At 38.1% G+C, this 72,089-nt stretch overlaps 2 protein-coding genes and 1 pseudogene across 2 annotated transcripts; 2 read left to right on the plus strand and 1 right to left on the minus strand.

Annotated features, from left to right (window-relative positions):
* The first annotated feature begins 8,040 nt into the window (after positions 1 to 8,040).
* LOC100014296 (keratin-associated protein 9-1-like) lies at positions 8,041 to 40,266 on the plus strand (annotated as a pseudogene).
* Positions 40,267 to 48,761: 8,495 nt separating this feature from the next.
* Positions 48,762 to 57,140, minus strand: LOC103099587 (keratin-associated protein 4-12-like). Its single transcript, XM_007482227.3, has 2 exons — positions 56,544 to 57,140; positions 48,762 to 49,877 (listed from the first exon to the last, which is right to left on the minus strand). The coding sequence occupies exons 1-2, from the start codon at positions 57,095 to 57,097 to the stop codon at positions 49,295 to 49,297; spliced, it is 1,137 nt and encodes a 378-aa protein (XP_007482289.2). The 5' UTR covers positions 57,098 to 57,140; the 3' UTR covers positions 48,762 to 49,294.
* An 8,823-nt stretch (positions 57,141 to 65,963) lies between these two features.
* On the plus strand, positions 65,964 to 67,105 carry LOC130456995 (keratin-associated protein 4-4-like). The gene has a single exon (XM_056814828.1). It carries the CDS (start codon positions 66,164 to 66,166, stop codon positions 66,734 to 66,736), a length of 573 nt encoding a protein of 190 aa, XP_056670806.1. The 5' UTR covers positions 65,964 to 66,163; the 3' UTR covers positions 66,737 to 67,105.
* The last annotated feature ends 4,984 nt before the right edge of the window (positions 67,106 to 72,089 follow it).

Genomic DNA, 72,089 nt, shown 5'->3' on the forward strand with positions numbered 1-72,089 from the left:
TCACTCCTTGCCCCCTCACTGAGACAGTAAATGGTCTATTAGTGGTTATGCCAATGCTTTTATGCAGTACATATTTCCATATTCCTCATGCTATGAGAGAAGACACATAACACACTACAATTAAAAAAATTCATGGAGGAAATAAAGGTAGAGATGTCATGCTTTGATTTTCAAAAAGATTCCAACAGTTCCTTCTTTGGCTTTGTATAACATTTTTTAAAAATCATGCATCCCTTGGGATTACCTTTGGACCTGGATTATTTTTTTAAACCCTTACCTTCTGTCTTGGAGTCAATACTGTGTATTGTCTCCAAGGCAGAAGGGTGGTAAGGGCTAGGCAGTGGGGGTCAAGTGACTTGCCCAGGGTCACACAGCTGGGAAGTGTCTGAGGCCAGATTTGAACCCTGGCTCTAGGCCATCTCTAGGCCTGGCTCTCAAACAACTGAGCTACCCACTTGCCCCCCTGGACCTGGATTTTTGAATAATGGTTTAATCCTTCATGGCTGATCATCATAAAGTATTTCTTTTGCTGTATATACTGTTCTCCTGGTTCAGCCCACGTCATTTGCATCAGATCGTATACGTCTTTCCAGATTTTTCTGAATTCATCCAGTTTGTCATTTCTTATAACACGATGGTATTCCATTACAACCATATACCACAACTTGTTCATCCATTTCCTAATCCACCACCTCAGTTTCCTATGCTTTACCAATATAAATAGAGCTGATAAAAAATGTTTGTTCAAGTAAGTCCTGTTCTTCTCTATCTGATCTCTTTGGGATATAGACCCAGTAGTGGTATTACTAGGTCAAAGGGTATACATGGTTTTGTGACCCTTTGAATGTGTTCCAGATTGTTCTCCAAAAAGACTGTTTCACTTCACAGTTCCACCAACAGTATTTTGGTGTCCTAATTTTTCCACAACTGCAACAACTTTTAACATTTTCCTTATTGGTCATATTAGCCAATAAGGTAAAGGTGAGGTGCTATCTCAGAGTTGTTTTAATTTACCAATAATATATATTAATAATAAATAAATTTGGAGTTTGGAATATTTTGGAATTATGGAATTTGGAATCATGCTCAAAGGGTTTTCAAAGACTGCCTGCCCCTCGATCCAAGCATACCACTGCTGGGTTTGTACTCTAGAGAGTTAATAATGAAAAATGCATGTACAAAATATTCATAGCCTCACACATTGTGATGTCAAACGATTAGAAAATGAGGGGATTTCTTTTGATTGGGGAATGGCTGAACAAATTGTTGTATCTGCTGGTGACGGAATCCTATTGTCCTGAAAGGAGTAATGACCTGAAGGAATTCCATGTGAACTGGAAAGACCTCCAGGCATCGATGCAGAGAAAAAGGAGAGGAACCAGGAGAACATTGAATGCAGAGATGTTTACATGGTGACCCAATGACATGTAAGGGGCTTCGCTACTAGCAGCAATGCAATGTTCCAGGACAATTCTGAGGGATTTAGGAGAAAGAACACTATCTTCATCCAGAGAAAGAATTGTGGGAGTAGAAACACAGATGAAAGACATTTCCTGATCACATGGTTCAATGGGGATGTGATTGGAGATATAGACTCTAAATGATCACTGTATTGCAAATATTTTAATAATATGGAAATAGGTCTTGATCATGATACCTGTAAAACCCAGTTGAATTGTGCATGGGCTACAGGAGGGGAGATTGGGAGGGGCAGAACATGAATCATGTAAACATGGAAAAATATTCTGAATTTATTAATTACTTTTAAAAAAGGATTATACATAGACACTGGGTGGCAAAGTAAGGTGAATAGGATGATATGATAATTTTAATAATCATTAAGTGAAAAAGAGGATTGCACTAGAACAAAAGGGAAGGGAGAAATGGAATGGGGTGTGTTATCTCACCTAAAGAGATGTTCAACTCTATTGCAGTGGAGGGGAGGATGAGCGAGGTGATGGGCAATGCTTCAACTTTACTCTCATCATAACTGGCTCAGAGAGGGAATAACAACCATGCTCAATGGGGTGTAGAAATCTATCTTACCCTATAGGGAAGTTGGAGGTAGGGGAATAAGACAAGGGAAGGGAGATGCTAATAGGAGGGAGGGTGAAGTGTCAAGGGCGGCAAAAAGTAAAATATTGCTTAGGAGAGACAGATTATAAACAAAAAGAGCAGGATCAAAAGGGGAATGTAAGATAGAGAAGAATAATCACAATGTGAATGTGAATGGGATGAATTCACCCATAAAATGGTAAAACCTCCTAAATTATTAAAGGAGAAATTAAATGAACATCAGGAGGAAATAAGCAGAAAAACCACACTAGTGGGTGACCCCAACTTCCTCCTTCAGATCTAGATAAATTAAATAAGAAATAAATAAGAAATAAGTAAAGGAAGTGAAAGAAATCTTAGAAAAGATAGAACTTACAGATGCCTGAAGAGAACTGAATGGCAATAGAAAGGAATATACCTTTTATTTTCAGCAGTTCATGGTTCCCACACAAAAGCTGACCTAGAAATAGAGCATTAAAAACTTCACAACCAAGTGCAGAAAAGCAGAAATAATAAATGTGTTCATTTCAGATCATAAATTACAATAAAATGATAGTCAATACAGTTCCATGGAAAGATGAATAATAAAAATTGGAGACTAAGTAATCTACTGGTATAAAGAAGGGTGAGTAAAAAACTAATTAGAGAAATAATCAATAATTTTATTAATGAGAAGCACAACAAGGAGATGACATACCAAAATTTCTGGGATACAGCCAAAGCAATATTTTGGGGATATATTATATCTCTAAAAGTCTTACATCCATAAAATAGAGAAAATGCAGATCAATGAATTGGGCATGCTATTAAAAAAACAACAATTAGAAAAAGAGTAAATTCAGAATAGTCATTTGAAGACTAGATTGGAAATCCTAAAATGTAAAGAGGACATTAATAAAGTGAGAATAAGAGAAGCATTGAATTAATAAATAAGAGTAGGAGTTTCATGAAAATCAAATAAAATAGACAGTATCGATTAATTAGATTTTAAAAAGGAAAGAAAAGAAAATCAAATAATCAGTATCAAAAAGGAAAAGGTTGAGCTGATCATCAATGAAGAAAAAATTAAAGCAATCATTAGAAATTATTTTTCCCATGTATTATCAACACATCTGACAATTTCAGAGAAATGGATGAATATCTACAAAAATATGAATTGCTTAGTTTAGCAAAAGAGAAATTCAAATCTTTTAATTATCCCATATCAGAAAAAGAAGTTGAACAAGTCATCAATGAACTCCCTAAGAAAGTGTCCCCAGAGCCAGATGGATTCACAAGTGAAATTTGTCAAGCATTTAAAGAACAATTTATCCCAATACTATATAAACTATTTGGGCAAATAGGCAGAGAAGAAACCTTGCCAAATTTTTATTTTAGGAAACAGATAAGGTATTGTTACTAAAGCCAAGAAGAACAAAAATAGAGAAAGAAAATTATAGGCCAATTTCATTAATGAATATAGTTCTGATGATTTCAAATAAGATATTAGCAAGGAGACTACAGTAAAATATCGCAAAGATCAGTCACTTTCCAAACCAACAGAAATCACATGATTATATAAGTAGATGCAGAAAAAACCTTTGAGAAAATACATCACCCTTTCTATTAAAAACACTAGAAAGCATAAGAATAAATGGTTCACTCCTTTACATAATGAGTAATATCTACCTAAAACCTTCACCAAATATCATCTGCAGTGGGGATAAGTTAGAAGCCTTTCCAATAAGAACAGGAGTGAATCGAGGATGCCCATTATCTACACTATTATTTAATACTGTATTAGAAATGACAGCTTTAACAGCAAGGAAAGAAAGGGAAATGGAAGGAATAAAAAGTAGGCAATGGAGATACTAAACTATCACTCTTTGCAGATGATATGATGGTATACTTAGCCAATCCACTAAAGAAAAGTAGTTGGAATAATGAATTACTTCAGTAAGTTGTGGGATGCAAAATAAAAAATCATCAGCATTTCTATACATTACCAACAAAATCCAGCAGCAAAAGTTAGAAAGATCAATTCCATTCAAAATCACTCTAAGGAATATAAAAAGAAAGATATTTGCAAAGGCAAGGACAGGAATTATATGAACACAATCGCAAAACAATTTTCACAGAAATAAAATCCAATCTAAACAAGTGGAAAATATTAATTGCTCTTGGGTATGCCAAGCTAATATAATAAAAAGGATAATTTTACCTAAATTAATTTATTTTTCAGTGCCATACCCATTAAACAACCAAATAATTATTTTATTGAACTGGAAAAAATAATAACAAAATTGATGTGGAAGAACAAAGGGTCAAGAATATCTAGGGAACTAATGGAAAAAAAATGTGAAGGACGGAGGCCTATCAGTACCAAATCTCAAACTGTACTATAAATCAGCAATCATCTAAACAATCTGTGCTGGTTGAGGAAGAGAATGGTTGGTTAGTGGACTAGATTAGACATACAATAATAAGGGGTCAAAATGACCTTATGAACCTAATGTTTGATAAACCCAAGGATTCCAGCTTTTGGAATAAGAACTCACTCTTCAACAAATTCTGCTGGGAAAATTGGAAAAGACTAAGGCAGAAGCTCGGTATAGACCAATATCTTGCACTCTATACCAAGATAAGGTCAAAATGGATATATGATTTAGACATACACAGTAATACCATCAATAAATTAGGGGGACACGGAATAGATTACCAGGCAGATCTTTGGAGAAGGGATGAATTTATGACCAAACAAGAGGCCAAGATTATTAAAAGATATAAAATGAATAATTTTGATTATATCCCATTAAAGAGCTTTTGTACAAACACAACGAATGTAGCCAAGATTAGAAGCAATTCAACAAAATGGGAAATTTTTTTTGAACAACTGTTTGTGAGAAAGGTCTAATTTCCCAAATTTATAGAGTACTAAGTCAAAATCTTTAGATCTCATTGTATCCTCCTGAGCTTGTGCCTTGCTCTTCCTTATATCTACAATAATTTTCAATGACTAAAGATTTCTTTTTTATATCTGTTCATTTTCCTAGCCTTTTTCTTGACTTATATTTATATATTAAAGTTTGGCTCAGTTCTGCATATGGAGTGGGCATTCTCCTTCACTTCAGGTTTTTGTTTTTCTCCTGCTACTCTCAGACCTAGTTCTGGGTTTCTGCAAATTTCAGCTCTTACAAGGTTGTGTTATCTAAAGAGAGATGTGTTCCGTGCTTTTTGGGCATGAGCTCTGCTTTGCAACCCACTATAATCATTCCATTCTAACTTGCTACTACAATTCAGCTTCCTAATTCTGCTAGTCCTTCCCCTTTCCCTGGGACTGTGATCCAGAGCCTCATATGGCCTATGTAACAGAATCTTGCACTCAGTGCAACAAAGGATCCCCATAATCTCTTTCTAACCAGATTTCAGACCTCCCTACTCCGTATGAACTGAGAGTTTTGATGCCTGCTTCCTACTTCTGACTCAGTTTCCCAAAAGTCCAGCTCTAGGCATTCACTGACTAGACACACTGTGGGATCCTTCTCCTTGGACTCAGTGCCTTACTAAAGGCTTGTACTGAGGTTGAGAACCTTGAGGATTGAGTATGAGATTGCTTTATTTTTGGCTTAGGAAAAGTCTCGAGGCCTTACAACTGGCTTGGGTTCAGGTTTGAAACCTTGAGCCATGAGGGAAGAGACAGTGGCTTGTTATTGGCTTGAAGCAGGGCTCCTCACTGTGGGCTACACTCCCCTGTGGCCCCAGTGAAATGTACTTTTCCTCCTGATTTCCAGATCATCTTGAGCTAAGACATTATCTCACATTTTCCCCTTTTGTTGGTTCTGACACTCTAGAATTTCTTTTGGAATATTATTTTAATGTTGTTTGGAGGGTTTTTATGAGGGGTTAGGGCTTCCTTGCCTCTACTCTGACAGCTTGGTTCTACTCTGTTACTATCTGAAAAATTTGGTACAAGTATTTTTATTCTCTTCAACCATTTCTCATCTTATGATTTATGTACGACCTCCTTTTATGATTATTCATCTTTGTTTCTACCTTATCCCTTTATCTAGATCTCATCATTGCCCTAATTCTCTCTAATCTCTGGTTTTTCCTCCACATAACTGTCAAAGGGATATTCTCAAATTGTAGGTCCGACCAGGTTACTTTCTTGTTCAAGAAATTCTAGCAAGTTTCCCAAGCTGTCTTAATTCTACTGCGTTACGTGTCCTGATTATTTCCAAATTCTCCTATCCAGGATTGTTTGTGTATATTTGCTTGCTTGTTCATGCCATTAAATTGTGATCTCCTGGACATCAGACTGTATTTTCCATCTTTTTTGTATAAAAAGATCAAAATATATTTTATTACATTATATACACATATGTATGCATGCACACGCGCGCGCGTGTGCTTGTGCATGTACTGAGATATCTCAGTACTTAGCAGATCACCTGGTACCTAGTTGAGACTTAAGAAAATTCTATTGAGGAATTGACTGCCTCCCATTTTCTTTAGCATAAACCATGAACTCATCTGTTTGGCATTGACAGATCAACCTTTGCACAGTGACAACAACCTACCCTAACATAGGCACAGATGGCATGTTCTTAAAATTGTCAGATGAAACACAACTGGGAAGGAGAAATGTGACACTAACTGGTGGGGTTAGAATCCAAATAGATCTTTTGAGCACGCATAAATAGAATAAAATGAAGTATAAACGAGAAACTACAAACTTTAATACAAAAATTATTAACTTTTCAAGTACAAAATAATAGAAGGATCCTGTCTACCAAGATGATTAGAAAGCTGTTTGTCTGAAAAAGATCATAGTGTTTAGTGGTCAATAACTTCAGTATAAGTCATCAGTGACAGTGATGTCAAGGCAAAATCAAATAGTTCCTAGTCGAAGAACATTTCAATTTCTTAATCAAATGTCATCTGCTGCCATCAAATGGAATAGAGAGGAGTTGCTTTCAAAGATTTATAATGTTTTTACTTTACTGATCTAATAGCCATGCATTTAAGACCACCATCCAGTACAGCACAGCTAGTCATCCTGAGCAGAAACTGTTGTGGTGTGTGTTGAGATCAACATACTAGGTACAAACATTATGGTTGGAAGATAGTTAGGAATATAGTCATAATGCTCACTTTAATTTGGCATGTCTTAACACTACAGTGAGACACTGGTTAATTACCTCTCTCACTTCCCTCAATTTGACTCAAAGACAAATGACAGAACACTAATGTTGAACTCTAATTGTATGCAAGGAAACAGTGTACATTCCTTCTGAGCTTCAGGGCTATTTCCTGGAGTGAGGACAAAGTCACTTGATCAACAGCCTTACTAAGAAGATTTCCTCTTCTCTATTCAGTGATGGAAATCTTCCTTAACTGGTGTAACTATTTTCTGGCACAGAAGTGAAAACAAAAGTATAAGAGAAATGTGTCCATCAAGAGAACACATTGGGGATTCATGAAAAATGTCTTCTCATCTTGGGATGATTCTTTGGTTGAAGCCAAATATTTATCTTGTGACATTAGGTCCAAGAGGCCAGAATTAGGAGAAATGAAAAGAAGTGGGAGAGAGGCATATTTAGGCTTTAGAGAAGGAACAACTACCTAATTACTCGTGTCCACACAGTAATAGAATATTTTCAGGTATATAGATACATAGGGTAAAAGTCAAGGGATGATTCAGAAATAGAGAATGAAATGGGAAGACTTAAATAGAAAGGATGGCTGTGTTTTGTTTGCTTGTTTGTATTTCTTTTTTAGTTTTATTTCTATCTGAGTTAAAATATTTATCCTAAAGAAGTCCACTGACTAATTTGATTATCACTTTTTCATCAGGAAAAACAATAAGGAAATAAATGGGACCTAGCAATAGCAACTACTTAGCCTTGGAGTATAAAAGAGGCTTACCAGCCTAGCAGACTTTCATACTCAAGTAACTCACTCACCTGGAAAGAAACCCTTCTAAAAGCTCAACCTACCAACACCATGGTCAATTCCTGTTGTGGCTCCACCTGCTGTGGTCCAAGCTGTGGCTCTGGCTGCTGCCGGCCCAGTTGCTGTATTTCTAGCTGCTGCCACCCCAGCTGCTGTGGCTCTAGCTGCTGCCAGCCCTGCTGCCGCCCCTGCTGCTGTATTTCTGGCTGTTGTCTCCCCAGCTGCTGTGGGTCCAGCTGCTGCCAACCTTGCTGCTGCCACCCTACCTGCTGCATAACTAGCTGCTGTCGCCCCAGCTGCTGCCAGCCCTGCTGCTGCCCCTCCTGCTGTATTTCTAGTTGCTGCCAACCTTGCTGCCGCCCTACCTGCTGCACATCTAGTTGCTGCCAGCCCTGCTGTCGCCCCTGCTGTTGTATTTCTAGCTGTTGTCGCCCCAGCTGCTGCCAGCTTTGCTGCCGCCCCATGTGCTGTATTTCTAGCTGCTGCCAACCTTGCTGCCGCCCTACCTGCTGCACATCTAGCTGTTGCCAGCCCTGCTGCTGCCACCCCACCTGCTGCCATATTACATGCTGCAGAACCAACTGTTGCAGACCAGCCTGCTGTGGGACTTCTTGCTGCTGAGCTCTCACACCTCTGTTCAATTGCCCACCATTCCTAACTAATGTCAGCCACCACCTCCTTTCTTCCTTCTTGCTTCAGGGCAAGGAGAGCTTTCATGGCAATCTAATAGGAAACAACCCACACCTTGATATCTGCAATGATTAGTTTTCTGTTTACCTCCTTGTTCTACATGGATATCAAAGTTTTATCTCATTGAGCTCCATCAACTAAAAATCTTACCTAATCTCTTAAACCCTCAAGATCTTCCTTCCTCAGCTTTGGTCACAAAACTTGGCTCTGTGACAGGAATGTTATTGCTCATGTTTTAGCTCACAACAAGATTTGAATACAAAGATTCTCAAGGTGTTTCTTGTCCAGTTTCCCTCTCCTAACCATTTGCTTTTGTCTTATTGTTTGTCAACTTGCAAATAAAATGTCCAGACAATTCATGAATTCTTTGTCTTGGCTAATTCTTTCTTTTTATATGTTCTTTGTCAATTCTTGGACAATTTTTTAAGAAATCACAGAATTGTCATTTCAAAGTCATTTCAGGAGCCATTTAGTATAATATGGGCTCCAAAGGAATGCTATCATGCACTTGACATGTGGTCATCCAGTCTCTGCACATTATAGAGTGTTTTGTGAAAAGTCTATAAAGTTTGTTATTATTCTTTTTCCCAAATAATTCACACACATGTTTCATATATGCACACCAATTGTCCTCCATTCGCAGAGATTTTGTTATGTGACTATATGAATTACCCTCTCCCATGGATCACTTTATCATATCTTCGTGTCAAATCATGGAGAGAGTTGGTGAATGGTCATCATGGGCTTAAGATCCTTGCTATGATCAAAGAGGGGAAAAGAACCAAAAATACAGAGTGCTGGTGATGGAAGAAGAGAAAGATTTATGTTTTAATGGGCAACTTATCAACAATGGGTAAGAATCTGATTCCATACATGAAGAACATAGTATAAATATTTTAGTAAACTCCAAATGGGCATCATTTCTATCCCCCCCATTCCTACATTACCTAAGAAAGGCCAGAGAAGACTTATTAGAGGCAATGAAAAGTTTTTCAAAAAGACCAGATACTTGGGGAAAATTTGACAAATTGAGACCAGAAAGTGGGGAACATCCATCAAAGTTTCTAGATAGAGTGATTGAAGTAGCAGAGGATATGCTTGGATTTGAAAATTTAACTGTACAAAATCTCCAACACATAAGGAGACAATTTGTGAAAGGCAGTAACACACCTATTAGATCATATTTTAAACTTCAATGCCCAGATTGGGAAACACTAAGTCTGGAGGATTTAAGAAAAACTGCAACTTACATATTTTCAGGTCATAAAGATCTGCTAGAGGAAAAGGATGAAATAATAAAAGACCTTAAATCCAAGATCAAGGAGGCAAATATCTCAAGTAAATATAAAGAAATTGAAGAAATAAAAAATCTAGCCACTCTGCAATTGTACAAACCCACAAGAAATTACATACAAAGCAACCAAAGGAGAAATTTACCCAGATGTTTCTTCTGTGGAAAAATGGGTCACATGGTTCGAGACTGTTATTTAAAGGCACAATTATTCCAAGCTAATAACAAACCAAGGTCTTGGAAAAGCAATGTAAAGTATAGCAGCAATAATACACAAACAAATACAAAATGTTGTGATTGTAATTGCAAGAAATCATTGCAAGCACCAAATTTAGAAAGCATGGAGAGGTACATTCAACAAGGAGCGAAACCACATTATTCGCAAGTAGTCTCAGGTACTGCCAAACAAAGTCAGTTATGAAGCCAGGTGCATGGGGTAACATCAAAAAGGAAAAATGGAAAAGGAAAAGGGAAACAGGAAAAGGAAGGAGACTGCATGCAAATAGAACTTGGGGTTCCAAAAGCTCAAAATAAAAGTAAAGAACAGATAGAAGAAGAAATCCAATTAGATAATGATGTAACAGAGATTAATGAGAAAAATTTTGGAACAATAGAACAAACTACAAAGAAAGAGGAAGAAACTGAACTGGCAACAGTCTGTAATACACAAACTGTAAATGAATTAATTGAAGCATATGAGCAAACAATAGAAGGGTCCAATGGGGAGGAAAAGGAAATAACAGAAAACATTCAAATTAGCAGACCTCCTGGAGACAATGGCATGGAAAGCTGGGATTATATTACAAAAGAAAATACCATTGACATAATAGAAAAGTCAACTTTAAATCCTGATGCAGAATTCCACCCAATAGTAAATGCACAACAGAAAGCAAACACAAACATTATGCCATCCTTAAGTCTAGATGATAATGCAATTCCCTTGCAAACTGATGATGAATTGCAAAATGTATGCTCATAGCAACAAGAAAAGTCTATAGATGAAGAACAAAACTGGGATTTGAATAAAATAGAAATAGAGGCACCTATGGTCCAAGTGTGGCAACAAAATGAGAACACAGAACCTAGGGTTATGATAAAAGTGGGTAATGAGATCTACCCAGCTCTTATTGATACAGGAGCAACTAAATCTGTTTTAAAAACATCTCCTGAAAACAGCCAAATCACAAGTTACATCCAAGATAAAGAGCTTGCAAAAGACTTGGGTAATATAGAAATCACCAAGCAAGAGTCAATGCAAGACAAGATTCACACGAATCACTATATTCAATAATGTTTGATTCAGAAAATGAAGAAGACCAAGAACTTTATGAATATATCAAACCTTACGATCAAGATCACAAAGCTTTACAAGAAGAGGAGATGCATGATTTAATTAACAACTCAAATCAAGAACAAATGATCTAGTCAGAAGAGTTAGTTAAGGAAATAAACTACACAATCACATTAGAAGAAATGCTGGCAGCATTGGGAGTCAAGAATTACCAAGAACTTTGTGAAAAGTATGTGGAAGTGGATAAAGTGGATAAAGACACTAATTTTGCAGTACAAGAAATTATATACCTGATCCAAAACAAAAGGAAGAAGAAGCAAACAATGTAATGCTCCTATCACATCTTTCTTTCTCTGACGTAGAACTTCTCACAAACTAGACTGTCAATTAACAAAATATATACGAGCTTTAAAGACAAGAATAGCAGAATTGCATGAAATGGACTTGATACAACAAACAGTTCCCCTGGATTACAATTTGCACAACATCAAACCAGGAGACATAGTATACTTAAAAATTTTTTTTCAATCAAAAATTGGCTACAGACATAAAATGGACTGGACCACATGAAGTATTTCTTACTACCCCAACAGCTATAAAAGTTGCAGGGAAAGACTCATGGTTTCACTGTTCCCATGTGAAACCAGAAAAAGTTCAACATCACTGTAACAGACATAGAAGATAATTAGACAAAAAATAGTGCTGAGAAATGAAAACAAAAACTGATTAACATAAAAATAAAACAAAGAATTAATAGTGACACATAATGTTTGAGACAACTTTCCAGCTGAGAGGAAAAACAACCCAGAGTAAAAGCAACCCAGAGGAAAAGCAACCCAGAGGAAAAGCATCCCAGAGGAAAAGCAACCCAGAGGAAAAGCATCCCAGAGGAAAAGCATCCCAGAGGAAAAGATTTTAAACCAGCCCAGAGGAAAAGCATCAAGAAAAGATTCTAGAGACAAGAAACAAAGAGGAAAGGCTGAAATGAACAGCTAAGACTTTGAACTTTGTAAATTTGTTTATATAAGAAGAGGACAGATCAGAAATGAGATTTATATGTAAGACTGAGTATGTTGAAATAATAAAACAAAAATAATTTCACATATTAGGGAAATAGCATGCATCACTACATAACATGGAAGAAAGAAGAGATCCATCAGTCAACATGAGAAGTGGAAATCTGAAGAAACTTGATAAGTATGAATTCAACACAACACTATTAGACACAAAAAACAAAATCACAAACTGACATATTGAGAGACTTTGTTTATATAAACAAGTGTCTGAAATTGTATTTATGCAAAATGTAAATATTATTTACTATTGATGCCACCACTACAACTTCATCCTGCTCATAGTCACTCTGAAATTTATTTTAAACTTGAAAAAGAAAGATCACATATCTAGTTATTTTTGTGATCAATAGAAATCTCAATAAAGCAGAATCCTATTGTCTATCAATGATCAGCAGTGATTCAGAAAATATTCTGAGGAAACACCCCCTATGACAGAGGCTGGCACTAAAGAAAAAGTGCCATGCTGAAGAGTGTGTGAAATTGGGGGATGGGGGAGGGACATCAGGAGTTTGGAATCTGGAGAAGACTCAGACTGGTAGAGGAGTTGGTCACTCTTGGTCTTGAGAAGCCAAAGACAGAAGGTGGGAAAAAGACTTTCTCCTGAGGCTTACCCACTTTTTCTGCTGGTGACTGGAAATCCTCCCCTCCCCCCCCCCATTTCCTAATTGAAGGGACTTTCTGAAGAGAAACCTGAGCAGACTTTACTTCAGCTCCTGTTGCCCAGGGGTGAGTCAACCTGACTTTCTCTCAGGGGGTCAGGATACCAAGGCCTGAGGCTCGCCCTCCCAACTTGAGGAGGGAGGGTAAAGGGACAGGGATGCCCTTTTCCCCACTTTTCTTTTCCCATTCTTCCCTGCCTGTTTTTCCTTTTGTATTACTTGATTGAGTTGACATTAAGAGTTATCTGTTTCCCAAGCTGAGCGTGAGTGAAAAGATCAAGGGGAGACCCTTTGGTCTTGAGTAGTGGAGGGGGAACAAGAGCGAATTGGAGAGAGCAGCTTTAACTAAGGAGGGAAGGTAGAAGGGGGAAAATCTTCAAACCCCCTCTCCTTTCTCTGAGCCAACCCTAAATATCAGTTGTCTCCCCTGTACCCCATTTTGTAAAGAGAGATTCTTTTCTCTTTCCTCCTCTCTATACTGAAAGACTGATCCCTCAAATACAAATTAACCTCCACCTTATAGTATACCCCTTATCCCTATATCCAATTATTATTTTAATTGTGTGTGGAAAGTCAGTGAATTAGTTGATGTATATATTAATTAAATACCAACAACATGCCAGACATAGTACTGTGCCCTGGGGATAAAAATAATAGATAAACAACATAAAAACAATTATCCAAAAAGAAGCTACATCTGTAATGCATTTGAATTAATCAACAGAAATAGACACTTAAATTTAGGAGAATTAAAAAATATAGAGCAGTTTTCTCAAGCCAATTTAGCTCTAGAAACAAGGAGCAACTTATCAGGAACATTTTCTTGTTTTCATGAGCACTTCCTCAAGATATTTTCACCATATACAAATTACATCCCTCTGTAAGTCACAAGATGATACAAAGATGGGAGAGAATGACATCAAAGACTGACCTTTCAGTATCTGTCACATGAAGATTAGAAATTGGAAGCAGGAAAAAAATAACCAGAGGTTGTGCATCTAATTTGATTCAAAAGAAGATTATATGTTTGCTATTCAGACATATATGGGGAGAAGGTCTCTTAGGTTGCTTCCAAATCTGCTAGTCTGTGTGACTCAGTGGCATGGACTTAAGCAGACAAAACAGAAAAGTAGAAGCATCCTAACAGATTAGAGGACATGAATTTTTCCAGTCATTACAGAAATTATATAATTTGAAGGTCATTTTTTTCTCTTGCTAAATAATAATGAGGAAATAAGCAATTTCTAGTAATGTAGTAATGGCTGCCATTCAATATGGTATGAAAAAGCCCTGTGGGGTCTGGAGATTTTCTAACTTAACTTACTACCAGGGAAACCAACACAGAAATTCAATCAACCGACCCCATGGTCAGCTCCTCTTGTGGTTCTACCTGCTCTGGCCTGAGCTGTGGCTCTGGCTGCTGTGCTCCCTGCTGCTGCCGCCCTTCCTGCTGCCTTAGGCCAGCCTGCTGCCAGAGCACCTGCTGCAGGACCAACTGTGATAGGCCCACCTGCATTGTGTCCACCTGCTGCCGCCCCAGCTGCTGTGGGTCCAGCTGCTGCCAGCCTTGCTGCCATTCCAGTTGCTGTGTTTCTAGCTGTTGTAGGCCAAGCTGCTATGTGCCGAGCTATTGCCAACCATGCTGCAGACCAAGCTGTTGTGTTTCCAGCTGCTGCCAGCCTTGCTGTCATCGCATCTGTTGCAGAACCACCTGCTGCAAAACCATATGCTGCTGACCAGCCTGCTGTGGCTCCTCTTGCTGTTATATGTATGGACCAGCGCATGACTTCTGACCATCCTCACCCCATTTCAGGAAGACATCAATTCCCTTATTCATGTGAATCAGTATGAGTTGAGTTTGTACAATAAACTAATCATAAGGTGCCCTACATGAGGCCATTTGGAAACCTCCACTAGTGGCTCCCTATTTAGGTATCTTCTTCAGTTCAAATTATCACCACTCTGTTAGTCACTTCCTCTTTCATGGTCAACAACTTTGAAGTTAATATTTAGTCCCTCGAATCAAACCCTTACTTAATTCTCTACCTTTCTTCACCCCCCCCCCCCCAATTCTTGGACTTCAATCACCAGACTGTTCTGCTTGAGATGAAAATTAAGTGCTGTACTTTATCTCATCCTAAGATTTTAGTACTGAGATTTCAAAGATTTTTCCTTCCTCAATTCCCTCTTATGTTGATTTTACATAGTCTTCATGTCTAAATATGTCCAAATAAACCCATGCTTCCTGGCAATAAACAAACAAAATACAGTGGCCCTGCTAATTCTTTCTTATTTTGTTGTTTCTCAGTTCTGGGACATTTCATGGAATTGCATGATCACAGGACTTCAGATTCTATAGGACACTTAGCATCCATTTAGCATCTCTGTTTAAAGATCTCCAAAGAAGAGTAACTTATCACTTCCCAAGGTAACCTCTTCTCTTTTGGACAGCTCTGATTGTTGGGAAAATTTCCCTATAATAAAACCTAAAATTTCCTCTTTGTTACTTCTTCCCAGGGCTCCTGATTCTGCCATCTAATTTCAAACAGAATAAGTCACTCTTTCATTTGACATAACTTTAAATAATTGAGGACAATTTTTATGCCCATCTTAAGTCTTCTTTCCTCTAAGACAAAAATCCCTGTTCCTTCAAATTCTTCTCAGATTATATGAATTTAAACCTTTACCGTGCTTGTCTCCCTCCTCTGCATGTTCTCCAGCTTAATTTCCATCTCATGTTTTAAAATTATATTTCAAAAACAACATGCTATAGTTAAGTATTGCCTGCCCCTTCAAGTTAGTTGATGCTTTATTTCTCTGCTGCCCCATTATTTTTTGTTTAAATTTTAGTATAAACATTTTATAAATGACAATACAATATGTAACACATTAATATAATATGTAATGTTATACATTTATAATACATTATAACAAATATGCTTATCCAAAAGAAACAGATTCTCATATCAGCTATATCCAGAAATCTGTCTCATTCTTTTCCCCCTCCTTTCCACTTTTCCCCTGACCCCAGGAAGACAGGTAATATGATATAGTTTATACATCTATTATATTTCCCTGATGGACTTGTGGTGAAACCTGAAATATAACTCAGTTGCCCCAATTCTTTAGCTATTGCACTTGCATTTTGTGATAAGAAATAACACGAAGTAAAGATTTCTTGAAGAATGACCTCTATTTTTTTTTTCATTGGCATACTAGGAAAGATTTTCAGAAGTGAAAAAAGGAATTGGGAGCTATGAGAAGTTTAAGAATGGATTTTTATGGTTGTAGATAAAAAAACCTAAGAACTATCTATCTATGTCTAAAAGAAAAGGATATCTAAAACACTGGTAAATTTTTATCTAACCTGCCTTTAAATAATCAATTAGATAATTGAAATTTTATTCTTTTAAAACTTATGAGTGCCTTACCAGTTATGGAGCTTTAATTCCTTGAGTATGCAGATGATGAAACTGGAAAGTATTGCTTTGAACCAATTTGGTTACTCTATCCCAAAAATGTAAAACTATGGATGATTGAAGTTTTATCCTTGGAAATAATGAAAAATGCGATAAAAGACTTTGCATGTAAGTGTTTTCTCTTTCATTCAGTAATGGGAAAATTAAGTGTGGTTTTTTACAGACAGACAGACAGATGCTTTCAATCATGTCTTGGAGACAAAAATAAACCATTTATCCACAACTGTGACGTATGTTAAGTTGGAATATCCTGGCAATGTTTAGAAAATATCAACAGGGTCATCATGAAGCAGGGAAAGATTTTAAAGCGGATTATTTAAATGATGTGGGAGTTTGGAGGACTTACATGAAAAGGAACTTAAAAATCAATACAGTATTTCATATAGAAACCTCTGTATCTTCTAGGTCAAAAGGGCCTCTTCTCTCTCATTCTGACATGGAACTGACCCTGGGATTCCAAAAAGATATGTCAGCTAGAAATAACTTTAGGCAGGTCCTATACTTTATGTATTTCCTTATTTATTTTAATTTGAAACATTTTATGTAATTAATTGATTTAGAATATTTTCCCATGGTTACATGATTCATTTTCTTTCTCTTCCCTACTCCCACCCCCCTCCTATAGTCAAGGTGCAGTTCCACTGGGTTTCACATATGTCATTGATCAAGACCCATTTCCATATTATTAATATTTGCACTAGAGTAATTGTTTAGAGTCTACATCCCCAATCACATCCCCAGCAAACCATGTGATCAAGCAGTTGTCTTTCTTCTGAGTTTCTCCTCCCACAGTTCTTTCTCTGGATGTGGAAAGCGTTTTTTCTCATAGGCCTTAGAATTGTCCTGGATCATTGCATTGCTACTCATAGAGAAGTCCATTATGTTCGATTGTACCATAGTATATCAGTCTTGCTGTACAATGTTCTCCTGGTTCTGTTCCTTTCACTTTGCATCAATTCCTGGAGGTTATTCCAGTTCACATGGAATTCCTCCAGTTCATAATTTGATTAGCCATTCCCCAATTGAAGGGCAGCCCCTTATTTTCCATTTATTTTTGGCACCACAAAGAGCATGGCTATATCAAATTCTACATAATAGGTATTCGCTGAACATTAACTGTGTGAGAAGAACTGTGTTTGAGACACAGTTATTGCCTTCAGGAAGCCAAATATTACCATTTGTTGCACCATTGGATTTATTATATATGTATTCTCAATCATCACTCTCCTCAACTCTCTTCTGGACATTTGTAATGACCCTCTAATTTATTTCCTGCTGCTCAGGTTTCAATGCTGTCCAATTCATCCTCAAAGCAAACAACAGAATTTTCTTGGAGTGCAGGTCTGACTATGTCAACTCCACATCTATCCCTGTCTTGTTACTGGAACATCAGATATGAAGTTCTTTGCTTACAAATTGGTCCCTGCCTACTGTCAGCCTGAAAAAAACCCAAAGAACTACTAAAGTAGTGATAATAAGGGTCTTTAAGGGAGGAAGATTAATCTTGGAAAATGTAGAGAACCTCAATCCCAGAACTTCCAAATGAACTACAAAATGCAATGTACTTATATAGATTTCTGGAAAAGGAGAGGAAAATATTATCTGCCACCCACATAGAAAGGGAGCACTAACCCAGTCTAAAATGGCTGGGAGAGGTCAAAATGAACTTGACAGTGGCTAGGATACCTGTAGTAGTAGATACAAAAGTAGACTAGATACAAAAGGAGAAACTGAAAAGACAGAAGGTTCCTTGAGATTTGTTATCATCTGCTAATCCTGTCTAGGGTGATTCTAGGGTGATCTTGGGGTGCTTGAGTGCTTATTGTTCAACCTGGGACAAAGTTCAATCAGGGACAAGGGTCAATTTGGGGTTTCATAAAAGAAGATTGTCACTACCTTTTCAGCCTTTTTACATATTATTTTAAGTGAAAATATATCTACCCAGTTATTAATTTTATAAAGTTTATTAATAGGAAAGGTAGATCAGCACAGTTTCAAATCTCATCCTTTATACTAAGATTCTCTGACCACATGTAGCCTAGTCTCCATTCTCTTCCTCTTCCCTGTTACCTGCCTGCTCTCTCCCCACATTCTCCCCCAAAGGACCTGCCCCCTCTCTTCTATTGACATTCAGGACATTAGGGACACAAACTCTGGCATTTAGGGAATGTGGATCAACCAGGTCAGCAACCAGGAGAGGGAGGGAATGAACTTCCCTTGACATAATTCCCTTCATACCTCATAATCTAGTCATGCTATTCAAGACAGACAACATGGTATTTTTCAGCATCACTATTTTCCTTCTAAGCTTAGATGAAGGAAATGATTCTTGGTGCAATAAAGTGCTACTGCCTCACACTCCATGGCTACTTTATATATTATATGTATATGCTGTATATACTTATGTATCCCTTCTCATTCCCTTTGAAAAAGACAAACAGCTAGAAATATATTTCCCCTGACAAAGATGGAAATTCTTCAGTCAGTTTTCATCGCTGGCATAAAGTAAAGCATGATTTTGAATGGACGGTGTTGGTTTTTTCCTCTGGTATTGTAGGGAAATGCTTAAGGAATGGAAGTGAGTGATTGTGAGCACTAGTGGACAAGGATTAGGTTTGACATTGATTGAAAAAGATGATAACTGGAGAAATTATTAGGTGGTAAGGTATTGGAGGTCCTGTGCTTTGCCCCTTCCCCAGGTCCATTTATTTAACTCAAATATTATTCAGGATTTTTGAACACAGATATAATTGAATGCTTTTTTCCTATAAATTACAAGCACATATCCCAGTCTTCATAGAAGGTAAGGGTTTTCATGGATCCCCAAGATGTTCTCTTTATTATTTCTCTGTCACTTGTTTTCACCACTATGTGAGGAAAAAGGTAGACCAGTTAAGGAAGATTTCCATCATTGCACAGAGAATAGGAAATCTTTCTAGTAAGGGTGCAAATGGTTGTTGATAAAGTGTTTTTGTCCTCCATCCAGGGAAATGGCCCTAAGGCTCCAAAGGATGGAGAATGTTTCATTTAATAGAGTTTTGTATAACTTCTCTGTCATCTGTTTTGTAGTCAAATAGAGGAAAGTGAGAGAGATAATTGACCAATGTCTCACTTTTGTGTTAAGATGTGCCAAATTAAAGTGAGCATTATGACTAGTATTTCCATCTTCCTCTATCATGTTTGTGCTTTGTATGTTTTTCTCAACATAAACTACAAATTGTTTCTGTTGAAAATGACTGTATGTTGTGTTCAATGATTCTTTATTGACTAAATGAATGAATGAATCTGAGGGGAAAAGAAGGGACTAAAAAATCTATCATCTTTTAATGCAAACAAGTGACATGTTCAAAGTTAATAAATTTTCTCCGATGTGGAATATCATTTAGGAAGCAACAAAAACCCAGGACTCAGGTCAAAAAAAGACTAGAGGGGGCATCAGTGTCATAGCAAATATTAACATAGGCAAATATTTTCAGTGATCCTTCTATTAATGACAAAGTCATTTAAGTAAAAATGTCATACATAATTATGAGATATCTCATGGAATCATCTTATTTCCTTTGAGAGAACAAAAAATCCATTCCATTAATTTCTCTTATAGCTTCCTTCATAAATATGTGAGGACCATCTTTTCCAACTAATTACACCTTTCTCCTCTATTTCAATGTCATTAATAGCAATAACATTAAGGACTTCATGGTTGAAAAGTCTGTCAATAAGTGGCTAGCCCATTGCTGCTGAATTTCTTTCTTCATAGATGCTTTGGTGGTTGAGAAAAGAAAATTGTTTTGATGTGGCCTATTAAGCCATTATAAAATGGTAGAGTCAGTGAGGTGTATGTAAGACTAAGATGCATTTTAAACTATTTTACTTTCTCAATTACATGTAATAACAATTTGAATATACTCTCTGGAATTATGAGATCCATATTATCTTCCTTCTTTCTCTTTCCTCTCTCTGAGATGCCAAGTGATTTGATCTAGGTTATACATGTATGATTATGGAAAATCCTTTGTATACACAGCATGATTTTTTTCTTATGATGAAGGATTATCTAGGATGAGAGAAGGGATTAAAGTTGTTGTCTAAAAATCCTATCTATCATCTAGGATACTATCTCCTTAAGTAAAATTATGCTTCTAAAATTTGTTTATCTTTTGTGGAGTCTCTGACATGAATCATTCATAGAATTAGGACCCACTATCAAAAGAAAATTGGCATCTTCACCTACTTATTTCTTTCTTGGCTTGATATAATTTCTGTTTTTTTTTTATTGTGATATCATTTGTTCTCTATGGAGTCACCAGGAGTGGATAATAATCACTAGGATTGACAGGTTTGAGGAGGCATTGCCCATTCCTAACAATGGGACCTGGGAAGAGAACAGACTTCCTTAGTTACACAAGACAATAACTTCTCTTTTATCTATATATTGGACAACAGTAATGGCTCTATGCAAATAATTTAGAAATCCTAAGAAGCTTATAGGGTAAGAGTTACCTACTCTTGCCCTAAAGATATACTTTCCTAGATAAATAAAGTATCCCACCTAAGAAATGGAATCATATAGAGAAAACAGAGATGAACCTCATTTTTAAACATAGTTGGCAGGTTGCCACATGGTTGACTAAAAATTGAATAATCAGAATAGATGTTGTTCTTCATCCTTTGGTTTTGAAGGGGACCAATGAAATCATGAGCTTGAAGTCTTGACTTGGGTGTGAATTGGATTTAGGTGAGGAATGTAGTGATTAAAATAGTGGAAGACTTAAATTGTGGCAGATATAAGAGTAGTTGTTAAAATTGTGACTGCAGAAAATATGTTTTCAAGACTGTGTCCTGTTTTTAAATCAAATATAAGGTGGTCGCCAGGGAAAAATTCCCAGTTACTAAATATACCCAAGTCAACTGGGTTTTTAAGAGATTTTAATTAATACAAATGAGGAATTAAAGAAAGGGAGAGAGAGAGAAAAAAAGAAAAAAATAGAGAAAAAGGATAGGCCGGCCCAGGCCAGCCCAGGCCAGCCCAGACCCAAGCCTTAAGAGAGAGAGATCAGTCAGTTTTTTATCCACTCACCACAAGATTTGTCCCAAGCAAGATTCTAATGTTCAGGGGGCAGCTGGGTAGCTCAGTGGATTGAGAGCCAGGCCTAGAGATGGGAGGTCCTAGGTTCAAATCTGGCCTCAACCACTTCCCAGTTGTGTAACCCTGGGCAAGTCACTTGACCCCCATTGCCTAGCCCTTACCACTCTTCTGCCTTGGAGCCAATACACAGTATTGACTCCAAGTTGGAAGGTAAGGGTTTAAAAAAAAGATTCTAATGTTCAGAGAGACACCAGGCCAGCTCCATCTCAGCTGATTCCACCAGCTGAATCTCCCTGTTTCCCAGCTGTATGATCCCCAGCTCTATCTGAGCTCCTATTTAAAGGGAATTTTCTCCTATGTCACCTCCCCTAAGTTCTCACACCTACCAATCACAGTAGACATTTTTCCAAAGGACAGACCATTCTTAATTCACACCTGAGTAGATTTAAACTTTTGATTAAGTTCACACCTGAAAAAATCTCTGAGTAAGCTCTCACCTCTTTGCTCCTTGTGAATTCATAAGTTTCCTGACTTTTATAGGTACTTAGCACCCTTTTGTATTAGATCTAAAAATAGGCACAGCTTAAGAACTTTTGCCTTACTATAAGGATGGCTTAAGTATTTTTCATTGTTCGGCAAGGAGTTTCTTCCCCTAAAGCATGCTTAAGTAGGGGTAGAGTAGAGGTCTCACATTCCTGATCTAAGTTCCTTCATTGTTTGAAATGGGGAATGGTCTTAACCACATCTTATGAAGTGTAGGGTCTGAGAATTTTTAAGATTCACAGGAATAATGGATAAAGCTATTTACCTCATTCTTTCTTTCAGAGTCATTGAAGTCCAGTGGCTGGATGAAAAGTTGAGATGACTAATGATGGCCCAGGATGCAAAGGATGACCTTCAATGATCCTAGATTTTTGTCCAAATGCTTAACTATTCCAGAGTGCCTGCTTCAGCGTCTTTCATGGCCATCAGAATGAATTGTTCTCACTTTTTTTCTCATTCCTTCATGGGAAGATTCCACATGCTTAGAATGGAAATTTTCAAGGAGGAAAAGTAGTAATAACTAAAAGAAAAGGCAAATTTTGATCCAAGATGGAGTAAATAAATTATTGAGAAGAGGGTGAATTCCATGAGATCAAGGATTAATTCCTTTCTCATATGAGGAAAATAAATTATTTAATTTGATATTCATTTTTCCATCATGATAAGTAATAACAAGGAAATGCTCTAGAATTCTTCATAGACATTGATTAAGAGGTATACCAGAGGTTTTGGGGGCAAGAAGGTTTTTGAATTCCAGTAAATTTTTGTCCTAGAAACAAACTTAGAAGATCCACACTCTGAAATCATGGTCAACTTCTCATGTGGTTTCTTCTGCTCTGACCTGAGCTATGACCAGGTTTTCTTTGAAAAGACATACTGTGCCCCAGTTGCTCCCATCCTATGTGCTGCAGACCCACCTGCTGCCAGCCTTCCTCCTTCTCCACCTGCCATGTATCTAGCTATTGCCAGACCACGTGCTAGAGAATTACTTACTATCACCCAGACTGCTGTGGCTCCTCCTCCTGTTAAGTGCCAAGACATCCTACCATTTTGCAAACAGTTATGGTTTTTGTAAGTGATACATATATTTCTTTTATATTGTTTATTTGTTCATTTATTTAAGTATTTTTCCATGGTTGCATGATTCGTGTTCTTTTCTGCTCATTGTCCCTCCCCATTCCCATAGCCAACAATCAATTCCAATGGTTTTTACATGTGTTGTCACTCAATACCTATTTCCATAGTGTTCATTTTTATGAGTAATCTTTTAAAGAGCCAACCCCCCCCCAAACCTATACCCATATAAACAAGTGATAAATCATATGTTTTCTTCAGCATTTCTACTCCCACAGTTCTTTCTCTAGCTGTGGATAGCATTCTTTCTCATAAGTTCCTGGATCATTGCATTGCTATTAGTAGCAGATTCTATTACATATGATCAGACCACAATGTTTCACTTTTGAGGAATGCATATATTTCTATTAATCTGTGAGTTAATCTGGCCAGGGGGAGCATGTGGACACCAATCAGCAATGATATAAGGTTGGAAAATTAAGTTCATTGTCTTCATAAGTGGGATCTTTTTTATCTTCCCCTTTCCCTTTCTTCCAATCAAAGATTATCTATCAATCTTGAATATGATGAATGAAAAGGGAACACATTCTAGTAGGTTTGAGACCTCTACTTGACATTAAAATCTTACAACAAGGTGATTTCAGAGAAGATCAGGAAAAGCATATTTCTTCCCAGCACTTCATAAATCACACACTAATACAAGAAACTGCGAAATGGAAAATATTCAATCTGAATTTATCCGTATTATTACTTTGCCATGTGCTATTTAGCTTATGTGTTTCCTAAAAATTATTTTCCATTCTTGAAATATGTTGAGGTATGACTTCTGATTTCATAAAACAGTTTTCATGTATGAAGTCATTTCCAGGCATATAATGAAGATATGCTCAATTCTCTTTAATATGGAAGAATTCAATGAGTGCAATGATCTATCTAGCAAACATTTATGATTGACTGAAGGAACTTTGAAAGAAGATATTATGCTCAAGATGGCATCAGTCTTTCCCTTTTTATTTTATTCATAAATTGTTATATTATTTTGAGTTTTGATATCAATTCCATATTCTCTCCTCCCCTCTCTGCCACCCTCAATAATTCAGAAGGCAAGAAATACCATACCCTTGATGCATATATATAACAGTGATGAAGAACATAAGAGAAGAAAGAATTAACCAAGGTGCAGGATTTGTGTAATTGCAAGGAGGATTTATTTGGAATATGAAAAAAATCAAGACAGGAGCAACTATTTATGACAGGGAATCTGGTCAAGAAATATCTTGGGAATCTTTGTATTTAAATCTTACTGTGAGCTAAACAAGAATGTTCTTGTCACAGAGCCAAGTTTTGTGACCAAAGCTGAGGAAGGAAGATGCTGAGGGTTTAGGGAAATATGTAAGAGTTTTAGTAGATGCAGTTCAATGAGATAAAATTTTTGTGTCCATATAGTACAAGGAGACAAACAGAAAACTAATCATTGTTGATATCGAGGTGCCGGATGCTTCCTAAAAGGTTGACAAGAGAGGTCTCCTTTCCCTGAAGCAAAAAGGAGGAAGGGAGATGGTGGCTGATATTAGGTGGGAATGGTGGGCAATTGCACAGAGGTGTGAGAGCCCAGCAGCAAAAAAGTCCCACAGCAGACTGGTCTGCAGCAGTTGGTTCTGCAGCTGGTGATATGGCAGCACGTAGGGTGGCAGCAGAAAGGTTGGCAGCAGCTGGACCCACAACAGCAGGTGGGGCAGCAGCAGCTAGAAATAGAGCAGCTGGGGTGGTAGCAGCCAGGGCCATAGCTTGGACCACAACAGGTGGAACCAGAACAGGAATTGACCATGGTGTTGGTAGGTTGAGCTTCTGGGTTTATTTCCAGGTGAGTGAGTTACTGGAGTATGAAAGTCAGCTGGCCTGGTAAGCCTCTTTTATATCCCAAAGCTAAGTAGTTGCTATTGCTAGGTCCTATTTATTTTCTTATTGTTTTTCCTCATGGAAAAGTGGTACCAAAATTAGTCAGTGGCATTCTTTAGTTTAAATGTCTTAATTTAGACAGAAAAAAAATGGCATTTCCATTTAAGACTTTCCAAAGTATTCTTTATTCCTGCATCACCCCTTGTCTTTTCCCTCTTGTTTATATATTGGTAAAAGCATTCCATCATTGTTTGGACATCAGTAATTAGGTTCCTTCTCTCAAGCCTAAATATGCCTTTCTTCCACATCTTCCTTTTGTTCTTATTTCTGGTCTCTTGGACCAAGTATAACAAAATAAATTCTACCTTCAACCTAAGAATCCTTCCCAAACTGGAAGGCCATTTTCATGGATCCCCAAGATCTTCTCTTTATGAACCCATTTCTATCACATTTGTTTTCACCTCTATGTAAGGAAAGAGATATACCAGTTAAGAGAGATTTCCATCATTGCACCGAGAATAGGAGATCTTTCTAGTAATGGTGCAAAAAGTTGTTGATAAAATGCTTTTGTCCTCCACCCAATAAAGTGGCCCTGAGACGCTGAAGGGATGGAGAATATTTCCTTCAATAGAGGTAAGTATAATTGTTATGTCATCTGTTTTAGAGTCATATTGTGGGATCTGAGAGAGATAATTAGGCAGTGTCTTACTGCTGTATTAAGATGTGCCAAATTAAAGTGAGAATTATGTCTGTATTTCCATATATTTTTCTCTATAGTATTTGCATTTAGTATGTTGATCTCAACATACACCACAAATAGTTTCTGCTGAAAATGACTGTATGTTGTGTCAAATGATTCTTTAATCATTAAATGAATGAATGAACCTGAGGGGAGGAAAGGGACTGGGAAAAAATACTCTTTCAGTGAAAAAAGGGGCATGTTCAAAGTTCATAAAATTTCTCCAGTGTTGTACATCATTCAGCAAGCAATCAAACACCAGCATTCAAAAAAATGTTAGAGGGGCATTAGTGTTGTAACATACTAGAATATCAGTGATTTTTTTTCTTGGCAAATTCATTTAGGTAATAATGTCATACATAATAATGAGATATCTCATGGAATAATCTTATTTTCCTTGAGAGAACAATAAAATCCATTCCTCCAATTTCTCTTATAGCTTCTTTCATAAATATGTGAGGACCATCTTTTTCAACTAACTACACCTTTCTCCTCTATTTCTATGTCATGAATAGCAATAATGTTAAGGTTGTAACGGGTGAAAAGTCAGTCAATAAATGGCTAGCCCATTGCTGCAGAGTTTCTTTCTCAACAGCTTCTTTGGGAGTTGAGAAAAGAAAATGTTCTGGTGTGGCCTATAAAGCCATTACCAGATGATAGAATCAGTGAAGTATATGCAAGATTGGCACAGATTTTTAAAACTATTTTATTTTCTCAATTACATATAATAATTTGAATATGCTTTCTGAAATTATGAGACCCAAAATAGCTGCCTACTTTCTCTCTCCCCTCTCTGAGATGCTAAGTGATTGGATTTAGGTTATAAATGTGTGATAATGGAAAAGCCTTTGAGAATGCAGTATGACTTTTTTTTCTCATGATCAGATATTCACTGGGAAGAATGAAGGAATTTAAGCTATTGTCTAAAAATCCTAGCTTTAGTCTACGATATTATTTCCTTAACTAGAGTTACACTTCAAAAATTCAAATAGAAAAATAGCCTGCCATTTTGGGGTGACAATGCTCCTGGAGCAAACAACACAGAATGTGCCTTCAAACCCTGAGCCAAGACCAAGAATGCTGGAGAAATGCAGAAGCCTTTAGACCTTTGCCCCATGTGAGTGCAGACCCCAAGAGAGCAGGAGACAATTTCTAGGGAGTTTAAAGTATGGTGGGTGGGGTCAGGCTGAGAAGGATATCATCTGGCAGACAGCCACTGGAAGTGGGTAGAGTGAAGCTACCTTCTGGTAGATTCCCATTTTATTGAATTATTTTTTGATGAGTGGTTATGGGACAGCTTTTCGATTATCCCATTGACAATGCCTATGCCCCTAAGGACTTTCCTATAGAGAAATATAGAAGCTTTGTATAACATTTTTTAAAAATCATGCATCCCTTGGGATTACTTTCGGACCTGGATTATTTTTTTAAACCCTTACCTTCTGTCTTGGAGTCAATACTGTGTATTGTCTCCAAGGCAGAAGAGTGGTAAGGGCTAGGCAGTGGGGGTCAAGTGACTTGCCCAGGGTCACACAGCTGGGAAGTGTCTGAGGCCAAATTTGAACCCAAGACTTCCCATCTCTAGGCCTGGCTCTCAATCCACTGAGCTACCCAGTTGCCCCCCGGACCTGGATTTTTGAATAATGGTTTAATCCTTCATGGCTGATCATCATAAAGTATTTCTTTTGCTGTATATACTGTTATCCTGGTTCGGCCCACGTCATTTGCATCAGATCATATATGTCTTTCCAGATTTTTCTGAATTCATCCACTTTGTCATTTCTTATAACACGATGGTATTCCATTACAACCATATACCACAACTTGTTCATCCATTTCCTAATCCACCACCTCAGTTTTCTATGCTTTACCAACATAAATAGAGCTGATAAAAAAATGTTTGTTCAAGTAAGTCCTGTTCCTCTCTCTCTGATCTCTTTGGGATACAGACCCAGTAGTGGTATTGCTGGGTCAAAGGGTATACATGGTTTTGTGGCCCTTTGAATGTGTTCCAGATTTTTCTCCGAAAAGACTGTATCAGTTCACAGTTCCACCAACGGTGTTTTGGTGTCCTAATTTTCCCACAAACCCAACAACTTTTAACAGTTTCCTTATTGGTCATGTTAACCAATAAGATAAATGTGAGGTGCTCTCTCAGAGTTGTTTTAATTTACCAATAATACATATTAATAATAAATAAATTTGGAGTTTGGAATATTTTGGAATTATGGAATTTGGAATCATGCTCAAAGGGTTTTAAAAGACTGCCAGCCCTTCAATCCAAGCATACCACTTCTGGGTTTGTACCCCAGAGAGATAATAAAGGAAAAATACATGTACAAAATATTCATAGCATCACACATTCTGGTGACAAACAAATAGAAAATGAGGGGATGTCCTTTTATTGGTGAATGGCTGAACAAATTGTCTTATCTGCTGGTGAAGGAATCCTATTGTCCTGAAAAGAGAATTGAACTTCAGGAATTCCATGTGAACTGGCAAGACCTCTAGGAATTGATGCAGAGCCAAAGGGGCAGAACCAGGAGAACATTGAATGCAGAGATGTTTACACTGTGGCCCAATGACATGTAAGGGGCTTCGCTACTAGCAGCAATGCAATGTTCCAGGACAATTCTGAGGGACTTAGGAGAAAGAACACTATCTTCATCCAGAGAAGAACTTTGGGAGTAGAAACACAGAAGGAAGGCATTTCCTTTATCCCATGGTTCAATGGGGATGTGATTGGGGATGTAGACTCTTAATGATCACTGTATTGCAAATATTTTTTTCCCTTTTAAACATAGTTTTATTTGGTAATTTTCAAACATTATTCATTAGAGAGAAAGATCATTTTCTTCCTCCCACCTCTCCCATAGCCGACCTGCAATTCCACTGGGTATCACATGTGTCCTTGATTCGAACCCATTTCTATAGGATTCTAGGTATATATATATATATATATATATATATATATATATATATATGGAAAATGTGATTGATGTGTAGTCAACTGGTGTCATCAAAGTTGTTCGTCTGTTCTGTCCTTGGTCTTTTGTCAGCTGCCATGATGTGCTTTGTGGGTGATCAGATTTTTTTCACCCTCTGTAAACATACAAACAAACACTCTACCCAAAGTTATCATCCTGTTGGGTCCCTGACAGTCTTAACCTCCTGGTAATATTCAACCCAATCCAGGTACAACATACAGTGTAATCTTTATTATTACATTCAACGTGTAATAGCATAGGCTTAGTCTATATTCCTTCTGGGATGTAGGAGAGATAGATGGTTAGGAATACCATTACCACCCTCATTGGAATGCTGTCTGACCAGACCAGAGCTCAGAGATTCGTCTGGCCCTGAGCTGTCTCATTAATTGCTCTGACCAAGTATAATACAATATCAATACATCAACCACATTTTCCATATGTATATACCTGGAATCCTACAATTTCCATGTTGTTGGTATTTGCATTAGGGTGTTGATTTAGAGTCTCTCCTCAATCATGTCTCCTGAAGCAGTTGCTTTTCCTTGGTGTTTTTACTCTCACAGTTTGTCTTCTGCTTGTGGATAGTGTTTTTTCTCCTTGATCCCTGTAGAATGTTCAGGGACATTGTATTGACACTAATGGAGAAGTCCATTACATTCAATTGTACCACAGTGTTTCAGTCTCTGTGTACAGTGTTTTGCTGGTTCTGCTTCTTTCGCTCTGCATCACTTCCTGGAGGTTGTTCCAGGCTCCATGGAATTGCTCCACTTTATTATTCCTTTGAGCACAATAATATTCCATCACCAACTTATACCACAATTTGTTCAGCCATTTCCCAATTGAAGGGTATCTCATTATTTTCCAATTTTTGGCCACCACAAAGATCACAGCTATGAATATTCTTGTATGGGTCTTTTTCCTTACAATCTCTTTGGGGTACAAACCCAGCAGTGCTATGGCTGAATCAAAGGGCAGACAGTCTTTTATCTCCCTTTGGGCATAATTCCAAATTGCCCTCCAGAATAGCTGGATCAATTCAAAACTCCACCAGCAATGAATTAGTGTCCCAACTTTGCCACATCCCTTCCAGCATTCATTACTTTCCTTTGCTGTCATGTTAGCCAATCTGCTAGGTGTGAGGTGATACCTCAGAGTTGTTTTGATTTGCATCTCTCTGATTATAAGAGATGTAGAGCACTTTTCATGTGCTTATTAATAGTTTTGATTTCTTTGGATGAAAACTGCCTGTTCATGTCCCTTGTCCATTTATCAATTGGAGAATGTCTTGATTTTTTGTACAATTGATTTAGCTCTTTATAAATTTGAGTAATTAGACCTTTGTCAGAGGTTTATGATATGGAGATTGTTTCCCAATCTGCTTCTTCCCTTCTCATGTTGTTACATTGGTTTTGTTTGTACAAAACCTTTTTAATTTGATGTAATTAAATTTTTTTATTTTACATTTGTGACCCTTTCTATTCTTGCTTGGTTTTAAAGTCTTTCCCTTCCCACAGGTCTGACATGTATACTATTCTGTGTTCACATAATTTACTTATAGTTTCCTTCTTTATATTCAGGCCATTCACCCATTCTGAGTTTATCTTGGTGTAGGGTGTGAGGTGCTGATACAGACCTAATCCCTCCCAAACTGTTTTCCAGTTTTCCCAGCAGTTTTTGTCAAATAGTGGATTTTTGTCTCAGAACCTGGAGTCTTTGGGTTTGTCATAGACTGTCTTGCTGAGGTCATTTACCCCAATTCTATTCCACTGATCCTTCTTTCTGTCTCTTAACCAGTACCAAATTGTTTTGATGACCCCTGCTTTGTAATATAGTTTGAGATCTGGGACTTCAAGGCCACCTTCCTTTGTATTTTTTTCATTATTTCCCTGGATATCCTTGATCTTTTGTTCTTCCAAATGAGCTTTGTTATGTTTTTTTCTAATTCTGTAAAGACATTTTTGGTAGTTCAATGTGTATGGCACTAAATAAGTAAATTAATTTTGGTAGGATTGACATTTTTATTATGTTAGCTCTTCCTAACCATGAGCAATCAATGTTTTTCCAATAGTTGAGATCTAGTTTTAATTGTGTGGAGAGTGTTTCCTAGTTGTGTTCATATAGTTCCTGTGTTTGTCTTGGCAGATAGATTCCTAAGTATTTTATATTGTCTAGGGTGATTTTAAATGGAATTTCTCTTTCTAATTCTTTCTGCTGAGACATGTTGGAGATATATAGAAATGCTGATGGCTTATGCAGGTTTATTTTGTAACCTGCAACTTTGCTAAAGATGTTGATTTTTTCAACTAGCTTTTTGGTTGATCCTCCAGTATTCTTTAAGTAAACCATCATATCACCCACAAAGAGTGATAGCTTGGTCTTCTCCTTGCTTATTTTAATATCTTCAATTTCTTTTTCTTCTTCTTCTTTTTTTAATATATTTTATTTGATCATTTCCAAGCATTATTCGTTAAAGACATAGATCATTTTCTTTTCCTCCCCCCCCACCCCCCATAGCCGACGCGTAAGTCCACTGGGCATTAGATGTTTTCTTGATTTGAACCCATTGCTTTGTTGATAGTATTTGCATTAGAGTGTTCATTTAAAGTCTATCCTCTGTCATGTCCCCTCAACCTCTGTATTCAGGCAGTTGCTTTTTCTCGGTGTTTCCACTCCCATAGTTTATCCTTTGCTTATGAATGGTGTTTTTTTTCTCCTGGATCCCTGAAAGTTGTTCAGGGACATTACACCGCCCCTAATGGAGAAGTCCATTACGTTCGATAATACCACAGTGTATTAGTCTCTGTGTACAATGTTCTCCTGGTTCTGCTCCTCTCGCTCTGCATCACTTCCTGGAGGTTGTTCCAGTCTCCATGGAACTTCTCCACTTTATTATTCCTTTGAGCACAATAGTATTCCATCACCAACATATACCACAGTTTGTTCAGCCATTCCCCAATTGATGGGCATCCCCTCGTTTTCCAGTTTTGGGCCACCACAAAGAGCGCAGCTATGAATATTTTTGTACAAGTCTTTGTGTCCATTATCTCTTTGGGATACAGACCCAGCAGTGCTATGGCTGGGTCAAAGGGTAGATATTCTTTTGTCGCCCTTTGGGCATAGTTCCAAATTGCCCTCCAGAATGGTTGGATCAGTTCACAACTCCACCAGCAATGAATTAATGTCCCTACTTTGCCACATCCCCTCCAGCATTCATTACTTTCCTTTGCTGTTATGTTAGCCAATCTGCTAGGTGTGAGGTGATACCTCAGAGTTGTTTTGATTTGCATCTCTCTGATTATAAGAGATGTAGAACACTTCTTCATGTGCTTGTTAATAGTTTTGATTTCTTTATCTGAGAACTGCCTATCCATTTCCCTTGCCCATTTATCAATTGGAGAATGGCTTGATTTTTTGTACAATTGATTTAGCTCATTATAAATATGAGTAATTAAACCTTTGTCAGAGGTTTCTATGAAGATTTTTTCCCAATTTGTTGTTTCCCTTCTGATTTTAGTTATATTGGTTTTGTTTGTACAAAAGCTTTTTAGTTTGATGTAGTCAAAATTATTTATTTTACATTTTGTGATTCTTTCTATATCTTGCTTGGTTTTAAAGCCTTTCCCCTCCCAAAGGTCTGACATGTATACTATTCTGTGTTTACCCAATTTACTTATGGTTTCCTTCTTTATGTTTAAGTCACTCACCCATTTTGAATTTATCTTGGTGTAGGGTGTGAGGTGTTGATCTATTCCTAGTCTCTCCCACACTGTCTTCCAATTTTCCCAGCAGTTTTTATCGAATAGTGGATTTTTGTCCCAAAAGCTGGGATCTTTGGGTTTATCGTATACTGTCTTGCTGAGGTCGTTTTCCCCCAGTCTATTCCACTGATCTTCCTTTCTGTTTCTTAGCCAGTACCAAATTGTTTTGATGACTGCTGCTTTGTAATATAGTTTGAGGTCTGGGACTGCAAGGCCCCCATCATATGTGTTTTTTTTCATTATTTCCCTGGATATCCTTGATCTTTTGTTCTTCCAAATGAACTTTGTTATGGTTTTTTCTAAATCAGTGAAGAAGTATTTTGGTAGTTCAATGGGTATGGCACTAAATAGATAAATAAGTTTGGGTAGGATGGTCATTTTTATTATATTGGCTCGTCCTATCCATGAGCAGTTAATGTTTTTCCAATTGTTCAAGTCTAGTTTTAGTTGTGTGGCGAGTGTTTTGTAGTTGTGTTCATATAGTTCCTGTGTTTGTCTTGGGAGATAGATTCCTAGGTATTTTATTTTGTCTAAGGTGATTTTGAATGGGATTTCTCTTTCTAGTTCTTGCTGCTGAGCTGTGTTGGAGATATATAGAAAAGCTGATGATTTATGTGGGTTTATTTTGTATCCTGCAACTTTGCTAAAGTTGTTGATTATTTCAATTAGCTTTTTGGTTGAATCTCTAGAATTCTTTAAGTAGACCATCATGTCATCCGCAAAGAGTGATAACTTGGTCTCCTCCTTGCCTATTCTGATGCCTTCAATTTCTTTATCTTCTCTAATTGCTACTGCTAGTGTTTCTAGTACAATGTCAAATAGTAGAGGTGATAATGGGCATCCTTGTTTCACTCCTGATCTTATTGGGAATGCATCTAGTTTATCCCCATTGCAGATGATATTAGCTGTTGGTTTTAGATATATACTGTTTATTATTTTTAGGAATGACCCTTCTATTCCTATGCTTTCTAGTGTTTTTAATAGGAATGGGTGTTGTATTTTATCAAAGGCTTTTTCTGCATCTATTGAGATAATCATGTGGTTCTTGCTAGTTTGCTTGTTGATGTGGTCAATTATGTGGATGGTTTTCCTAATGTTGAACCAGCCCTGCATCCCTGGTATGAATCCTACTTGATCATGGTGAATGATCCTTCTGATTACTTGCTGGAGTCTTTTTGCTAGTATCCTATTTAAAATTTTTGCATCTATATTCATTAGGGAGATTGGTCTATAGTTTTCTTTCTCTGTTTTTGACCTGCCTGGTTTTGGAATCAGTACCATGTTTGTGTCGTAAAAGGAGTTTGGTAGAACTCCCTCTTTGCTTATTATGTCAAATAGTTTGTATAGTATTGGGGTTAACTGTTCTCTGAATGTTTGATAGAATTCACAGATGAATCCATCAGGCCCTGGGGATTTTTTCTTAGGAAGTTCTTTGATGGCTTGATGGATTTCAATTTCTGATATGGGATTATTTAAGAATTCTATTTCCTCTTCTGTTAGTCTAGGCAGTTTGTATTTTTGTATATATTCATCCATTTCTCCTAAATTGGTGTATTTATTGCCATATAATTGGGCAAAGTAATTTCTAATGATTGCCTTAATTTCCTCCTCATTGGAGGTGCTGTCCCCCTTTTCATCTTTAATGCTGTGAATTTGCTTTTCTTCCTTCCTTTTTTTAATTAGATTGACCAGTACTTTGTCTATTTTGTTTGTTTTTTCAAAGTACCAGCTTCTTGTCTTATTTATTAAATCAATAGTTGTATCACTTTCGATTTTATTAATTTCTCCCTTAATTTTTAGGATTTCTAATTTGGTTTTCTGCTGGGGGTTTTTAATTTGATCACTTTCGAGTTTTTTCAATTGCATTTCCAATTGATTGATCTCTGCTCTCCCTTGTTTGTTAATATGAGCTTTCAGGGATATGAATTTGCCTCTGATTACCGCTTTGGCTGCATCCCAAAAGGTTTGAAAGGATGTTTCGCCATTGTCATTTTCCTTGATGAAATTATTAATTGTTTCTATGATTTCTTCTTTAGCTAAACGGTTTTGGAGTATCATATTGTTTAATTTCCAATTGGTTTTAGATTTGGTTTTCCATGTACCATTACTAATCATTATTTTTATTGCCTTGTGATCTGAGAAGGCTGCATTCATTATTTCTGCTTTTTTGCATTTGTGTGCTATGTTTCTGTGACCTAATGTATGGTCAATTTTTGTGAATGTGCCATGTGGTGCTGAGAAGAAGGTGTATTCCTTTTTATCCCTATTTATTTTTCTCCATATGTCTATTAATTCTAATTTTTCTAAGATTTCATTCACTTCTTTTACCTCTTTCTTATTTATTTTTTGATTTGATTTATCTAAATTTGATAATGGTTGGTTTAAGTCTCCCACTAGTATGGTTTTATTGTCTATTTCTTCCTTCAATTCTCCTAGTTTCTCCATTAGAAATTTGGGTGCTATATTATTTGGTGCATACATGTTGATTAATGATATTTCCTCATTGTCTAGAGTCCCTTTTAACAAAATATAATTACCTTCCCTATCCCTTTTGATCAGGTCTATTTTTGCATTGGCTTTATCAGATATCATGATTACCACTCCTGCCTTCTTTCTATCAGTTGAGGCCCAGAAGGTCTTACTCCATCCTTTAATTCTGACCTTGTGGGTGTCAACCCGCCTCATGTGTGTTTCTTGAAGACAACATATGGTAGGGTTTTGGATTCTAATCCATTCAGCTATTCGTCTACGTTTTATGGGTGAGTTCATCCCATTCACGTTCAAAGTTATGATTGTCATTTGTGGACTCCCTGGCATTTTGATTGCCTTCCCTAATTCTAACCTTTTCTTCTTCGGCTCTACCTTTTAGTCCAGTGATTTACTTTGAATCAGTCCCCCTTGTCCCCTCCCTTGATGTTTCCCTTTTTAGTCCCTCCCTTTTTGTTCCCTCCCCCTCCCCCCTCTCTTTCCCTCCCTTTTTGTTCTCCCTCTCCCCCTCCCCCCCTTGGTTTTCCCTTCTCCTTACCCTTGTTGGGTAAGATAGAATTCAAGATCCCAATGGATCTGGATGTTTTTCCCTCTCAGAGTTGATTTCCCTGAGATTGAGGTTTAAGTAAACCCCCCCCCCTCTCTTCCTCTCCTTCTTATAGGAGTTTTCTTCCCCTCCCCCTCCCCTGTGAATCTTTGTGTGAGAACCATTATTCTATTTGGTCTTTCTTTACCCCCTATTTATACATTACATTTTCCCCACGTATTAGTATACATAGGTTGATATAAATGTAGTCCTTATAGAAGAGAGTTTGAGTAAAAGAAGATAACATTTTTCCCCTTTCCTTAATATTTACCTTTTCAGGTATTCCTTGCTCTTTGATTTTCGATATCAAACTTTCCACAGAGCTCTGGTCTTTTCTTTGCAAAAAGTTGGAAGTCTTCTATTTTGTTGAATGCCCATACTTTCCCTTGGAAGTATATAGTCAGTTTTGCTGGGTAGCTGATTCTTGGTTGGAGACCCAGCTCTCTTGCCTTTCTGAAGATCATGTTCCATGCCTTACGATCATTCAGCGTAGAACTTGCAAGGTCTTGTGTGACCCTGATTGGCATTCCTTTATATCTAAATTGTCTTTTTCTGGCTTCCTGTAGGATTTTTTCTTTTGTTTGATAGCTTTGGAATTGGGCAATTACATTCCTGGGAGTTGTCTTTTGGGGGTTTAGTGTAGAAGGTGTTCTGTGAGCTCTGTCAGTGGATGTATTGCCCCCTTGTTCTAGAATCTCTGGGCAATTTTCTTTGATTATATCTTGTATCACCATGTCCAGTTTGGTGTTTATTTCTGGCTTTTCTGGGAGTCCAATTATTCTTAAATTTTCTCTTCTCCCCCTGTTTTCCAGATCTATCACCTTGTCGGTGAGATATTTTATGTTCTCTTCTAATTTCTTGGTGTTTTGGCTTTGCTTTATTAGTTCTTGCTTTAAAGCCTGGTTTTCTTTTACAGTTTGGTCAAACTGGTTTTGTAGATGCGTGAATTTCTTTTGCATCATTTCCCACTTTTCCTCCCAGAGGGCTTCCATCTTTTTGGTCCTTTCTGATTCAAATTCTTCATGGGTTTGTGGAGAGTTTCTATTTCCTTTGGAAGATTTTGGAGAATTTTCTTGTATATCTTCTTCTATCTGCTCTGTATTTTGTATTTTGGCTCCATAGAATGTGTCCAGAGTCGCCCCTTTCTTCTTATTTTTCTTGGTATTTTGGGGCTTCTGTGCTTCTGTGGAGTTTGTCATCTCTGAACGTGGAGGATTGGCTTTTCTTGTCTTTGTCTGGTGATCAGAGGCTTTAGTCCTGGGCAGATGTTGGTTCTATGAGCGTTCCCTGGGTTAAACTGAATATGCCTCACTGGAACTGGAATGGAAGGGTCGGACCACGAGGCCACACTCTCCCCCTGGCTCGATTTCCGGAAGTTGCCTTCAGAATCCCTGGCCGTGAGGCTGTTTCGTCGGCCTGCGGGGGGGATGGGCTGCCGCTTCCCCAAGCTCCGAGAGCACAGACTTTCACTGAGACTTGGATAGCAGGATCCAGCCCGTGAGGCTGTCTTGCCCGCCCTGAGGGTTGCTGTTGTTTTGACCAGCTCTCTGCAGCGGAGGCCCCAGGCAGTAACTTTCACCCGGACCGACAGGCTCTTTGACCGAGGGGCACACTGCAGTGGAAGCCCCAGGCAGTAACTTTCACCTGGACTGGGACTTGGGTAGAAGACCCTGAGGGTTGTTGTTCCTCAGACCCTGCTCTCTGAGCCCGGCGCGGCTGCCGCTTCCGGGAGCCTTGGACTCTGCGCTCCTACCCCTGAGGTCTGAGGGATCTCGGGTTCTGGCTTTTAAGGGGAGCCGTACCTTTTGAACCGGGTCCAGGTCCAGGAGGAGGGTTCCCAGGGTCTGTGCTGTTGATCGTTTTGAATTTCGGCGCCTTAGGGGCTTATATTTTGAGATCGGTCGGGAAGGGTTTTCCGGAGATCTGAACTTCAGCTTTCTCTAAGCCGCCATCTTAACCGGAAGTCTGTTTGTGTATATTTTATTGCTTGTTCATGCCATTAAATTGTGATCTCCTGGACATCAGACTGTCTTTTCCAAACTTTTTTTAATAAAAAGAACAAAATATATTATATTTTATTATATTATATACATATATGTATACATGCATGTGTGTGTGTGTGTATACTGAGATATCTCAATACTTAGAAGATCACCTGGTACACAGTTGGGACTTAATAAAAGTTTATTGAGGAATTGACTGCCTCCCATTTTCTTTAGCATAAACCATAAATTCCTCTGTTTGGCATTGACAGATCAACCTTTGCACAGTGACAACAACCTACCCTAACATAGGCACAGATGGCATGTTCCTAAAATTGTCAGATGAAACACAACTGGGCAGGACAAATGTGACACTAACTGGTAGGGTTAGAATCCAAATAGATCTTTTGAGCACGCATGAATAGAATAAAATGAAGTGTAAAGGAAAAACTACAAACTTTAATACAAAAATTTAACTTTTCAAGTACAAAATTATAGAAGGATCCTGTCTACCAGGATGATTAGAAAGAAATTTGTCTGAAAAAGATAGTAGTGTTTAGTGGTCAATAACTTCAGTATAAGTCATCAGGGTCAAGGATGTCAAGTTAAGATCAAATACTTCCAAGTGGAAGAACATTTCAATTTCTTAATCAAATTTGTTCTGCTGCTGTCAAATGGAATAGAGACGAGTTGCCTTCAAAGATTTATAATCTTTCTACTTCACTGATCTAATAGCCAGGCATTTAAGACCACCATCCAGTATAGCACAGCTAGTCATCCTGAGCAGAAAGTGTTGTGGTGTGTGTTGAGAATCAACATACTAGGTACAAACATTATGGTTGGGAGATACTTAGGAATACAGTCATAATGCTCACTTTAATTTGGGATATCTTAACACAACAGTGAGACATTGGTCAATTACCTCTCTCACTTCCCTCAATTTGACTCAAAGACAAATGACAGAACAATTATGTTGAACTCTAATTGTATGCAAGGAAACAGTGTACATTCCTTCTGAGCTTCAGGGCTATTTCCTGGAGGGAGGACAAAGTCACTAAGAAGATTTCCTCTTCTCTATTCAGTGATGGAAATCTTCCTTAACTGGTGTAACTATTTTCTGGCACAGAAGTGAAAACAAAAGTATAAGAGAAATGTGTCCATCAAGAGAACACATTGGGGATTCATGAAAGCTGTCTTCTCATCATGGGATGATTCTTTGGTTGAAGCCAAGAATTTATTTTGTGACATTAGGTCCAAGAGGCCAGAATTAAGAGAAATGAAAAGAAGTGGGAGAGAGGCATATTTAGGCTTGAGAGAAGGAACAACTACCTAATTACTGGTGTCCACACAGTAATAGAATATTTCCAGGTATATAGATACATAGGGTAAAAGTCAAGGGATGATTCAGAAATAGAGAATGAAATGGGAAGACTTAAATAGAAAAGATGGCTGTGTTTTGTTTGCTTGCTTGTTTGTTTGTTTCTTTTTTTTTTTGTTTTATTTTCATCTGAGTTAAAATATTTATCCTAAAGAAGTCCACTGACTAATTTGATTATCACTTTTTCATCAGGAAAAACAATAAGGAAATAAATGGGACCTAGCAATAGCAACTACTTAGCCTTGGAGTATAAAAGAGGCTTACCAGGCCAGCAGACTTTCATACTCAAGTAACTCACTCACCTGGAAAGAAACCCTTCTAAAAGCTCAACCTACCAACACCATGGTCAGTTCCTGTTGTGGCTCCACCTGCTGTGGTCCAAGCTGTGGATCTGGCTGCTGCGGGCCCAGCTGCTGTATTTCTAGCTGCTGCCGCCCCACCTGCTGTGGGTCCAGCTGCTGCCAGCCCTGCTGCCGCCCCTGCTGCTGTATTTCTAGCTGTTGTCGCCCCAGCTGCTGTGGGTCCAGCTGCTGCCAACCTTGCTGCTGCCCCACCTGCTGTATTTCTAGTTGCTGCCAACCTTGCTGCCGCCCTACATGCTGCACATCTAGCTGCTGCCAGCCCTGCTGTCGCCCCTGCTGTTGTATTTCTAGCTGTTGTCACCCCAGCTGCTGCCAACCTTGCTGCCTTCCTACCTGCTGCACATCTAGCTGTTGCCAGCCCTGCTGCTGCCGCCCCACCTGCTGTACTTCTAGCTGCTGCCAGCCTTGCTGCTGCCGCCCCACCTGCTGCCATATTACCTGCTGCAGAACCAACTGTTGCAGACCAGCCTGCTGTGGGACTTCTTGCTGCTGAGCTCTCACACCTCTGTTCAATTGCCCACCATTCCTAACTAATGTCAGCCACCACCTCCCTTCTTCCTTCTTGCTTCAGGGCAAGGAGAGCTTTCATAGCAATCCAATAGGAAACAACCGACACCTTGATATCTGCAATGATTAGCTTTCTGGTTACCTCCTTGTTCTACATGGATATCAAAGTTTTATCTCATTGAACTCCATCAACTAAAAATCTTGCCTATTCTCATAAATCCTTGGGAACTTCCTTCCTCAGTCTTGGTCACAAAACTTGGCTCTGTGACAGGAAGGTCATTGCTCATGTTTTTAGCTCACAACAAGATTTGAATACAAAGATTCTCAAGGTGTTTCTTGTCCAGATTCCCTCTCCTAACCATTGCTTTTGTCTTTTTGTTTGTCAAATTGCAAATAAAACTTCCAGACAATTAATGAATTCTTTGTCTTGGCTAATTCTGCCTTTTTATATGTTCTTTTCAATTCTTGAACAATTTTTTTAAATCACAGAATTGTCATTTTAAAGAGTCTTCAGGAGCCATTTAGTATAAAATGGGCTCCAAACGAATGCTATCATTCCCTTGACATGTGGTCATCCAGTCTCTGCACATTATAGAGTGTTTTGTGTAAAGTCTATAAAGGATGTTATTATTCTTTTTCCCCAAACAATTGACACAAATGTTTCATATATGCACACCAATTATCCTCCATCCATGGCGGTTTTCTTATGTGTGAGATTTAAAATGGTTGAGGTCTTAAACTGTAGTGATTAAAAATAGTGGAAGATATAAATTGTGACAGATATAAGAGAGGGTGAGTAAATTTGACCGCAGAAATATGTTTCACTACAGTGTCTTGGGTTTTAAAATCAAATATAAGGTTGTCACCAGGGAAATATTCCCAATTATTCAATACCCAAGTCAATTGGGTTTTATAGAGATTTTAATTAACAATATGATGAGTAATCAAAGAAAGAGAGAGAGAGAGTAAGAAAGGAATAAGTATGAAGGGCCTCAAGCCAATATGGCCTAAACCTGAGTCTAAAAAGAGAAATCAGTCAGTTTTTTAACACTCACCACAAGGTCTGACTGAACAAGGATACTAGTGACACTAGGCCAGCGTCCTTCCTCAAAGAGTCTTCCAACCAGAGATTGTTTCAAAGGGCCTCTCTCAAGAGCCTCCAGAGTTCCTACCCCAGAGGGACAGAGCCCCTCAGAGGAGCTCCTCAAGGAGCTCTCCTTCAGAATGAGAGTCAGAAATCGAGATCCCTGAATGAGATCCAAGCTCTTATTTTTAAGGGCAAAATTTCTTCTGTCACCTCCCCTAAGTCCTTACATCTACCAATCACTGTAGATGTTTCTAAAGGACCACCCATTTTGAATTCACGCTGAGTAGTTTTAAACTCTTTAGTAAGTCAGAAAAAATGCTGCTGTGTAGACAAATTTCATTAGAAAAAACCTCTGAATAAGTTATCACCCTTTTTGGTTTAAGTAGTTTACAAGTTGCCCCACCTTTATAGGTACTTAGTATCCCATTGTATCAATTCTAAAATAGTCATGACTCAAAGAACTTCCTGTCCCTTCCATAAGCATGGATCAAAGTACTTTCATTGTTTAGCAAACAGTTTTCTGTCCTAAAGCAGTCTTAAGTAGGGTGGAGCAGGGACACTCCCATAGCTAGGAGCCCCCACAATCAAGTAGAGTTCTCACCATCTGCTAGGGAATTTTTTTAAGTAGAAGATTCCCCAATGGGGGAAACCCCTAACATTCATAAGTCTGAGAAATTTTGAGGTTTACATATGTGACTGTATGACTTACCCTCTCCCATGGATTATTTTATCATATCTTTTTGTCAAGTCATGGAGAGAGTTGGTGAATGGTTATCATGGAATTAAGATCCTTGCTATGATCAAAGAGGGGAAAAGAACATTCCCAAAAAATACAGAGTGCTGTGGGAAGAAGAAAAAAAATTCTGTTATAATGGGCAACTTATCAACAATGTGTTAGAATCTGATTCCATACATGAATAACATAGTATGGAGATTCAGGAAATAAACATTTTTACTAAATTTCAACTGGGCATCATTTTGAACTTCCTCCCTATTTTTCCCTTTAAAAAGTTGTCAAGGAGGGGAGGAGTCAATATGGTGGCATAGAGGCAGTGAAAGTTCAAACCTCTGAAAACCCTTCCTTACTAATTACAATCTAAATGTTCCCAGGGAACTAAAAATCTAATCTAGCAAGAAAACAGAGTCCAGGGACCCTCTTGCTAGGCTCAATTTAAACCATAGGCCACCCAAAAGCCAGAATTTGGGAATACTTGAGTTCAAGGGGAAGAGGGAAGAAGGTCCCAGGACCCCACCCCCCCATCTAGAGACCTAAGCCTCCAGGGGCAGCTGGAATCTGTGGGCAGGCAAAGTTGCTGGTCTGGTGGGAAGTCCATGCAGGCAGGGATGTGCCAGGCTCAGAGAATAGAACCCAGTAGGTGGGGAAGGAACTGGAGAGGGAGCGCAGAGAGGGCACCCTGGTTGAAGCAGTGGAGACCCTCCATATTGATCCCCCCTTCCTGGAGGTTTTGTCCTCAGGGCACATGGGGCCCAACCCAGCAGGACTTAATCCCATCAGCAGTATTCAGAGGTCATAGAAGCTCAAACTCCAACACCCTTCCCTCACAGATGGCTGGACTTTAATGCAATCAAAGCCTCCAGATCACAGGGAAGCAAAATCTCTAATACCCCTCCACCATAGACTGAACTAAGAGACTTACTGACAGAAAAGCCCAAACCCACAGATCCAACACATAATGAGAGGAGCAAGAGTGCAGGCACCTACAGGGCAAAAGAAGGGGAAAATATGAGCAAACAACAGAAAAAGAAAAAACAAATTACAATCAACAGCTTCTATACAGGCAAAGAACAAAGAGACAATGGAACAGAGCAGGAGGAAACACCAAACAATAAAACAGAAATCCCAATGAATACGACACAGACTTTGGAAGAACTCAAAATACCATTAAAAACACAATTAAGAGAGGCTGAAGACAATTGGGAAAACTTAAAAACTAAGATAGGTCATCTGGATACGGAGCCACCTGAACTAAAATGAGAAAATACTGTCTTGAAAGCCAATATCAATCAGTTTGAAAATGACACAAAACAGATGAAAGATGAATCAAAGAAGATGAAAGATAAGGCAAAGGAGATGAGAGATGAGGTAAAGAGAATGAAAGATGATGACCAATGATAATCAGACCAGAAGGAGAAGGATGACCAAAAAGCCAGGGATGTAGAGAAAAATAAATAGGGAAGAAAAGGAATACACCTTCTTTTCAGCAGCACATGGAACAATTCACAAAAATTGACCATGCATTAGGACATAAAAACTGTAATCAAATTCAATAATGCAGAAATAATAAATGCAACCTTCTCAGATCACAATGCAATGAAAATAATAAGTAAGGGTACATGAACAGGCACATCAAAAATTAACTGGAAATTAAACCATAAGATTCTCCAAAATTGATTAAAGAACAAATCATAGAAACAATTAATAATTTCATTAAAGAAAATGATGATGATAAGACATCCTTTCAAAACTTTTGGGATGAAGGCAAAGCAGTACTCAGGGGGACATTTATATCCTTAAGTTCATTTATTAAGAAACTAGAGAGGGCAGAGGTCATTGAATTGATCATGCAAATTAAGAAACTAGAAAGCATACAAATTAAAAATCCTCAGATGAACACTAAATTAGAGATCCTAAAAATCAAAGAGAAATGAATAAAATTAAAATTCAAAGAAGTATTGATTTAATAAATAAGATGAGAAGCTGGTTCATTGAAAAAAACAAATAAAATAGACAATATACTGGTTAATATAATTAAAAAAGGAAAGAAGGAAAGCAAATAGGCTGTGCCCAAGATGAAAAGGGAGATATCACCTCTAATGAGGAAATTAAGTCAATCATTAAAAACTATTATGCCCAATTATGTGGTAACAAATATGGCAAACCAGGTGATATGATATGGATGGATATTTACAGAAATATAAATTGCCTAGACTAACAGAGGAAGAAATAGATTACCTAAACAACCCCATATCAGAAAAAGAAATTGAACAAGCCATCAAAGAACTCCTTAAGAAAAAATCCCCAGGTCCAGATGGATTCACAAATGAATTCTAGCAAACATTCAACTAATCCCAATATTATACAAACTCTTTGACAGAATAAACAAAGAAGGAATTTTACCAAATTTCTTTTATGACACAAATATGGTTCTGATCCCAAAGCCAGGCAGGTCAAAAACAGAGAACGAAAACTATAGACCAATCTTCTTAATGAACATAGATGCAAAAATCTTAAATAGGACACTAGCAAAAAGACTCCAGCAAGTCATCACAAGGGTCATCCACTATGACCAGGCAGGATTCATACCATTAATGCAAGGATGGTTCAATATTAGGAAAACCATCCACACAATTAACCATATTAAGAAGCAAACTGACAAAAATCACGAGGGTCTCAATTGGTACAGAAAAGGCCTTGTACAAAATTCAACATGCATTCATATTGAAAACACTAGAAAGTAAAGGAATAGAAGGACCTTTCCTAAAAATAATAAATAGTATATATCTAAAACCATCAGCAAACATCATCTGCAATGGGGATAAACTAGAAGCCTTTCTAATAAGATCAGGAGTGAAACAAGGATGCCCATTATCACCTCTATTATTTAACATTGTACTAGAAACACTAGCTGTAGCGATTGGAAAAGAAAAAGGAATTGAAGGAATTAAAATAAGCAATGAGGAGATCAAGCTATCACCCTTTGCAGATGATAAGATGGTCTACTCAGAGAGTCCAAGAGAATAAACCAAAAAGTTAGTTGAAAGAATCAACAACTTTAGCAAAGTTGCAGGTTACAAAATGAACCCACATAAGTCATTAGCATTCCTATATAACTCCAACACATCTCAGCAGCAAGAATCAGAAAGAGAAATTCCATTTAAAATCACCCTAGATAATATAAAATAATTAGGAATCTATCTCCTGAGAAAAACACAGAAACTATATGAACACAACTACAAAACACTCTCCACAAAATTAAAACTAGATCTTAACAATTGGAAAAACCATGATTGCTCACGGGTAGGAAGAGCTTACATATTAAAAATGACAATCCTAAGCAAATTAATTTGACTATTTAGTGCTATGCCCATTGAACTACCAAAAATCTTTTTTTACTACATAAGAATAAAGCATAACAATGTTGATTTGGTGGAACAAAAGATCAAGGATATACAGGGAAATCATGAAAAAAAATGCAAAGGAAGGAGGACTTGCAGTCACAGATCTCAAATTATACTATAAAGCATTGGTAATCAAAACAATTTGGTACTGGCTAAGAGGCAGAAAGGAGATTCAGTGGAATAAACTTGGGGTAAATTACCTCAGCAAGACAGTCTATGATAAGCGCCAAGATCCCAACTTTTGTGACCAAAATCCACTTTTTGATAAAAACTGCTTGGAAAATTGGAAGACAGTATCAGAGAGATTAAGTTTGGATCAACATCTCACACCCTACACCCAGATAAAATCAGAATGGGTGAATGACCTAAATAGAAAGAAGGAAACTATAAGCAAATTAGATGAACACAGAATAGCATACATGTCAGATATTTGGGAAAGGAAAGACTTTAAAACCAAGCAAGAACTAGAAAAAAATCACAAAATGTAAAATCAATAATTTTGATTACATCAAATTAAAAATTGTTTGTACAAACAAAACCAATTCAACCAAAATTAGAAAAGAAGCAACAAATTGGGAAACAATCTTCATAACAAAAACCTCTGGTGAAGGTCTAATTAAACCAATTGTACAAAAAATCATGCCCTTCTCCATTTGATAAATGGGCAAGGAATATGATTAGGCAATTTTCAGTTAAAGAAATCAAAACTATTAATAAGCACATGAAAAAAAAGTTCCAAATCTCTTATAATCAGAGAAATGCAAATCAAAACAACTCTGAGGTATCACCTCACACCTAGCAGATTACTAACATGACAGCAAAGGAAAGTAATGAATGTTGCAGGGGATGTGGCAAAGTTGGGACATGAATGCGTTGCTGGTGGAGTTGTGAATTGATCCAACCAAAACTTTTAAAACATTTTATTTTCTCAATTACATATAATAACAATTTGAATATGCTTTCTGAAATTATGAGATCCAAAATAGCTGCCTTCTTTCTCTCTCCTTCTCTGAGAAGCTAAGTGATTTGATTTAGCTTATAAATGTATGATGATGGAAAAGCCTTTCAGAACCCAGTATGAATTTTGTTCTCATGATCAGACATTCGCTGGAAAGAAAGAAGGAATTTAAGCTATTGTCTAAAAATTCTAGGTCTAGTCTATGATACTCTTTCCTTAACTAGAGTTACGCTTCAAAAATTCACTTACCTTTCCTGAAATCTCTGATGAGAATCATTCATAGAATTAGGACCAACTAGAAAAAGAAAAATGGCACATTCACCCACATATTTCTTCCTCAACATGATATCATACTTGGCAATGATTTCTATTCTTTTCTATAAACATATCACTTTTTCTCTAGAGAGTCACCTGGAGTGGATGATAATCTCCAGGACCGACAGATTTGAGGAGGCATTGCCCATTCCTAACTATGGGACCTGGGAAGAGAAAAGACTTCTTTAGTTATACAAGACAACAACTTTTCTTTGATCTAAATATTTGACAACTCAGGGGCTTTATGTAATTAATTTGGGAATCCCAAGAAGCAAATAGGGCAGGAGTTACCTACTCTTCCTTAAAGATGTCATTCTGTAGAAAGTCATGCTCTTTTGAGATATGGAACGAGATAGAGAAAACAGAGGATCATATATTTTACCAGGATGCCACATGGTTGACTAGAAATTGAACAGGGAGAGAACGTTGTCAGAATAGATGTTGTTCTTCATCTTTTGGTTTTGAAGAGGACCAATGAAATCATGAGCATGAAGTCTTGACTTGCATGTGAGTTGGATTTAAGTGAGGCATAATGGAGTAAAGTTGTTTACCTCATTCTCTCAGAGTCATTGAAGTCCAGTGGCTGGATGAAAAGTTGAGATAACTAATAATGGCCCAGGATGCAAAGGATGACCTTTGAGGATCCTTGATTTCTGACCAAATTCTTAACTACACCAGAGTGCCTGCTTCAGATACCTTCATTGCTATCAGAATGAACTGTTCTCATTTTTTTTCTTGCTCATTCCATCAGGGGAAGAATTCATGAGCTTAGAAGGGAAATTTTTCAGGAAATCTTAAATAAAGCTAAAACATTCATAGGTAGGTGAAACACATTGCAAGTAGAAAAATAGCCTGCCATTTTGGTGTGACAATGCTCCTGGAACAAGCAACACAAAATGTGCCTTTGAAACTTGAGTCAAGACCATATGGAGAATGCTGGAGAAATGCAGCCCCATGTGAGTGTAGACCCCAAGAGAGCAGGAGACAATTTCCAGGGATATTAAAGTATGGTGAGTGGGGTCAGGCTGAGAAGGAAATTATCTGGCAGACAGTCACTGGATGTGGGTAGAATGAAGCTACCTTCTGGTAGATTCCCATTTTATTGAATTATTTTTTAATGAGTGGTTATGGGACAGTTTTTGATGATCCCATTGACAATGCATTTTCCCCTGAAGATTTTATATATCTTAAAGAGAAATATAGAAGCATCATGTTATCAATTAGCTCATTGAGTCTACCCAATACAAAATAAACTGAATTTGGGTGGCAGTCATGGCAACCTTTAATAAATCATTCTGGTTAAGTGCAATTTTTCTAGGGCTGCCAATGCCACGAGAATGTCAGATCCCCATGTGACACTCGAGTTAGGCCTCCCCAGTTATGTCTCTGAATTCTAGAAAGTGTGAGGGTCAGAGGTATTTGTATCAATTCAAGTTTTGGGTAGCATTCGATAGAGGTATAATTTCTGATAAACAATGTTTTCCTTGACTTCTTGGTGCCTAAAAGGGCTACAGCCCTTTAAAGGCTTTTATCCTCAATGGTGGCATATGAAATTGGAATTATTATCGAACAAACACCTACATGGCATTGAAAGAGAAATTTTCCAGCATTAAAATTATCCACATTAGCATATATGAGTACAAATAAATGTTGACTTCACATCTTTTTACTTACCACATCTGGCTTGTAACTTAAGAGATAATTTGCATTCATTACCCAAAATCTAAACTCTGCTCTGAAGAAATAATGATTCTTTGGGGCAAGAATTGGAGGAAATTCTAAGTTGTGCCCAGTTTTTAATTTACCTAAGAATTTTATTCAAATTTATTTACAATTATTCTCCCTACACTGTTGACCACAAGTAGTGATCCTTTTCCATTTTTCTTAAGTGACCCTTTATAACATTTTTTCTGTTCTTCCCATACTAGCTAGCATTTTGTCTTTCTGCAATGGTCTTTCCCCCTCAATTATAATGACAAGGATCTTGATCCCACAATGACCATTCACCAAGTCTATCTGGGCTGTGATGCAGATATAACAAAGTGATCCATGGGAGAGTGCAAGTCACACACTCAAATGGGACACTCTCTGTAGAATAAGGAGCCTGAGGGGCATATGTGTATATGACACTTGTATGTGTGAATTACTTGGGGGAAAAAAGAAAAAAAGAATGAACTTCATTGACTTGGTTCAAAACAATTTACAATTTCCAAAGAATGAATGATCAAGTATATGACCCTCATTATTCCTCGGTGGCATGAGCTATAGTAAATGGCTACCAAAGACTCTTTGAATTGTTCAGTTCTATGATTTGTTTTGAGTTACTCAAGCATTGACAAAGAACATAGAAAAGGAAAGAATTAGCCAAATTACCAGATTCTCTTAATGGCTTGGAGGTTTTATTTGGAATTTGAGAAACACTAACAAAAAGACAAATTGTTATGACAGGGAATTGGGGAGATACATCTTTGGCATCTTAGTATTAGCTAAAACTTTGGTTGGGTTGGCAGCAGTTGGAAATTCAGCAGCTGGGGTGGCAGCAGCCAGAGCCACAGCTTGGACCACAGCCAGTGGAGCCACAACAGGAATAAAATTCTTCTTCTAGTCAATCAGCACACCCCAGGGACCAAAAGTCAGGGAAGAAGATAATGGGCGTTGGGGGGTTGGCAGAATGAATGGCAGCATTTTAGTTGAAGGATTTTAATTCAATAAAAGTTAGTGTTCATATGGAGATGGATGGCCAGAGATAGCTGTCATTAGATGATATTGAGGTACTGGCTGTTGTTTCCCAATGGTTCTCATGTGCATCAAATTGGTAACTGATTACAAGGAATCACCTGTTCTCCTAGTAAGGCAAAAGAAGAAGGAAGCCGGTAACTGTCTGATAAAGATTAGGAATGGTAGACAATTGCACATAGATGGGAGAGCTCAACAGCAGGATGACCCACAGCAGGCTGGTCTGCAGCAGGTGGTTCTACAACAAGTAGTCTGGCAGCAGCAGGGCTGGCAGCAGCTAGATGTGCAGCAGGTAGGGCGGCAGCAAGGTTGGCAGCAGCTAGAAATACAGCAGGTGGGGCGGCAGCAGGGCTGGCAGCAGCTGGGGCGACAGCAGCTAGTTATGCAGCAAGTAGGGCGGCAGCAAGGTTGGCAGCAGCTAGGTGTGCAGCAAGTGGGGCGGCAGCAGGGTTGGCAGCAGCTGGGGCGACAGCAGCTAGTTATGCAGCAGGTAGGGCGGCAGCAGCAGGGCTGGCAGCAGCTGGACCCAGAGCAGCAGGGGCGGCAGCAGGGCTGGCAGCAACTAGTTATGCAGCAGGTAGGGCGGCAGCAGGGCTGGCAGCAGCTGGACCCACAGCAGCAGGGGCGGCAGCAGGGCTGGCAGCAGCTAGTTATGCAGCAGGTAGGGCGGCAGCAGGGCTGGCAGCAGCTGGACCCACAGCAGGTGGGGCGGCAGCAGCTAGAAATACAGCAGCTGGGCTGGCAGCAGCCAGAGCCACAGCTTGGACCACAGCAGGTGGAGCCACAACAGGAACTGACCATGGTGTTGGTAGGTTGAGCTTTTAGAAGGGTTTCTTTCCAGGTGAGTGAGTTACTTGAGTATGAAAGTCTGCTGGCCTGGTAAGCCTCTTTTATACCCCAAGGCTAAGTAGTTGCTATTGCTAGGTCCCATTTATTTCCTTATTGTTTTTCCTCATGGAAAGGTGATACTAAAATTAGTCAGTGGCATTCTTCAGTTTAAATGTTTTAATTCAGACAGACAAATAACAACTTTCCATTCAAGACTTCCCAATGTATTCTTTATATCTGAATCACCTTTTGTGTTTTATACCTTATTTATATATCCCTGAAAGCATCCCATCATTGTTTGGACACCAGTAATTAGGTAATCATTCCTTTTCTCAAGTCTAAATATGCCTCACTTTCAATTCTTCCCAGGGTTCCTAGTTCTAGATCAGGTAGAACAAAACGACTTCTTACCTTTAACATTCCAGTCATTCAAACACTGGAATACAGTTTTCCTTAGGACTCCAATGCTCTTTCTTCGTTCAAGAAGATTATGGATACATTTCTCTTGGATTTTTCTTTCAGTTTCTAGGTCAGGAAAGACTTGAGGAAGAATTCTGTCATTGGAACATAGAATAAGAAAACTTTCTGGTTGAAAAGTGGCTTTGTCCTCCAATCAAGGAAACAGATCTCAAGGTCAGATGGTTACAAACAGAGTTGATTCTAATTGTTCTACCATTTGTTTTGGAGTCCAATTAAGGGAAGCAAGAGAGATAATTGACCAAAATCCATTTATTGTGTTTAGATGTCCTTAATTAAAGTGAGCCTTATGACTGTATCCATAACTATCTTCCACTAAAATATTTTATCAAGGGATTTACACATATACCACAGTATTTTCTACTTGAAATATGCTCTAATAGATAGGAATCTTAAATGCATGACATTTATAGGATCTCTCATGGAGAAAGATCAGAAACTTTTGGAGGGGACACTTCTTTAATCCCATTTGATGGTGGCAGAAGAAATTTGCCTAAGAAATTGAAACATTTTTGTATGGGGCTACTTGAGCTTACTTTGCCATGAATATTAATCAAACTAATGAGAAATTCTATGTATAATGAAATTAATTTCAACTAGTCTCCATTGATTTGAATATCCACTGGATTTTGGAGATAGAAGGAAGCTCAGAGTTTATATAGCCCAATACTTGAATTTTTAAATTGATGGTACTGAGCTTTAGAGAAAGGAAATATTTTCCCCTAGAATATATACCTAGAAAATGACAAGATTTTATCAAATATTCTATCATAGTTAAAATTATATTTCTTTCTTTCTCTTTTTTTCATTCATATATAGAAACAATTTTTACAATTTTGTGGACATTTTTTCCTTTAGATTCTCTCCCTCACTCCTTGCCCCCTCACTGAGACAGTAAGTGGTCTATTAGAGGTTATGCCAATGCTTTTATGCAGGACATATTTCCATATTCCTCAAGCTATGAGAGAAGACACATAACAGCTACAATTAAAAAAAATTCATCGAGGAAATAAAGTTAGAGATGGCATGCTTTGATTTTCAAAAAGATTCCAACAGTTCCTTCTTTGGCTTTGTATAACATTTTAAAAAAAATCATGCATCCCTTGGGATTACCTTCAGACCTGGATTATTTTTTTAAACCCTTACCTTATGTCTTGGAGTCAATACTGTGTATTGTCTCCAAGGCAGAAGAGTGGTAAGGGCTAGGCAGTGGGGGTCAAGTGACTTGCCCAGGGTCACACAGCTGGGAAGTGTCTGAGGCCAAATTTGAACCCAAGACTTCCCATCTCTAGGCCTGGCTCTCAATCCACTGAGCTACCCAGTTGCCCCCCAGACCTGGATTTTTGAATAATGGTTTAATCCTTCATGGCTGATCATCATAAAGTATTTCTTTTGCTGTATATACTGTTATCCTGGTTCGGCCCACGTCATTTGCATCAGATCATATACGTCTTTCCAGATTTTTTCTGAATTCATCCACTTTGTCATTTCTTATAACACGATGGTATTCCATTACAACTATATACCACAACTTGTTCATCCATTTCCTAATCAACCACCTCAGTTTCCTATGCTTTACCAATATAAATAGAGCTGATAAAAAAATGTTTGTTCAAGTTCCATTCATCTCTCTCTGATCTCTTTGGGATACAGACCCAGTAGTGGTTTTGCTGGGTCAAAGGGTATACATGGTTTTGTGGCCCTTTGAATGTATTCCAGATGTTTCTCCAAAAAGACTGTTTCACTTCATAGTTCCACTGACAGTATTTTGGTGTCCCAATTTCCCCACAAACCCAACAACTCAACATTTTCCTTATTGGTCATATTAGCCAATAAGATAAATGTGAGGTGCTATCTCAGAGTTGTTTTAATTTACCAATAATACATATTAATAATAAATAAATTTGGAGTTTGGAATATTTTGGAAGTATGGAATTTGGAATCATGCTCAAAGGGTTTTCAAAGACTGCCTGCCCCTCGATCCAAGCATACCACTGCTGGGTTTGTACCCTAGAGAGTTAATAATGAAAAATGCATGTACAAAATATTCATAGCCTCACACATTGTGATGGCAAATGATTAGAAAATGAGGGGATTTCATTTGATTGGGGAATGGCCGCACAAATTGTCGTATCTGTTGTTTACTGAATCCTATTGTCCTGAAAGGAGTAATGAACTGAAGGAATTCCATGTGAACTGGAAAGACCTCCAGGCATCGATGCAGAGCAAAAGGAGAGGAACCAGGAGAACATTGAATGAAGAGATGTTTACACTGTGGCCCAATGACATTTATGGGGCTTCACTACTAGCAGCAATGCAATGTTCCAGGAAAATCACTTTTGTTATAAGGTTGAAGTAGACTGGAAAGAGTCAAGACTTTAAGTAAAGGAATTGATTAGAAGGCCATTATGATCATCTAAAAGAAAGGCTATGAGTGGCAAATGAGAGCAGTGAATGTTTAACTGAAGATAAGGGTACCTATACAAATGATGCCATGCAGATAGATATGTAGTATTTCATTTCTTGAAGGTAGGGAATTTTTTTATTTTGTCTTTGTAACACAAACACAATGAATTCAATTTAATATATATGTCATAAAAATTTGGTTGATTGGATAAAAACTAACACCATGCTTGGAGTTTTCCATCATATTAAAAACCTGCTAAATGTATGCTCTACAGACGAATATTTTCAAAGCCAGGCCACCTCCAGGCTACCTCCAGGCCACAGTGAAGTATCAGAGCAGCCCTTTTTGCCCCCATGATGAAATTGACTTGTACAATAAATATTTCAATAAGTTTTGCAGTTTCCCTCTTGTGGAAGTCTCCCATATCCCTAATAATTTCAAATTCCCATTTTTCAGGTTTTTCCTGCTCCATAATGTCTACTTGATGTCAAACAAAAAGAAATACCTTACTTATTCCATCGATTGATAGATCATGAATAAATTAATGAAAAAAGAATTATAACTCCCCATCCTGCATTCTCTCATCTGAAAAATCTTGACTTACATGCCCCTGAAAAAAGGTCATTCACCAAGAATTCCTCTTAGGTGATCCTTGTTTTCTTTACTTTTTAAAAATTTATTCATTTATTTATTTATTTAGAATATTTTTCCATGGTTACATGATTCATGATTTTTCTCACCCCTCTTCCTCCCCCGTCCAGGACCTGCCAAGCAATTGCACTGTGTAATATGTGTATCATTGTTGAAAACCTATTTACATATTATTTATATTTGCAAAAGAATAATCTTTTAATGTCAATATCTCGGTCATATCCCCATCTAAATATGTGACCAATCATGTGTTTTTCTTCTGCTTTTCTACTCTCATAGTTCTTTCTGTGGATGTGGATGGCATTCTTTCTCATAAGTTCCTCTGACTATCACATTCGATTGTGCCACAATGTATCAGACTCTGTGTACAATGTTCTCCTGGTTCTGTTCCTTTCATTTCACATCAATTCTTGGAGGTCTTTCCAATGGTGATCCTCCTTTTCAAGGCAAAATGACACCCATTGCATTGTATTCTCCATTAATTGACTCCTTTAACTTCCCCAATGTCTTATTTATTCCTGATGTCTTGCTCTCTGATGTCTGCTCCATTGCTGACTACAAACATGTTTATGTTTCACTATTCTTAAAAAGCCCTCACTTAATTTGTGCAATCTCACTATTGTCAATCTATGTTTCTCCTCCCTCTTGTGGCTAAACTCCTTGAGAAAGTTTTCAACAATCAGTTCTTCTCATTCCCCTTTTAACTCTCTGTACTTTCTTTTCTTTTCCTTTTTTTCTTGTGGAAGTCAAGATGACTTTTTTCAATTAGTTTAATGTTGTTGTTTTTTTAACCATTTACATGCAATATCAAGTCATCACATAAGATTTCCCAAGTTATATTATTGAATTTATCTCCCTCCCTCACTTCCCTTCCCCTTCCTGGAGCTAGCAGACAATTTGATCTGGCTTATACGTGTGTACTTTGTTTTCTAACTACATGATTTATTAGAAAATAGGCTCATCAAAATAACCAGTGATCTCTAGATTGACAAATCTAGTGAACTTTTATTGATCCTTGTCCTTTCTGACAACTCTGTACCCTTTGACTCTGTGAATAACCATTTTCTCATTGATACACTCTTTTGCCTAGCTTTTTTTTTACAACTCTGTTCTCTCCTAGTTCTCCTCCTGCTTGTCAGAAAACTCCTACTTAATATCCTTTGATGGATCTTTGTCTAGTCATAGCTACTTACTGTGGGTATTTCTCAAGGCTCTATCCTGGACATCCTTCTTGTATCTCTATTATTTTGCTTGGTAAACTCATTATTTCCCATAGATTCAAGTATCATTTCTATGCTGATGACTCTCAGATTTGCTTCTCCATCTTCAATGTCTCTTCTGACATTCTGATATCATACACGCGCACGCGCACACACACACACACACAAACACACACGCACACACAGAGGATATCTTGAAGTGAATGATCTGGATATCCCAATTTCTCAAAAATTAAACTTGCTATCTTTCCTAGGTGAATTTTTAGAGGCTGTCCTAAATACCTTTGTCAGTGCCTTCAGCCTGCCAGAGTTACTGACAATTTATCTGGCATATGTTTTCTACAGATATAGTTGTTTGTCTGTTGTCTCCTGTATTAGAATGTGAGGTCCTTGAGAAAAAGAGCTTTTCCCCTCTTTTATTTATATCCTATGTGCTTAGCAAAATAATTAGAATTTACTACTTAATAAATGCTTATTGATTTCACTTGTTGATCTCTGCATTTTACCAATCATGAAGAAAAAGGTGAAAAATATGTCCAAGGGGTTATAAAATTATGCATACCTTTTGTCCAAGCAATAGTCCTTCTAGCACCCTACACCAAAAACAAAAAAGGAAAAATAAAAGGACCCACATGTTCAAAAATATTGAAAGTTAATCTTTTTGTTGTGGCAAAAGACTGAAAACTGAGGAGATGCCCATTAATTAGGGAATGGTTGAATGAGTTGAGGCATATGATTACAATGGAATACTATTATACTAAAATAAATGAGGAAGAGGATGGTTTCAGAAAACTCCAGAAAAATGCATACAAATTTATGCAAAGTGAAGTGAGCAGAACAAGACAGATAGTAAAAGAAATATTGTAATAATTTTTAATGATTGTAAATTAATAATATTGTAATAAAATAAATAACTGTAAAACTGATCAATACAATAGTTCATAACAACTGCAAAAGACTTCAGTGAAAACATGCTAAGTAAAGAGAGACAATGGATGGATCTTGACTGAAGACTGTAGTATATCTTTCATTATTTTTCTTCCCCCCCTGCCTGGCAACATGACTATTGTGAAAGTGTGCTTTATATCACTTCATATGTGTAATTGGTATTCTATTTCTTGCTTTCTCGTTAGTTGGGAGTGGGGTGAAGGGCAAGAGAAAATTTGGAACAAAAATTAAAAATAAAATAATTCATCAAAAAATAGAAAAAGAAAGATGTAGACAGGAGGAATGATAACTTCTTTCAAAAATTCCCCCGATTTTATTGTAGGAAGAAACCTGTGTTCTATGGATCACTGAGCTTCTCTAGTTCAATTATTCCATATCGAATAGACTTGAGAATATATCCTGTATGTATATATGGAAACAATCAGATATACAACTGTTTCGTGAGATTAGAGAAAATAACACTCACCAATGAATACATATCAACTTTGGAAAATTAATACTTTTATTAGGAAACATACAAGTGATAGTACATAACAAAGTTAGGATTTGGATAAAGCTGGAATTAACATTTTCTGTTGTCTAGACTTTTTTGAATTGTTATATGACTTATAAAATTTTGGGTAGAAACATTCTGATTTTGATCTTCTCAGCACATTGATGTACAGTTTGAATGTCAATTACAAGTCCCAGAGCTGGTAGAATCTTTCTTTTTTAATCACCATATTAAATACTGATAGATAGTACATATTTTGAAGAGGGGAAAAAAGCACGTAACATTATTGTTCACATCTTATCCTAGAGAGATAAAGATTAATCTGCATGTTCCTTTTAAAAGCCACAACTATTGGAAAAAATGGTTGGAGGGCTGGGTGTTCAGCAACAGGAGGAGCCACAGCAGGCTGGGCGGCAACAGGTGGTTCTACAGCAGGTGGTCTGGCAGCAAATAGGTCTGCAGCAGGGCTGGCAGCAGCTGGACACACAGCAGCTGGGGCGGCAGCAAGGGCGGCAGCAGCTGGACACACAGCAGCTGGGGCGGCAGCAAGGGCGGCAGCAGCTGGACACACAGCAGCTGGGGCGGCAGCAGCTGGACACACAGCAGCTAGGGCGACAGCAAGTTGTGCGGCAACAAGTAGTCTGGCAGCAGGAAGGGCGGCAGCAAGTAGGTTGGCAGCAAACAGACTGGCAGCACCTTGGTCTGCAGCAGCTGGGGCGGCAGCAGCTGGGGCGGCAGCAAGCTGGCCGACAACAAGTGGGGCGGCAGCAGGGCTGGCAGCAGCTGGACACACAGCAAGTTGGGCGGCAGCAAGTTGGGCGACAACAAGTAGTTTGGCAGCAGCTTGGTTGGCAGCACACAGACTGGCAGCAGTTTGGTCTGCAACAGCTGGGAGCACAGCAGGTCTCTTGACAGAGGTCCTGGCCACAGCTCAGGTCAGAGCAGACGGAGCCACAACAAGAGTTGACCATGGTGTCAGTGGAAGGATCTTTCAGGTTTGTTTCAAGGAGAGTGCTCGTGAGGATGTGGAGTATGAAAAACTTCTTGCCCCACAGTCTCTTATATACCCTCATGAATAATTGCTGTCAGCAGTTGTAGACAATTTCCTTGTTAGTGTTGATCATAATGGGTAAGAAAGCAACAGATTAAATAATAGATTTTGCTCACCAAAGAAAGCCTTTTTTCCTTGACCTTTTGGGATTCATCATCATCTCATTAATTATCATTCCTCCCTCTAGGTCATCATTTGTGTTTTCATGTTAACTACTTTTGAAAATATCTTTCCTTGTTCAGCTCCGGTCAATCATGTGACATCCTTGTTTCAATGTTTGAGTGTGTTACACATGACTGCTTTTTTGGCATCATTCCTTGTATCATGGTGGATTTTATTCTCAACGGATGAGGACACTTTTAGAAGTTGAGGTAAGCTCTAACATATAGTCCACCTGGGACTTTTCAGTTAATGACACAGAGCCTATGTTGGGAGCCGTCAAATCACAATATCTTGACAAGGACATTTGTGGAAACCAGAAAGTCACAAAGTGACTCTTTTGGCAGGATGGAATCATCCACTCAGCCCCCTCTGTACGACTTCTCTCATCAACATCCCTTACTAATGGAAATGACATTGCATGATTGCTATCCTCTCCTTAGTCTCAGAAAAAGTAATATAAGAGCAAAATGCTTGTACAGTATTTTCCCAAAATATCACCAAAAGAACACTCACAAATCCAGACCCAAAAGACCATCATGAGTTAACCTTTGCTTAGGTATATAATCCCCAGCAAAAGCTGTGCCTAAAAGCTGTATCCAGAAAATCCCCTACTCCCCTGTACAGAAACTTATTCTCCTAAGCTAGTACATAAATCATTAATAGGAAAGATCTGTACAAAATGCTTTGGTACACCATGCTTCATCAAGCCTCAGTGACTTGATTTTTCCAACCAAAACTCTCCTTGAAAAACTCCCTAACAAACCTTGAAAAATGATCAGCCTAATGTTAAATCTGAATTGTGTTTTCAATACCCCTTTGATCTCTCAATTTCACTGCTATGATTGTTAATTGTCTTTAGGATCGCTGACTGATTATCTATTTTTATTAAAAGTAATAAATGATTTTCCTTGATTGTCCGTAAGCTCAAAGCTCCTCACAGGATAATGATAAAATTAAGCCACCTGTGATGAAATCATTTGTCTTCTGTAGAACCTTTGTGTATTGTGTATCCTGTCAGAATCAACAGTTACCATACAAATGCATAGAATGATCTCAGAATGTTAATCAAACAATTTTTTAAAAGTTATGTAAAGATAATTTTAGCTTTGTGACTTAAAATCTAAATTTTACTGGTCGCCAGGGAAAATCCCAAATAATAAAATACCCAAGTCAGCTGGAAATTTTATGGTGATTTAATTGATATAGTGGAGGAGATTAAGAAGAAGGAAGAAGGAAAGGGAGTAGGATTTCTCCCGCCTGGCTACTACCAGGTGGGAAGATTAGGAGATCTAGAAAGTAAGATTTTGCAGTGTGAAGGAAGAAGGGATAAGCCTGACCTCCAAAAGGGCTCAGCCAAGATGCCTGAACCTGAATCAGATCAAGGGCAAACTCACCTTGAAACGCAGACAAATAACTGCCACTACTCCAAGATGTCGGAACACCTAGCATGCTGCCAGCCAGAGTCGCCTCTCCAGGGAAAGAGAGAGAAGAGAGCCAGTAACGTGTCTTATATAGATGGTTTTATGTCACTTTCCTGTGTCTCATCTGTACCAATGATAGCTTAGCATGGCTTAGGACAGACCAGGGTTCTGTCTACTGTTTCTGCACATGTCTGTTGAAGGCTATTTCCTCAGATAATTAAATCTTTGTGTATGGTGCAGGCATCCCGACCTTGTTAAACTGAGTAGGGTGGAGAAATGTAGAGTTCCCAAGACTTGATTCTGTTAAACCAAGTATCTCCATTGTTACTAATCAGGAAATATCTAAATCAGATCTTCTAAAGTACAGTCTGATTAGGGTGGAATAGTTTTAAAATTCACAATGAATGTATCACTTATCCAATTATCTTTACTCAAACATGCATGTTAAATAATGTAACTGTGTGCCAAGAAAATGGGTATAAAAATAAAGGTTAAATCTAGGCATGGCGAAGTATCCACTTCATGCAGAATCTCACCCCTGGCAGATACACACATACAGCTGCCTTCCATCTTTCATTTCTGCCTTGCTGTTCCACCTGCCAAGGACCCTCTGGAGCTGTGGGCTCAGCTGGATCTGAGGCCATGGCAGCCTACAGGGTTGTCCAATATTTAGATCACTGAAAAGTTGTTTTGTATGAATAATGAAGTCTGCATTATTTCCAGAGCCCAAAGCTAGGAAGGGACAGGATGCCTCCTCATACTTCTCAGGCCTAATGATTACTATCTTCTATACTTGATTCATAGGGAACAAATAATATAAACAAAGGGAATATGGAAAACATTGCTAGGGATTATGGAATGGTGAGCAAGAAATATGGGGATGAAGATGCCATGTTTATTATTTTAAGATAGCCTATTGTTTTCAATGATTGCTGGTGAGATTTCAGAAGAAATAAGTAGAATTGAGAAGTGAAATTTTGGCGAAGGAGATTGTATCTGAGACTAGGCCAAAGACTTTTACCTAGGCATTTAATTCCTTCCATTGTTCCTTCTCTGATGTATCATGATATGAAGGTTATCTTGAGTACTCCAGGGCATGCCAGTGAAGCACAAACTTGACAGCTTCTATCATTTTGGAATATCTTTGTATGTCCTAAATGGACTTCCCTCCCTCCCCCAGAAATAAGAATTTTGTAGGAAGAAGCTCAGCATCAATTGGTCACCTATTTAGTGATAGATTTTTCAGCAATAACAACCATAACGTTATTTCTAAAAACAACATCAAAATAGAAGAGGGAGTTGTAGTTAGATGAAAAGATACTTCACAAATATTCCTTAAGGAAGCAATTAAAAGAATTGATAGAGTGAATTTTATTTTTCTCTCTAAGGAAATTACAAATATCACTTCATGAGATATTTCTTCAAGATGAATTGAAGTATTAAGTAAAGGAATTTGCTGAGAAAAGAAAGATGAACCTGAAAATAATTGCATATATTATTTGCTGAAACACTGATGCTGCCTTTAATCTTTGAGTCTTGGAATTTGACTAATTCCTATATAGTCTCAAGACTGGAAAGATTTTATGAACTTTGATAATGTCTTCTTTTTGATCCTTTGACATGTATAGAGACTTCTATTTCTCAGTTTCTTCTTTTTTTCCTCTTATTCATTCATCTATCCAATATAATTACTTGAACACAACATACATTGTATGACTGAACACTGAACTATATGAAGGCAATTGAGAGAAATAAAACATTGACTTAGGCCTGTCTTCAAGGTTAGTGCATTCTATTTAATTTAGGCAATTTATATTTTTATAAATATCTGCCCATTTTGCCTAGTTTGTCATATTTGTTGCCATATAAATGGGCAAATTAGATCTTAATAATTACCTTAATGTCTTCTTCATTAGAAGTGAGATCACCATTTTCATTTTTGATGCCATTAATTTGATTCTCTTCTTTTAAAAATTAGATTAACCAGTACTTGATCTATTTTATTTATTTTTTCTAAGTACCAGATCCTAGTCTTATTTATTAATTTAATAGTTTTTAAATTCAATTTTATTTATTTATCCTTCCATTTTTAAAATTTCCAATTTAGCTCTTATCTGGGGATTTCAAATTTGTTTACTTTGTAATTTTTTTTTTAACTTGCAACCCCAATTCATTGATCTCCCTCTCTATTTTGTTGATATAGGCACTCAGGGATATAAATTTTCCCCTGAGTACTGCTTTGGCAGTATCCCATAGATCTTGATATGTTGCCTCCTCATTGTCATTCTCTTGGATTAAATCAGTACTTGTTTCTATGATTTGTTCTTTGACTCTATAGTTTTGGAGAATTATTTAGCTTCCAATTAATTTTAAATTTGCTGCTCCATGACCTCTTATTATTTACAATTTTATCACATTATGACCTGATAAACTTGCATTTTTTTATTTCTGCATGTTTGGGATGTTTTTATGCTCTAGTACATGGCCGATCTTTGTATATGTACCATGTGCTGCTGAAAAGAAGGTATATTCCTTTTTTATCCCTATTCCATTTTCTCCAGATATATATTAACTAAATTTTTTTCTAACATGCTATTCACTTTCCTCCATTCTTGTTTATTTTCTTATTCAATTTATCTCGTTCTGATAGGGGAAGGTTGAAGTCCCTCACTAGTATGATTTTACTATCTATTTCCTCCTTAAGCTCCTTAATTTCTCCTTTAAAAATCTAGATGCTATACCATTTGGTATATAAATATTTAGTATTGATATTACTTCATTGTTTGTAGTACCTTTTAGTAAGATGTAATTGCCTTCCTTATATATTTTAATCAGATCAATTTTTTTTTTTACTTCAGCTTTGTCTGATATCTGGATTGCTACTCCTGATTTTTTTTTCTTTAATTATGCATAATAAATTCTGCTCCAATCTTTAATCTGTGTGTGTCACCCTGCCTCAAATGAGTTTCTTGTAAACAACATATAGTAGGATTCTGGTTTTTAATACAGTGTGCTATCTGCTTCCATTTTATGGGTAAGTTCGTCTCATTCACATTTATGATTACTGTGTATTGTCTTCTATCTTATTTTCCCCTTTTTATCCTTCTCTATTCCCTTTCACTCCATTCTTCCTCACCAGTGTTTTGCTTTTTATCATTCCCATTCTCATTTCCCTCCAATTATCACCCCCTTCCCTTATCTTATTGCCTTTCTATTTCTCTGTAGGGTAAGATAGTATTCCATATGCCAATGAGTACATTATTCTTCGTAGTAGAGCAGGTAAAAGGAATATACTTAGAAAGATAGTGGGGAAGTAAGTTGTAATCAGCTTACTTCCCCACTATCTTTCTAAGTATATTCCTTTTACCTGCTCTACCACTAAGAATAATGTTCAAGAAGTAGAGATACCCTCTTTCCATGTAGAAGGACAAACCTTTTTCCTCAATTAGGAAATAGTCAAGTGGTATGAATAGGCAGTTCTCAGATGAAGAAATCAAAACTATCAATGATCACATGAAAACTTGTTCTTAATCCCTCTTTATTAGATAAATGAAACTGAAAGCAACTCTGAGGTACCTCTTTACACCTGGAAGATTGGTCAATATGGCATCAAAGGAAAGTGACAGATGTTGGAGGGGATGTGGCAGAATTGGGACACTCATACACTGCTGGTGGAGTTGTGAATTGATCCAACCATTCTGGAGGGCAATTTGGAATTGTGCCCAAAGGGCTTTAAAAGATTACATACCCTTTGATCCAGCCACACCACTTCTGGATTTGTACTCCAAAGAGATAAGAGGGAAAAATACTTGTACAAAAATATTCATAGTCACACTCTATGTGGTAGCAAAAATTGGAAAATGAGGGGGTCTCCATCAATTGGGGAATGACTGAAAAAAATTGTGGTATCTGATGGTGATGGAATACTAATGTGTAGAAAGGAATAATGAACTGGAGGATTTCTATGTGAACTGGAAATATCTCAAAGAATTGATGTTGACACCCTGGTGACCGTTGGAAAATGGTGACTATTGTGGAGCTCAAAGCAGTTTTAAAGGATACACTGGGAAAAAAGAGGTGTATTGGACCACTTAAGAGCAAAGATCCGAGCTGAAGTTTTTGATGCACTAGATGATCAAGGTGAAAAACCGCCATCACTGTCTCATGAAAACCTTCTAATTAATGAATTAATTTGGGAGTATTTGGAATTCAACAAATATAAGTATTCAGCATCTGTTCTTATAGCTGAATCTGGTCATCCAGCAAAATGGGAAAATTGTTTTGAACAACTGCCTTTGAAAAAGGTCTAATTTCTCAAATTTATAGAATACTAAGTCAAAATCTTTTGATCTCATTGTATCCTCCTGAGTTTGTGCCTTGCTCTTCCTTATATCTACAATAATTTTCAATGACTAAAGATTTCTTTTTTATATCTGTTCATTTTCCTAGCCTTTTTCTTGACTTATATTTATATATTAAAGTTTGGCTCACTTCTACATGTGGAGTGGGCATTCTCCTTCACTTCAGGTTTTTTTTTTCTCCTGCTACTCTCAGAACTAGTTCTGGGTTTCTGCAAATTTCAGCTCTTACAAGGTTGTGTTATCTAAAGAGAGATGTGTTCCGTGCTTGTTGGGCATGAGCTGTGCTTTGCAACCTACTATAATCATTCCATTCTAAGTTGCAACTACAATTCAGCTTCCTAATTCTGCTAGTCCTTCCCCTTTCCCTGAGACTGTGATCCAGAGCCTCATATGGCCTATGTAACAGAATCTTGCACTCAGGGCAACAAAGGATCCCCATAATGTCCTTCTAACCATATTTCAGACCTCCGTACTCCCTATGAACTGAGAGTTTTGATGCCTGCTTCCTACTTCTGACTCAGTTTCCCCAAAGTCCAGCTATAGGCATTCACTGACTAGACACACTGTGGGCTCCTTCTCCTTGGACTCAGTGCCTTACTAAAGGCTTGTACTGAGGTTGAGAACCTTGAGGATTGAGTATGAGATTGCTTTATTGTTGGCTTAGGAAAAGTCTCAAGGCCTTACAACTGGCTTGGGTTCAGGTTTGAAACCTTGAGCCATGAGGGAAGAGACAGTGGCTTGCTATTGGCTTGAAGCAGGGCTCCTCACTGTGGGCTACACTCCCCTGTGGCCCCAGTGAAATGTACTTTTCCTCCTGATTTTCCAGATCATCTTGAGCTAAGACATTATCTCACATTTTCCCCTTTTGTTGGTACTGACACTCTAGAATTTCTTTTGGAATATTATTTTAATGTTGTTTGGAGGGATTTTATGGAGGGGTTAGGGCTTCCTTGCCTCTACTCTGACAGCTTGGTTCTACTCTGTTACTATCTGAAAAATTTGGTACAAGTATTTTTTTTTCCTCTTCAACCATTTCTCATCTCATGATTTATGTATGACCTCCCTTTATGATTATTCATCTTTGTTTCTACCTAATCCTTTTATCTAGATCTCATCATTGCCTTAATTCTCTCTAATCTCTGGTTCTTCCTCCACATAATTGTCAAAGGGAGATTCTCAAATTGTAGGTCCAACCAGGTTACTTTCTTGTTCAAGAAATTCTAGCAAGTTTCCCAAGCTGTCTTAATTCTACTGCGTTACGTGTCCTGATTATTTCCAAATTCTCCTATCCAGGATTGTTTGCGTATATTTGCTTGCTTGTTCATGCCATTAAATTGTGATCTCCTGGACATCAGACTGTCTTTTCCAACTTTTTTGTATAAAAAGAACAAAATATATTTTATTATACTATATACATATATGTATGCATGTGTGTGTATTTGTGTGTGTGTGTGTGTTTGTGCGTGTACTGAGATATCTCAATACTTAGCAGATCACCTGGTACCCAGTTGAGACTTAAGAACATTCTATTGAGGAATTGACTGCCTCCCATTTTCTTTAGCATAAAACATGAACTCATCTGTTTGGCATTGACAGATCAACCTTTGCACAGTGACAACAACCTACCCTAACATAGGCACAGATGGCATGTTCCTAAAATTGTCAGATGAAACACAACTGGGCAGGACAAATGTGACACTAACTGGTGGGGTTAGAATCCAAATAGATCTTTTGAGCACGCATGAATAGAATAAAATGAAGTGTAAAGGAGAAACTACAAACTTTAATACAAAAATTATAACTTTTCAAGTACAAAATTATAGAAGGATCCTGTCTACCAGGATGATTAGAAAGCAGTTTGTTTTTAAAAGATCATAGTGTTTAGTGGTCAATTACTTCAGTATAAGTCATCAGTGACAGGGATGTCAAGGCAAAATCAAATAGTTCCAAGTGGAAGAACATTTCAATTTCTTAATCAAATGTCTTCTGCTGCCATCAAATGGAATAGAGAGGAGTTACTTTCAAAGATTTATAATCTTTCTACTTCACTGAACTAATAGCCATGCATTTAAGACCACCATCCAGTACAGCACAGCTAGTCATCTTGAGCAGAAAGTGTTGTGGTGTGTGTTGAGATCAACATACTAGGTACAAACATTATGGTTGGGAGATACTTAGGAATACAGTCATAATGCTCACTTTAATTTGGCATATCTTAACACAACAGTGAGACATTGGTCAATTACCTCTCTCACTTCCCTCAATTTGACTCAAAGACAAATGACAGAACAATTATGTTGAACTCTAATTGTATGCAAGGAAACAGTGTACATTCCTTCTGAGCTTCAGGGCTATTTCCTGGAGGGAGGACAAAGTCACTAAGAAGATTTCCTCTTCTCTATTCAGTGATGGAAATCTTCCTTAACTGGTGTAACTATTTTCTGGCACAGAAGTGAAAACAAAAGTATAAGAGAAATGTGTCCATCAAGAGAACACATTGGGGATTCATGAAAGCTGTCTTCTCATCTTGGGATGATTCTTTGGTTGAAGCCAAGAATTTATTTTGTGACATTAGGTCCAAGAGGCCAGAATTAAGAGAAATGAAAAGAAGTGGGAGAGAGGCATATTTAGGCTTGAGAGAAGGAACAACTACCTAATTACTGGTGTCCACACAGTAATAGAATATTTCCAGGCATATAGATACATAGGGTAAAAGTCAAGGGATGATTCAGAAATAGAGAATGAAATGGGAAGACTTAAATAGAAAAGATGGCTGTGTTTTGTTTGCTTGCTTGTTTGTTTGTTTCTTTTTTTTAGTTGTATTTCTATCTGAGTTAAAATATTTATCCTAAAGAAGTCCACTGACTAATTTGATTATCACTTTTTCATCAGGAAAAACAATAAGGAAATAAATGGGACCTAGCAATAGCAACTACTTAGCCTTGGAGTATAAAAGAGGCTTACCAGGCCAGCAGACTTTCATACTCAAGTAACTCACTCACCTGGAAAGAAACCCTTCTAAAAGCTCAACCTACCAACACCATGGTCAGTTCCTGTTGTGGCTCCACCTGCTGTGGTCCAAGCTGTGGCTCTGGCTGCTGCCGGCCCAGCTGCTGTATTTCTAGCTGCTGCCGCCCCACCTGCTGTGGGTCCAGCTGCTGCCAGCCCTGCTGCCGCCCCTGCTGCTGTATTTCTAGCTGCTGCCGCCCCACCTGCTGTGGGTCCAGCTGCTGCCAACCTTGCTGCTGCCGCCCTACCTGCTGCATAACTAGCTGCTGTCGCCCCAGCTGCTGCCAGCCCTGCTGCTGCCCCACCTGCTGTATTTCTAGTTGCTGCCAACCTTGCTGCCGCCCTACCTGCTGCACATCTAGCTGCTGCCAGCCCTGCTGTCGCCCCTGCTGTTGTATTTCTAGCTGTTGTCGCCCCAGCTGCTGCCAACCTTGCTGCCGCCCTACCTGCTGCACATCTAGCTGTTGCCAGCCCTGCTGCTGCCGCCCCACCTGCTGTACTTCTAGCTGCTGCCAGCCTTGCTGCTGCCGCCCCACCTGCTGCCATATTACCTGCTGCAGAACCAACTGTTGCAGACCAGCCTGCTGTGGGACTTCTTGCTGCTGAGCTCTCACACCTCTGTTCAATTGCCCACCATTCCTAACTAATGTCAGCCACCACCTCCCTTCTTCCTTCTTGCTTCAGGGCAAGGAGAGCTTTCATGGCAATCCAATAGGAAACAATCCACACCTTGATTTCTGCAATGATTAGTTTTCTGTTTACCTCCTTGTTCTACATGGATATCAAAGTTTTATCTCATTGAGCTCCATCAACTCAAAATCTTACCTATTCTCTTAAATCCTTGGGAACTTCCTTCCTCAGTCTTGGTCACAAAACTTGGCTCTGTGACAGGAAAGTCATTGCTCATGTTTTTAGCTCACAACAAGATTTGAATACAAAGATTCTCAAGGTGTTTCTTGTCCAGATTCCCTCTCCTAACCGTTGCTTTTGTCTTATTGTTTGTCAAATTGCAAATAAAACTTCTAGACAAGTGATGAATTCTTTGTCTTGGCTAATTTTGTCTTTTTATATGTTCTTTGTCAATTTTTTAAAATATTATTTTATTTGGTCATTTTCATACATTATTCATTGGAAACAGAGATCATTTTCTTTTCCTCCCCCCTCCTCCCGCCACCCCTCCCCTAGCCCATGTGCAATTCCACTGGGTATCACATGTGTCCTTGCTCCGAACCCATTTCCATGTTGTTGGTATTTACATTAGGGTGTTCATTTAGAGTCTCTCCTCAATCATACCCTCCAATTCTTTTTTTTTTTTAAACCCTTACCTTCCATCTTGGAGTCAATACTGTGTATTGGCTCCAAGGCAGAAGAGTGGTAAGGGCTAGGCAATGGGGGTCAAGTGACTTGCCCAGGGTCACACAGCTGGGAAGTGGCTGAAGTCAGATTTGAACCTAGGACCTCCCGTCTCTAGGACTGGTTCTCAATCCACTGTGCTACCCAGCTGCCCCCCATACCCTCCAATTCTTGAACAATTTTTTAAAATCACAGAATTGTCATTTCAAAGAGTCTTCAGGTGCCATTTAGTATAATATGGGCTCCAAAGGAATGCTATCATGCACTTGACATGTGGTCATCCAGTCTCTACACTTTACAGAGTGTTTTGTGAAAAGTCTATAAAGTTTGTTATTATTCTTTTTTCCCAAATAATTCACCATATATGCACACCAATTATCCTCCATCCGCGGAGATTTTTTTATGTGGTTGTATGACTTACACTCTCCCATGGATCACGTTATCATATGTTTTTGTCAAATCATGAATGTCATGGTCAGGGTCCAGTCCCACTCACGACTCCAGGGTTCCTGACTGGTGGTGAATGATCAGTCAAAATAAATAACAAACAGAAGACAGCTTAATCATTATGGCCATGGGACTGCTTTGCATCTGATAGCTGCTCCACTTTCTCAATATCTGATCTTTATTTTTATACCCATTCTCTTGGCACGCATATACACAAAATCAAAGTGAGATAAAAGTGATACATCATCTTTTAACAAATCATTTGATTAACATGCTATATTTTTGTATTGTGATTACAGACAGAATAAAGGTTGCACACAAGATAAATGATTTCTGTCACAGGTGGGTTGATTTTCTCATTACCCTGTGAGAAGTTTTGAGCTTACAGACAATCAGGGAAAATTATATATTGCTTTTAATAAAATGGAATAATTAATCAGCAGTTCTTAGAAGACAATTCAACAATCATATCATGGAGGCTGAGGGGTCTGGGAACGCAATTCAAATTTAGACTTGAGTCACTGAGGCATACTGAAGCTTGATGTACTTGTACTTATCACTTGGGCCTCTTTGATTGATTTGTGAGCTGACTTCATGAGAATAGGCTTCTATATGTGGGAAAGTTTTTGGCTTGGCCTGTAACTGCAGTTTCACTGGGAATTATGCACGTAAGTAAAAGTTAACCCATGATAGTCTTTTGGGATTGGGTTTGAGGGTCTGATCTTTTGGTGATTTTTGGAGAATTAGGGTACATGTGTTTTGCTCTTGCATTATTTCTTTTGAGACTAGGGGGAATAATAATCATGTCAATTCATAGGTAAGGGGCATTGATGAAAGATGTCATGCAAGGGGGATAGAGTGGGCAGTCACATCTCGCCAAGGACCACTCTGTGGTCTCCCCGGCTACCACGCATGACTCTGTCAAGGCATCGTGGACTGATGGCCCATAGCACATAGAGAGAGTTGGTGAATGGTTATCATGGGATCAAGATCCTTGCTATGATCAATGAGGGGAAAAGAACATTCCCAAAAAATACAGAGTGCTGTGGAAGAAGAAAAAAAAAATTCTGTTATAATGGGCAACTTATCAACAATGTGTTAGAATCTGATTCCATACATGAACAACATAGTATGAAGATTCAGGAAATAAACATTTTTAGTAAATTCCAACTGAGCATCATTTCTAACTACCTCCCTGTTCCTCCCTTGAAAATGTTGTCAATGAGGGGCGGAATCAAGGTGGCAGTGTAGAGGCAGTGAAAGTTCAGACCTCTGAATACCTTTCCTTACCAATTATAATCTAAATGCTCCCAAGGGACTGAAAATCAAACCTAGCAACAAAACAGAGCCCAGGGACCCTCCTGCTGGACTCAATTTAAAACATAGGCCAGGGGACTTCCGGGTAATCATGGCTGCAATCTAGACGCAGCACGCTTCCTCTCCCCAGCACGGAACGAAATAGACTACATCAAAGGAGCATAAAATCACCTTTGGAGGAACAGAAGGACTCCCCAGTACCCCACAGAGGCAAAGGTACGTGGGGCTTGAACATTTCCACACTAAAACAAGAAGGAAAAGCTTGCACAGAAAAGTGAACTGAGCCGCCCTTCCCCCACCCCACCTCCCCCACTAAACCAGAGTGAGCTACCTGAGCGCTCACCGGGACAGCGAGTGAGTGGGGAGCGTCTCTGTCTGGGGGGGCACTCCAGGGTCCTTGGGATCTGGGGACTGCCAGGAAAAAAACGTCTCAGGGCGCTTTTACTGGAGAATCCAGCGGACCTGGACTCGGTGCGGGCTGCGCTGAACAACGCGCCCTGATTATCTGGGCGGAGCTGAATACCTGGGCTCGGAGGCTGGGAAGAACTAGTCTGAAGCAACCTAAATTCACAGAAAAACCGCTCTTATAACCCAGACCCCAGACCAAAAAGGAAAGGGAAATAAAACCACCAAAGGGATGGCTCACATGGCCCAAAATCAAGCCTCCAGGAAGAAAGGGAAAAAAGTGACTATTGAAAACTTTTATGGTGGAAGTACCCAAGGAAAAGAGGAGAATGAGGAGGAAATCCAAAAAAATTCAGAACACGCCTCCCAAAATGGAAACTATCAACAAGCTCTGGAAGATCTCAAACTGGAACTTATCCAAAAGATGGAAACCTTCTGGAAAGAAAAATGGGAGAAAGAGATCAGCTGTCTGACAGATAAGACTGCTCAATTGGAAAAAGAACTCGAAGCATCCAATAGAAGGGCAGACAAGGCTGAAAAGTAAATCCAGTCCCTAATGACCAGAATTAAGGACCTCGAAGAAAGTGAGATGATAAAACAGCAAGAATCAATAAAGCAAACCCAAATAATTAATGAATTGGAAGAAAACAGAAAATATCTCACTGAGAAGGTCACGGACCTGGAGAACAGAGGAAGACGAGAAAATCTCCGTATCATCGGTCTCCCAGAAAAACCAGAGGTAAACAACAAATTGGATTTTATTCTAGAGGAGATTATAAAAGAAAATTGCCCCCACGTTCTGGAGCAAGGGGGCAAAATAGAAATAGAAAGGATTCATAGAACACCTTCTATACTAAATCCCCAAAAGACAACGCCTAGGAATGTAATTGCCAAATTCAAGAGCTTCCAAGTAAAGGAGAAAATCCTACAAGAAGCCAAGAAGAAGAGCTTCAGATATAAGGGGGCTCCCATAAGGATCACACACGACTTAGCGGCTAATACACTAAGAGACCGCAAAGCATGGAACACGATATTTAGAAAGGCAAGAGAGCTGGGTCTCCAACCAAGAATCAACTACCCAGCAAAACTGACTATATACTTCCAGGGGAAAGTATGGGCATTCAACAAAATAGAAGATTTCCAAGCATTTGCTAAGAAAAGACCAGAGCTCTGTGGAAAGTTCGATATCCAAGCACAGAAAGCAAGAGAAACATGAAAAGGTAAATATGAAAGAAAGGGAAAAGGAGATAAATCTTATCTTTCTCTTTAAGTCAAACTCCCTTCTATAAGGACTACATTTACATCTAATTATATATATTAATATGTGGGGAAAATGTTTTGTGGAACTCTTATAAATTGTATCATCATAAGAGTAGTTAGAAGAAACATGCATAGGGAAAGATTGGGGAATTAAGAAGATTTGGGGAAAGTTGGGGCAAAAAAAGGAAAAGGGAGGGGGGAACCGTGATAATACTAAGATTAACTTCAAGAAATAGGGGGGGAATCAATAGAATAAACTTTCCCATATAAAGATACACATGGGAAGGGGAGGGGAAGAACTCTCATATGAGAAGGAGAGGAAGAGAGCGTGAAGTGGAATTACTTAAACCTTACTCTCAGTGAAATCAAATCTGAGAGGGAAGAACATCTAGATCCAGTGGGATCCTAAATTCTATCTTATCCATTAGGGCAAGAAAGAAAGGAAAATTAAGGAGGGGGGGGGAGGGAGTACAAAAAGGGAGGGAAGGAGAGGGGGGAGGGGAAGAGAGCATAAAAAGGGAGGGGCTAGAAAGGGAAGCATCTCAAGGGAGGGGACTAGGGGGACTGACCTAAAGTAAATCACTGGTTCAAAAGGAGAAAGCTAAAGAAGAAAGGTCAGAACTAGGGGAAGATATCAAAATGCCAGCGAATCCACAAATAACAATCATAACTTTGAACGTGAATGGGATGAACTCACCCATAAAACGCAGACAAATAGCAGATTGGATTAGAACACAAAACCCTACCATATGTTGTCTTCAAGAAACACATATGAGACGGGTTGACACTCACAAGGTTAGAATTAAAGGTTGGAGTAAGACCTTTTGGGCCTCAACCGATAGAAAGAAGGCAGGAGTTGCAATCATGATATCTGACAAAGCCAAAGTACAAATAGACCTGATCAAAAGGGACAGGGAAGGTAAATATATTCTGCTAAAAGGAAATATAGACAATGAGGAAATATCACTAATCAACATGTATGCACCAAATGGTATAGCATCCAAATTTTTAATAGAGAAACTAGGAGAATTGAAGGAGGAATTAGACAGTAAAACCCTATTAGTGGGAGACTTGAACCAACCACTATCAAATTTAGATAAATCAAATCAAAAAATAAATAATAATGAGGTAAAAGAGGTGAATGAAATCTTAGAAAAATTAGAATTAATAGACATAT

This window comes from Monodelphis domestica, chromosome 2 (assembly GCF_027887165.1).
Source record: "Monodelphis domestica isolate mMonDom1 chromosome 2, mMonDom1.pri, whole genome shotgun sequence".
Taxonomy (NCBI): domain Eukaryota; kingdom Metazoa; phylum Chordata; class Mammalia; order Didelphimorphia; family Didelphidae; genus Monodelphis; species Monodelphis domestica.

Coding starts and splice junctions, on each gene's coding strand:
- LOC130456995 (XM_056814828.1), top strand. CDS start 66,164: ATGGTCAGTTCCTGTTGTGGCTCCACCTGCTGTGGTCCAAGCTGTGGC.
- LOC103099587 (XM_007482227.3), bottom strand. CDS start 57,097: ATGGTCAACTCTTGTTGTGGCTCCGTCTGCTCTGACCTGAGCTGTGGC. Junction 49,878..56,543: donor ACCTGCTGTAGAACCACCTG/TTGCCGCCCAGC, acceptor TTGTGGCTCCAC/CTGCTGTGGTCCAAGCTGTG.